Source organism: Diplotaxodon limnothrissa, linkage group LG15, assembly GCF_057381915.1.
Source record: "Diplotaxodon limnothrissa isolate DT_005_m linkage group LG15, D_limnothrissa_male_GT1.1, whole genome shotgun sequence".
NCBI classification, from domain to species: domain Eukaryota; kingdom Metazoa; phylum Chordata; class Actinopteri; order Cichliformes; family Cichlidae; genus Diplotaxodon; species Diplotaxodon limnothrissa.
Window position 1 is genome coordinate 9,510,615 of NC_140610.1, and position 72,089 is coordinate 9,582,703.

Below are 72,089 nucleotides of genomic sequence, written 5' to 3' on the forward strand. Positions count from 1 at the left end.
TTAAGCCTATACAGTACCACAATTTCACCTGGACGTTTTTTGGGACTTTAACACCATGACCATAGAGAAACTGTACAACAAAACCTGCCCATGCACTTTCTCTCATGTCTTTGGCCACTCGTGGATTAATTGTGCTGTGCAGGCAGTAACAGAGCTTTGAACGGCTGTTATTTCCTACGTGCCAAAAGTCACTAGCTTATCACTTTAACAACATTACAGTGCAAATAAAACTTAAAGTGTTTCAAGAATGAGTGTACATGATGTGCTCTGTCCTTATTACAACGCCCAGGACAACATTTCGTATTTAAACTGAGCTCACTACTACATTAATGATTACTACAATGTCATTTAGAAATATTAAGAGTGGTACATTAAAGATCATGGCACATTATCATGGTTAATGTGCCATTTTTTTTTTTAAAACTATGCAACCTGTTTTTGCTATAACTGCTGCAGCATAAAGTAAAATAAAGGTTTAAAACCATAAAAAAAATGTTCCCAATATCTTTAATAGTATGTTTTAGTAGTACGTCTGTTTCTAAATTACCTGAGGTGTAAATGTAATACATTATCATAATTTAATATTATTATTAATAAAGTAATAACTATTGGGGTTTTTTTTTTTAAACGGCAGATTTCGCAGCTCTTGGACAGCAGCCAATCTTAAAATATCTAACGGCACTGAATCAGCAGACACATCCACACAGGAATCCATCAGTCAATCAATGACGGGTCTGAAAAAGGTGAGTACAGATCATTTGTGCATTACAGCATCGCACTGGCAGCGCACTCTGCTGACCTCCAAATTCACAGTCAATACTAAAGTGAACACATCGCTTCGTAGACCATCCTTGACATGACACAGGGCATTTCTGTTATCCATACTAAATAGTTTCGCTTTAAAATTTGTAATAGAGTTGGTATTTCAGACAGTCAGGAATGAAACAGTGTAATTAAGCCTCATGTCGTAACCTGATAAGCCATCCAATTATTCTGCAGCTGGTGTCATGACAACAATACGGAGCTCCCTGCTACCTCCCACCTACCACCGCCACAATTATTTTCAGTCGTGATGCCGTGAATACAGAGAAGACCACTTCAACCAGACTGTGGCACAATATAACATGCTCTTGACAACAAACAGCATTTGAGTGGTGGATATAAATAAACCGCACAGTCTAATAAAAAAACAAGAAAACAATTGGAATGTATCATTTCCATTAATGAAAAGAGATGTTTAAGAGAAAAGGAAAAGCATCCTTTAAAGAGGACAGTGTGAACTATGTAACTGAATATAACAAGTAAAAAAAATGAGCGACTCCTGCAGTAGTAAAACCCAGCCATTTAAATCTGTACAATCGTCTAACCTAACGCAAAAGCACACAAGCATCTACACATCCACGTCCCAATTAGTGATATAAAAAAAAGCCCACCTGTGAAAAGCCCTGATTCTAATCAGCCTACTTCATTTATAATGATACAATATGTATACATACAGTAAATAGGTACAACTTTGACACTGAAAAAATACAGCATATGGAAATAGGTTTCTTTAGTCTGATTTTGGGCTTGAAACACAGTTTCCATAACCTAACAGCATTAACAGTAACATTGTCTTTATGTACAGTGACAGCTGAATGAATGAGGAGATGCTAAACTCGCCGTATTCCAGTCGGACCGTGATGATCGTTACAGAAATCTCAGCCTGTTACTTTCGAGAGTAAATTCGCATTCATATTTAGCATTTAAGACAGAAAGAAAAACAACTATGTAAACTTTTATGTATGCAGTGCAAACCATAGGCAGATCACTCATTCACCCATAAAAGGCTGCATATGATTAAAATTTGCTTATCTTTTTTTTCTTATTTTGCACAACTACAGATCTTCGGCATAAAGCCTGGGGTGCAAATTGGTAGTGTGGTGAACTTTCAGACTTTAGCTGCTGCATTGTAGAAAACGGAAGGCAGGATTTTGGAATTAGTAGTCACAACAACATCTTACCCTCTGTTAGTTCAATTTTGATCACTGTTAGCATACATTTTTCTATTTATTACAGTTGTAAATTGCCAGAGTAACCGTTTTAACATAAAAACAGCTGGTTGTTGTGTGCATCCCTAATGGTCTTGAAGCTTTAGTTACTTAGTGAATACATAATTTTAAACCTGATAATGACACTAAATGCAAAAGGGATACCAAAATACTTTACCTATAAGGAAAAATAAAACATAGATAAAAGGTTCTTTCTTGACCTTGAAAATAACAATCTGGTAACTTTCCCAACATCCAAAGTTCAAGGACTCCTGAAGCTTTCTGCCTTATGTTTCCCAGCAGAAAGATGCACTCGGATTTAACAATTTCTGGGTCCTGTAACAAAAGACGGATGAATAAATTGGTAGTTAAATTCCCTCTTCTCATACATTATCTCTATTATAAATATGATGGATTCCAAACCCCCCCACCCACTGCAAACAATGACCCGATATATAACAAACTGAACCATTCCCATGACAACCTGGCACATCTATCTGCTGGGAAAGGTCACAATAAGTGAATGAAGTGAATACCCCTCAAGCAGTGAGAATTTGGGACCAAAAAACTACGATCATATACAGTTAGCTGGAGATTAAATTTAAGTACTCCACTTTACTTTGTAAATGTTACAAGTATTCTTCTTAAAGAAACATTTCCTTATTGACTGTGTTGCCAGGGAAAAAAAAAACTGACACACACTTTTATATATCTCTGTGTCTAATGGGGCCTTCATCCCCCAAAAGAAATGGTTTGTTCGATACAACAAACTGGATGATTCATGTAAAACCCATTCAGCATCATGACAGAGTGTTCACTCCAGTGTCTGATGATGACTCCTAACACTGGACTTCCTCCAGCAAGTGCTGTGACTGGCAGCTGTTACTGCACCAAAACAAACAGCAAGATTAGAGAGTGCTCACATTTTCAGAAAGCGATAGCAGGCATATATACAGTGCACACATCTTTGGACTGTGACGTTTGTGCAGTCTTTACTGTAATTTACAAGTGGAATCCACATGTGGAAATGTTTCACAAATTATTACTAAAAGGAGGAGACTCCAAACTTCATCCTGTGTGATTTGCATTGTGTATAAATTTGTGGTCCTTGCTCTCTTCGCTGTGGTGTATTGCACACTGTGTGCACCAAATTTTAAGATGGCAGGAGATGGCTGTTTACACTGAGAGAAGTGGATTTTGACAGGCAGGCATTCATAGAAATAACATTTCATGATATCAGGGTATTCACTCTGGCTTCTCTGCAGCAGTGACTGAATATCAAATACAGGCTTTCTCATTCAGTTTGTGCACCGGGGAGGGTGATATGTTTTTTTCTTTCTGATTGAGTAAAGCATGCTGTTTTTGTCAGCCTGGGTACTGGAGCGTATGCTTTTTGTCTAATTTCTGTGGTGCTGTACGTCGGGCAGCTATTGCCGGTATGTTATTTAAACTCATTGTTGCAGACAGGCAACAGATTCTCAGTGGAGACCTCCGGGAGACTCAAAGCTGCATTGTCAGAGATGGGTTCGGAGCGGGACTCGGCCAGTCTGACAGAGACAGAGAAAAGCAGAGCATTGCTAGAACATTTTTTTCAGAAGACAAAGGGGTTTACAGTCTATACAAAGGTTTAAAAAACTGACAGAAGAAGGAAGCATATAATGTAGCAAGGTCACAGACACAAACACACAACGCCAGAGGATGTTGATTTGACTCAAAATGACAAAGAACAAATGGGAAAAGGGAGTGCTAGTGGATAAAGTGCAGCGTGTGAGGTCGTGAGTGGCAGACAACAAGAAAATTCAGTGTTTTTGATGTTGTTCGGAAAAACACTGGCAACACTGAAAACAAAAGCCAACTCCAAAATTGAACAGAAGCGCTACCCTCATTTATTTGGTATATTATATTTTAACAATAAACATTTTTCAGCACGCCAATGGCTTTGATGTGCAACTTAATGATTAAAATTATATCATTCACTCAGTCACTTTTTTTGCACTGGTGATGGACAGGATGACAGACGAGGTCAGGCAGGAGTCTCCGTGGGCTATGACGTTTGCAGATGACACTGTGATCTGCAGTGAGAGTAAGAAGCAGAGTAAGAAGAGTCTGGAGAGGTGGGGGTGTGCACTGGAGAGAAGAGGAATGAAAGCCAGTAAAAGCAAGATGGAATACGTGTGTGAATGAGAGGAGACAGGTGACCGAAGGATAGCAGCAAGAGTGAAAGGGACGGTTTACAAAGTGAAACCTGTTGAGGTATGGTTTGGTAATGGTGGCACCAACAAAAAGACAGGAGGTTGAGATGAAGATGTTAAGATTTACATTGGGCTGGACCACTAACCAAGGAAATGTAATATTAAAATTAATATTGAAAAACAGATTTTAAGTAATAGTTTAATCCTAATTGAAATCAAAATAATCTTTTCAGGTAAAAACAAACAAACAAACAAAAACTTTAATGTGGCTCTGAGCGTATCATCTTCTTATTAGTGGAGTCACATACGTCCAGAGGCCAGTGCTTTCCCCTTGCAGAGAGCAGATTGGACTGGGATAATAATAGTTAGGATTTTTCACATTAGGCCTGAAATAAGGAGGCAGAGCAAGCATGTACTGTCCTAAAACAATACATTTATCACATCACTTACCAGTGTCTGTCTCCTCTGTTTCCATGTTGCTGCGTGCCAGATTCAAGACAGAAGAAATCAAGACAAAGTGAATCAGTGCTAAAGGTTAGGATAAGTGAAGAAAAGGTGATAGGAACTGTTCCGGTAAAGGGCATCAGGAGTGTACATGCACACATTGTGAAGTGAGCTGCCCCACTTTCACCATGCGGTTAGCAAAGTGACACACAAAGAAGCCTAAACTAAACTAAAAAGAACACTTCAGATTTCAATGGGGAGAAGTACTTCAGTGCTAAATCGGCTGTTACACAGGGTCGCCGTTCATTTATGAAATTTTAAATACCATAAATGAATCATTTTAATTAAACCAGTTTGAACTGAAGCTGAAGTCAATAGTTGTGAGCACTTTTGGCTCTGCTAAAAATAGATTTTTTAATGAGGTCTAAATCCTGACCTGTGCAGCTAAGTGTTAATTAAAATTATTCTACTGAAGTTGGTTTAACGGTATCAGCTGCAGCTCAACTCGCAAAACTACAAAGTGCTACCAGTGACCCCTAGAGGTCATGCTGCTGCTTACACCAAAGTGGATTAAAGAGATTTAAACTGAATCGCCAAACCGCAGACCAATAACGTGACCCCGATGCTATATTTAAACAAGCGCACTCGTAGATATACCAGGAAGCTGAAGAGGCACTGGTGATGGAAACTTACTGCAGTGTGTGCAAGAGATTCAGACAACCACCCAACCCCAAACCAAACAGACAATTCCTATACAAACACCTAATGTTATGAGCTATACAAAGTTAGAGCAAGAGTAAAGCAAGAGTAAAATACTTCACCAAAAACATTTTTAATGGGTACTAGCAAAATTCTTTGCCCCTTAAAGACGACCCTGACTGCTTCCCCAGTACCCTTAATGACGAGTTTTGACACCTCATAATATATAAAGACATGGTTTAAGACCACTAGAATAGTTTCTGGGTTTTTTAAAGGGTAGCTGTAAAGGCAGAGACTACCTTCACTAACATTTGAGGCAAACCCAGTCATTCTGTTGTATAAGCAGGCCTGAAATATAACAGAAACCACTCAGTTCACAAAAGAGCTTTTTCTATTTAACAGTAAATCTTTGGCAGTTAAACATACTTACATTTTGGGAACCAAAGGGCTAGAGAGTAGATAAACAGCAGAGACATTTTAAAACAGAGTTCTCCTTGAACATATGAAGAGCCACAAATAAAACCCTCCTCTGTTGTATCTAAAGGCATTCCCGAAGTCACATACAACATTAAATAGGTGTGACAGCCATGAAAACTCAATGTCACCCAGATTCTTCAGAGTTTCAGGCCGCGTCTCATTCACCAGTGCTGTACCACAACTGCAGCGCTTGACATCCTTGCTGACCCCTGCAGAGCACGTTCACTCTAAACACTTCAAACTCCTTTAGTGCGACTCCCAGGACGTCAGATTTAGTAGACGTTTATCTAGAGTTTCACCTACCCACTATTTGACAACTGTCCCCATCCCTGCTGAGAAGTGCCTGAGTGATGACCTGCTTTCCTTTTCTGCTCTCCACGCATGTAAAAGCAACTTCCACAGAAACACACATGCAGAAAATCCCTTCGTCGAATTTACTCATTTGCTTTCCCCAAAACTTCCGTTAGCCACAGGCAGCACAGCTTAACGAGTGCAATGTCTTTAATGTGTGCAGCACCATCTTTCTGTAGCTCTTCTCTGTCTTTGTAGACAGATTTTACAGAGCTGTAGGATGTATACACAGTCTCAGAGACTGAAAGCTGGCTACACAACGAAATTAAGAGTCATGCAGACAATCATACATTTTGTGAGCTGCGAGTTTTCAGAGTGATCAAGTGCATTAAGTAGTAACAGGTGAAATATACTATGTTTATATATTTAATTTAAAAGATACACAATTTTTAAATTGGGTATCTGCATGCAAGGATTTGTAACAATCAGGCAGAATTGGGGGTATTCCTTTGACGTGTGACTTTTTCATATCCCTCATGTCTCATTTCACCTGAGACTCACATTCCTGTCTCTGCAGGTATCCTACACCTATAAAAAGTCAATTTTACAAGCTGTCACACATCGTGGTATAAGCGCTGTATCGTAATCCTAGTTCAGTGACAAGGTGTTGATGCATTGTGGAGCTCCCGCACTGGTTTGAGCTGGTGTGCTCCTGAAACCTCTGTCTGGGAAAGTGGTGATCTTGTAGCAATCAAAGGAGGTTGCTTGTTCCACATGATCTCTATGAGTCAATTATGCTTGATGTTTAGAACAAGCTTACAGCTTTAAGGGTGCATGTTGTACAGTGACAAATAATGTATATTTATGGAAACCTATGAATAAAAATTCAGTCAAATTCACCTTTTCAAAAAAGGTTGGCCATTGCGTATAGAGCTAAATAATAATACAGATTTTCAAAACAAAACGCCACATGTCATTAAAAATAAACACACAAATAAATAAGGAAATAAATTCCTCCTTTTAATGTGAAAACAACACATTTCACAGAAGCTGGGTGAGGGGTGATGAAAGACTGGAAAGTTTTTTTAATGCATTGGTGTGTACAGCAGTAACAGCATATAAATGTTTTTGGAGCAACACATGCTGTGGTGTATACATTTTTCAGGAAAAGCCTGGAATATTTCATCAAAAATGCTGATAACACCATTCTGCATGTACTTCAAAAGAGCGGCTCAACAGGAAGAGAACCAGGGTGTGCAGCCTGGAGTCCAGAGCTATCACCCCTTTAAAACATTTCATAAATTATGAAATGAAAAATAAGGCAAAAGAGTATCTGAACAGCCTCGGAGAAGCTGAGATTCTACAAGAAGCAAGAAAGGGAACATATTTTCTTTTCAAGACAACAGAATCTGGTCTCCTCAAGTTCACAGAGTTAAAAGAACAGTTAAATGATAATTACTATATTATTACTATACAGTAGTAGCACTATTTTCTTTTTTCTTTTTCTTTTTTTTAAAAATTGAAACACGTTTATCTTGTAAATAAGACACTAAGTCTCAGTGGGATTACCTGTAAAAATAAGGTTGAATAAAATAAAAGACAAATTTGCAGAATTCTGACACTAAATTTGGTGGAAAGGTGCCTCTCACACAACGGTCATATTAGTGGAGGATTCACAACAAAGTGAAACAGCGCAGCATAACTCCAGAGTGTGTAACTTGTAACTTGCAGAAGGTCTTTTGCATGAGTCAGATCATTTCTAAAGCTTTGAATTTTTCACACAACTCTTTGGAGATCAGATAATCCCACTCAACTATTCACAGTAAGAAATTTTGATTATGCCCACCCAAACCTTTGCATGCCACTGTGAAAATATCTTAAGACAGCTGCTTTGAATATCAAGTTATTTCACCAGTTTCAATGCCATCTTTTAGACCAAGGTACCTTGGAAAATCACGTTTATCACATTCGCCTGCTTATTTCAGTTTCTATGTGACTTTCAATATCTGTTTTCAAAAGAAAAGATATTTCATCCAAAGACTCAAAGGCCCTCAGTGTAACTCAGGAGCTATTCAACTGTAATCAAAAGGCAATATTCATTGTCACAATGTGTTGAATACATTTGTTTCTTATGGTAGTATTTAAATATTAGTGTGCATAAAACAAGAAAATCAGATTTTATTCTCATTAGCGCTCTGCAGAATTACAGTCACGAACAAAGCTCACCTTGAGAATGCATCCTCAAGTCCATCTTCCACATCCTGTTGAGACACAACAATAGGACTCAGTCCACGTTCAAAGTGCTTCAAGTTATAATCCTGCTCCTTCTGTACTTTCAAGCATTTGTGCATCTGCACTGAGCCAGGTGCTTGCCTGTTTGCTTATTCACATAAATGAACTGCTACTGAGGAATCAATCTGTGAAAATAGATTCTCTTAATCCAGTCACAGATGCAACTCAATTAACAGTGGGGCGGCTGTAGCTCAGGTGGCAGAGCAGGTCAGCCACTAATCAGAAGGTCGGTAGTTCGATCCCAGGCTGCCTCCTGGCTGCATGCCAAATATCCTTGGGCAAGATACTAACCCCATGTTTGCCTACTGGTGGTGGTCAGAGGGCCCGGTGGCGCCAGTGTCCGGCAGCCTCGCCTCTGTCAGTACGCCCCAGGGCAGCTGTGGCTACAATGTAGCTTGCCATCGCCAGTGTGTGAATGTGTGTGTGAATGGGTGAATGACTGAATGTAGTGTGAAGCGCTTTGGGGTCCTTAGGGACTAGAAAAGCGCTATACAAATGCAGGCCATTTACCATTTACCATAACAGTCACAGTAATAGATATTTAGTACAATATGAGAAAGTACCCTGGAAAAATACCCCACTTAATAAGCACGGACAGATGATAAACTGCACAACTGCAGCAATAAAATGAACTTGAACCAGCTTGAACCAGGTCTCGTTCAGCCACAGGATCATTTCTCACTGAGAGGAAAGGCACATCAGGGAAAAATGTGCATCATCGGGATTTCCGTGTATGAGAGCAGTGTATATGGGAGACATTCGTATGGGTATGGTGTCACCTAGTGTTGAAAATCTGCAACTGAACACCAGATTATATACAGATGTGCAATAAATGTATAAAATTAGCTCCCATTATTTTATACTTTGCACATATTTATTATGTTTTATAGAGGATAAATGGCAGGATATGACCAATAATCATGCTATACTATTCCTTCCCACTTTTACATTTTAATCTTTTTTTCCACTGAAATTTAAAGTTTCAATTTTTTCCATTTAAATTTGGCTCATGTAAAGAAGAGGTCCATGGATATATGACCATATTCATCATTCTAGTCCACTTATTCGGTTTAAAAGTTTAAAGCACATTTAATAGAAAGACAACATCAAACTAAGTTGAAATGATACATTTTACATGAAATAAACATGGTTTAAAAAACTAAAAACAAATATTATGTATGAACATTTAACAGTGGGATTATTTGATTGTGAAAGGAAGGCTATTGCAAAGCCTTGGAGCAGCAACCACAAAAGCGCAATGTCACTAACCACTAACCCCAGTATTTAAAAGCAGCTGGTTTGAGGATTTAACAGACATAGTGATATATTAGGAGTGGAGAACTTCTGAAATGTGCAGTACCCAAATGCTGAAGCAGGCATGGATTTATAGGCAAAAGGAGCAGACATTAATTCTGTATTTGACAGGTAGCAAGAGCACACAAGCTAGCAATGATGTAACGCTTTAAAGCTGACCTACCCAAGAGTCATGTTTGATTGGTCGCCTTCGAGTAGGGTTACTACGAGGTGAGGGCGAGCTGAGCGAAGCAGAGAATAAGGGCCTCCGGAGCTTTTCCTCCATCCCACTGGGCTTATGTGTCTCTGGATCTATGAGAGATGGCAGGTGCTTATGAGAGGCTGCCAAACAATAAAGCAAAAGAGCAGGAAGAAGGAAACATAGAGGGCAGAGTAGAGACAGGCAGATGAGAGGTAAAGGACAGACACATCCGGACGCAAAGGAAAGGAAGAGCTGTCAGATTTCAAAGAGGTGAAACAACATTTCCAGCCCGTGGCACTCAAAAACTTCTTCATGACAGGCACAATTTAAATCATCTCTGTAAAACTTTAATGCATCTGTCCGTGTAGTTATTCCAAAGGTCCTTGAGGCTTTCACACCAGACTTTCTCTATGTCCTCAGGCCACTACCACTGGGAGCAGAGCAAATTTTAATTGAAAGAATCTGGGAAAACCAGGCCGCGACTAACAATGGATGATTAAGTCTCATTTTGTAAGTCTGCTGACCCTCTGAGGTCAGGAAAACATTTTGACCTATAAAGAATAACCTATAAATGTCACAGTCATTAGAAGGCGCTTAAAATTCACTGTTTCCCTGAAGGGTGATTTGCCCTGAGCGTGTATGACAAGTGACAGATGACTGATACATTTGTGAGAGAGCAGTGTCAATCAAAAACTTAAAAGCCAAAATTGTGATAGACTTAGTATAACTGAAAAGGTCATTTAAGATCATCATAGGACTGACTTGCAGTGACTTCCACTTAGTCACGATGAGTTGAAACGGATAGGTTTGTGCAGATGAAACAAATCAGCATCTTATTATTGCTTCACTTCAATAACACAGCATATTATTTTCCCAGCATTAATCAGATCCCCGTGTGCAGACTGATTTCAAACGCGGATCTTGAGAATTGATTACAGAAGCAACAAACCTGAAAAAAGGGTTTAAGAGAAAAGACACTCTTTGGCATTCTTGCTGAGAGATAGATGAGAAGATTGACGCCACTTTCTCGTCTCGACAGTAAATATTGTGCGACTCAAAAAGACAGCTGCAAGTTAGCAGAGCGTAAAAAGTGGAAACTGCAGGAAACTGTCAGCCGTGACGCATGATGAATTCTAATTTTCTGACATGAAGGCCCCAAACAGCTTGAGCAGCGTAGATCAAAACTTTCAGCTGTTTTAATGTGTCGTCTGCACCCAAACACAGAGTGGTTTAAAAAAGAAAACGTAATGCTGCACATCCCTAAAAACGCTTTTATCTTCTGAAACATGTTGCCTGCCTCAAATTCATTAAAAATCACATTTTTTCAACATTTAAAAAGTTGTATTTGTACCATTTTCAATAAAATTAGAGCAATAATAAAGATTTTCAAGTCATGACCTTATTTTGGAAAGCAGATTGTGTAATCAGCCTCTGTCATATCTTAAAGACTTCATAGTACCTCATTATCTTAGCACAGAACTTCTCTCTCAGACTGCAGGCTTATTTGTAGTAAGTGTTTCAAAAGTTTTCAACAGTAGAAAGAAAAAGTCGAATCCTGATAAATTTTGGAGTTAGGGCTGGATCAGATTACCCTGAAGCATCTCATTGTTATACTGCAACAGGCTTGCAGGCTATCCCATGATCCACTGAGTGTTTCTTCTTCACTCACCTCTTTTAACTCTCTGTGTGTTTATACATCACTACTATTTAATCATTAGCAACTATTAAACCCGGGTTCTATCTGCTCTCTTCTCCCCTCACCCCCAACTACTCATGGCAGATGGCTGCCCCTCTCTTAGCCTGATTCTATCAGAGGTTTCTTCCTGTTAAAATGGGGTTTTTCCTTCCCACTGTCACCAAGTGCCTGCTCGTCGGGGGTTGTCTGGTTGTCGGGGTTTCTTTTTAATACTGTAGGGTCTTTATGTTGTAATATAATTAATATAACACACCTTGGCACAATATTGATTATGAATTCAACAGAATTTTTATAATCCCCCCCCCCCCCCCCCCCCCGGTTTTATGGTGATGTGTCAGACTTGTTAAAAAGCAAAGAAAATGAATTTAATTTGGATTTGTTGCTATTTCTAATATTGAGAACTAGATAATTTGTTAAATCACATTAAAACAACTTCACAGTTAACACAGTATTTAACATTCTGCTGTCTTTTACCTTTCACTAATATAGTTATTTCTTGTTCGATATGCGGGGACACAATATGGATGAGGACACAATAAAATGAAGTTACCTGCTGGGACACACTGAGCGTCCGCTGCCTCCGTCTGCCCATTGCTTGCTGCGCACGTACAGCAGGTCCTGGCCTTCTTGCTTTTGTCTGTGAACCAAGAAGCTGTTTCAAACTCTTAGAAAATAACAGACTCCAACTATACTTGAAACTTTCATTTATGCACAGACAATTTAATGTCCACAAAATGCTGAGTATAAACGTAAGTTCCAGAGTCATTTCCTCTTTGTTCAGGGAACTTACCTTCCTGAGCAATCTCCCAAAGATCTAAGGCCACTTTAAAGGCCTGGGCTACTGTTAATGTTACAGCCTGAGCCTGGAAAGAGAATAACACAGAGAAACTAGATGAAATTAAATTATTTTTAATAATGGGTATTTGATTTTGTGATAAAGAAGATATTTTAACTTTTTCTTTGGATAAGAGTGTATCTATTGTGAAAGATTTGTCAGAAAGCAGTATTTTTTTAATACTAACCACAGAAGTAAATCTCAAGTATCACTAAGGAAACAGCCACAAGATGGAGCCACACGCCACCCATTGTTATGTTGCACTTAGAGTTCACAATTATTGGTCCTGAAACAAACTGAGCATCCTCCTAAAGTCTGACAACATATATCCAACACATCAGTCTAAATCCAGGTATATACAAGAAACCCACGGCACTGCAGACTTACAATTTTCTTCTTTTGGCAGAGAAAGGCATGGCACTCTAGAGTCTCGTTGAACTGACTCTGTGAAACATATGCAAAGACCTTATCCTGAGTTTTATCTGCTGTGCAGTATGAGATTCTGTTTTAAAGGAAAGAGAGAAATATGAGAGAGAACAGAATTTTATTGCAGTGTAGCAGTTCCATCAATTCACATGATATACAGTCAGTTACAACGGCTCTACATATTTCAGCCAAGCACATAAATAAAGCAATATCTAGTCCTTACCAGGTTTTAAAAATAGGTGAATAAAACTAAGATCATTAACAACACATGACATAAAACACCATGTTATTTTTATTTGACAAAAATGGAGCAAAATGCAGAAGGAACGCAGGAAAAACGAAGATGATTTAGTAGTTTAGTAGAACCACATTTGATAACGATAACTTAAAGCAATAATTTTCTGTCTCTCACATTGCTGTGGAAGAATTTTGACCATCCTTTACAATGTTTTCTCAGTTCATTAGGTTTTGTTTATACACAGCAAACCTAAGGACTTGCCAAAGCATTCCAATGAGGTTGCGGTCTGGACTTTAATTGGGCTACTGCAATGACTTGATTTGGGTTTTTTTTTTTTTTTTTAGCCATTTCTGTTATAAATTTGTCCCTTTGCTTTGAATCATCATCCTGTTGTATGGCCATATGTAAGCCACGTTTTAGCCATTAGACAGATTGCCTCACATTTGACTTATTATTGACACATTTGACATTGGTATGCAGAGGACTTCATGATCAGTAATAACTAAAAGGTGCCCAAAGACCAAATCATCACCCCTCCACCACTGTGTTTGACAGTTGGTGTAACATGTTTGTGCTGATATGCTCTGTTTGGTTTTCACCAAACATAGTGCTGTGCAAACATCTCGTCTATCCAGAAGTCTTCTGTTTTTTTCCAATGCAGCTTTCTTGAATGTTTTCCACTTGGGAATATTCCTTCTCGCTGCAGAATGATGGCCTGTTTTTATAATTGGCCTTAAAACACTTCCCAGATTGATGATCACCAACCGTTCATTCATTGCTGCAGTCTTCCCTCCTTGGCATTGTATTAACACATAGCTGAATGTTCTAAACCATAGAACTACCAAAATTTCTGATTTCATGGGAGATGCTAACATTTACTGATAACCAGTTAACAGTGGATTAGCAGCACGCAGCTGCTACTTACAGTCTTAACTCCTATGGAAGCGGTAAGGGTGTAATATCTCATGTGTTTCTGTTCATCTAAGGTTGTATTTAGTTAATTTTCAGACCCAGTGCGGACCATATAATGTTTTTTAATTATGTTCCGATATGTAAAACCTTAAGAGTTTGAATTTTGCCATGAGTGTACATCCATTTATAATGAATGATACACGAAAAAGTACAAATAGGAAGGCTTTAGTGTCACACATGCGACACAAAGTACACAACATTACCTACTAGTCCGCACTGTGAATGAAACCTCGTAGATCAAGGTAAGCTGCACTGCCTACATGTCAATTAAGGCTGTAACTTTGCGGTTTACTTTTTGCATATGCATGAGCACACCAGTCACAGCACCAGAGCAATGGATATGAATAATATGCTGATTGAGTCCCACAGCTGGGCAAAGACAAATGAGCAGCAGTGACATCCATAAGTGAGTTGTGCTTGAAGCTGTAGGAACTTCAGAGTTTGGATGGAGAGAAAGTGTTTCATGCCGAACTCGAATGTTGATAAAATGTTACCTTTAAAGACTGAGCTTGTCGATTAACCCTGAATTTTCAGCAAAGGAGCATTATTTACACTTTTGTGATGAAAATGATAGAATTATTCAAAGGTAAAGGACTTTTTAAAAAAATATTATATTCAGATCAACTGTTTGCTGTTCCTCATTTTTTATCTGAGAGCATCAACCACTGCAGGAAGGCATTTGAAACTGCAGTAAATCTGCTGAAGATTTTCTGAAATAACCTCCCTGACAGTTACATAATATATTGCGAATTCTTATCAACCGCAGAAAAATGTCCCCATCATGTGGGTATATATATATTTTTTCCTCTGAAACATTTAAATTTCTACCATCAGTGGAAAATAGAAAGTCTAAGATTACAAATTGATCTCCACTGTGATTGTATTGCATTTGAAACCTCATTCCCAGCAGTCACACTGAATCCACTATCTGGTTTTCAAGAAATCCAATTGTCTGCAAATCCAGCCACAGCCTCGGCCCTGTGATTTTCAATAGTTATCTAAAACCCAATCCAGACAAAGTCCACCAAGCCATTTTGTTCTCCCACAGCAGCTTGTTTGGGGCTCACTGAGGCAACAAAAGCAGTGAATTTCCTTTGTCAGATTTTACACAGGCTATTAGAAGCTGTATTGATCTTCAGTCACTCTGTGTATATGCGATGGTTACCTGAATCGGCAGCATGCGTCATTTGTTTGTTGCCTTAAATAGATATGCAAATTAGCCACGGTAAACGTTGCACTTGACCTTTTTCACTATAATTAAAAACAGCACAACAAGGACAATTAGGGGCTCCTTCCATAGAGCCGATAGCAGAACTCTTCGACACGAGCTATGTTGCTATTTTTTATATTCATGCTGTCATCACCCACCCAACCCCCAATTCAGAGGTGGGGGTTGGGTGGGTAGTGGTGCTAAAAATGAAGTTATGTATTAGATCAAACAACAACCATGAAATCAACAGCGCTCACTACTCCATCTCAGATTGTTTGCTGGCTTGCACCACTGATGCATGACCCACATAGCAATGCCCAGGATACCCAGCTTTGCGTATTACCCCCTCTCCCGAAGCGCGAACTTATATTTGGGGCCGTAATTGCATAAAAATGAGCAGGGAAAAGTTGAAAGGGTTGACCTATTTAAAATTAGAAAACAAGAATGACGAAACTCAAGTACTACTCAATACAACTCAATTATCATCCTATTGAGATAGTATGTGCTTTTAATTAACTTCATATATTTTCCACAAGATGAATTTCACTTATTTTAAATATTTAAGCATCCACATGCCTTCATAATTCTTTGTGTTCTCAGAATTTTATTTACTAAATAATATGCTCCCTTCAAGGCATCTCCTTGTGCACATCTGGATCGCTTCTAGCAAACATAGATTTCCATTCTTACCACTACACTGCATCTGCTATTTCGCAATCGACTTGCAAGTACAGAAAACACTACTGATGAGAAATTATCCTGACCTGTGTCTAAAGGTAACAAACGGAGCACAACCAAGAGCATAGCAATCTTTATTTTGGATTATGCAAGTTAAGCCTGTCAGTGACCCAAAAATTGTCTCGTACCATGCTTTCATCATGTTGCAACTATTCACACCACACTCAAAAACAGTTGTTTGGCCACACCAACACAATCCCTACTAAGCTACTGCCCTACTTGCCAGATTTGGCTCGCGCAAAATGAGATTTATTTTGAAGAATCATTATTTTGATCTAGTGGCGGACATCCAGCGCACATGCAACTGATCAGAAGGGGTGATCTAAAAATAACTGGGGCTTAAAGGAAGCAGACCCTGAAGGCGATAGCAGCTAAAAATTACATCAGGCGTGTTGTGTTTTTTGCATTTTTCTCGTTTCTTTCTTTTGCTTTTTAAGGACTGATCTGCTAACCTCAGAAAAAGTTCTATGAATAGAATTTAAATCAGTAACTGCAGCATTTGACATTTTATTTTTATTTAATGGCAGTATCTAAGCTTTAGCTGTTCTTGACATATTTTTAAAACCTTTTTTAGCCTTATTATGAAAAAAAATAAAACTTTTTCACAGTCAGTCTTTAGCTTTCCCAGAACAATGTGCTGTAAGCGAAATATTAAAATAGGTCAGTGCACACGCAGTGCATGTCTTGCAAGTCAGTGACCCCAAAGCTGTTTGTGCATCAGTTATGATTCACATTACTAATATTATTATTTTGCACTGGACTGTCCAAAATCCCAATATCACAATAATCATATTAAGAAGCACATGCCACATTGACTTCTACTGTCAACAGCATAAAAGTCAGACTTATACATATAGTTACATGTATTCATCAACAAAGAGGCCTCTGTCCAGTGAATGTACATGTAAGATTTAATCCATGTGCCAAAGACACGTTTCTTCTATTTATAAAAACTCTTAAGAAAACTTTTTAGTCATTACAGGATAATAAGTGTCAGACGTGCGGCGCAGTGGATCTTATTTTCAATACAGGCCTTCAGGTTTAAAGAACAACAGGAAAAAAAACCAGACAGTATCGCATAGTTCCCGCTAAGCTTGAACAACAGAAGCTGAGCTGTCAGTCGCCATCATATCTCCAAAGGGGCTGTCTGGACTGCAAGCCTTTGATCTTCTTACTGTGTACCGCACCGGTATTTGTGAGGCAGCGAGAGAACGTCATTGGATATTATTTAAATATTTACAGTACAAAGCCTGAATAGATCTTCACACATCAAAGCCTCAAACCTTTCATACGCTGAATGAAACAGGTCTGCTGCTTAATTCGACAGTGATAACTTCTGTTCAATTTTCAACTTAGCAATACTATAAAAAAGAAAGAAAAAGCAGTGGGTTTTTTCATCTTTAAATAAAATGATGAAAGAAGCCATGTTTCCATGAATGTTTAGGATCACTGTTACACCCAATATCCTCAGCTTAGAGATCGTACAGACACATGTCAGAACCACGTGTATCATTACAAGGTGCGTTGTCAGTCTGCATTTCAGCTCTGCTTTTCTGACCCGTATGCTCTGCTAATTGATATGCTGGCTGTTCCCTGAGAGCTCTTGTCAGAATATGAATCAGCAACGCTAGCCCAGATGGAGTCTGAACACCCTCGCAATGTTCTCTGCTGGGAGCATCTTCTGTCTGCATGTTTTAAACAAAGCATGTTTTTAAAAGGATGACAAACATCGATTACTGTATTGGCGTTGAATATCTGGATTTTTCTACACCGGCGCACATAAAGGCCTCTCCAGAGTGTCAGTACTCAAAAACAAACCAGCCACTTGTCTACTGATCCAGTAAGTGGCTGCATTAATCAAACTCCCACATCTTCTCCTACACCTGCAGATCTGCAAATCTGTGCATGACCCAGTAACAGAAAACACACAGATTACTTATATTTTGAACTAAACACAGGAAGATTTCTTCATCACTGATTATGGTTCAAACATCTATAGGAATCCTTTGTTAGAGACTGATCTAAGAACAAGAAGCTGTAACTTTAGCCTAGCATAAAGACTGGAGGTAAACAGCTAACCTGGCTCTTCTTGATAGAAAGCTGTCAAACCAAATAGGTTCTGACATTTAATTTGGATTAACTGGATCTGGTGAATCTTTGGACCCCACCTAATGTGCACTTTTGAAAATTGTGTTTTGTTAGAAGCAGAAAATTTGACTTCTCCCTAATAGGAACTCTGCTTCATTATCATATCAATGGATGTTTTCCACTTCCTTCCTTATATATAAGCTCCATCACTGATCTGTAAACTACTGACAGGTATTATCATTACAATCCAGGGTTATGCCTGAGGTAGAAAATCATCTATTCACCTCCTGTGTGGTGTAATCCTTCACTGCTGTTTGCAGTTAGACAACAGCAGCTCTGCAAATCCGGGAACATCAAGCTTGTGACAATAAGCTTTAACCCTTTAACATCAAAGTATACAGGCTACCTGGACTTATTTTTTAATTTTGGCTTTAAAATTGCAAAATAATTATCATCTTTCAGGAACCACTTAAATTTTCTCTATAGCGAAAACATTTCAGCAGTTATGATAATGTGAAGCGCACTGAGATTAATTTTCTGTGTTCAGACAGAGGACCTTGTGAAAGCTTTGTGCTACCATGACATGCCGAATATCCCCATAAAGCTCGTCTTCTCTCATTTCAGAAACCCTTTTAATTCTGTCTCTGGCACAAATGGTAACAGAGTTATGATCATTTAAAAAGTGCCAATGAGGGGGGGTGTTAAAAGCTATTGGATATTTTGAAACTGTAAAAAGTGAAATTCCACCCATACAGGTTAGTATTGCATTGTTTTGGGTGTGGATGGGTGCAGTGGGAGGGTTATGGGTGCTGGGATCCTATTTTCTATGCCATGCACAATGCCCTCCTGTCTGTTTTCTAACCCCCACTAAGCTTCCCCTGAGGGGAAACAGACTGGCTTTAACCCAGTGTGAATCCAAAATTAATTCTACAAACACACAAATTTACATACACACTCACTGTGCAAGTTACATCCACAAAGTCACAATGTGTGGACATATGTGCACATAACTTGTGTATCTAACTCCCCCTGTGGATGCTACGCACTCTAAACACAGTCTTGATTTGCTTGATTTGAATTCTTTCACACTCTGCTTGCTTTCTTGGCCAACAAATGGATTATGTGCAGCAAAAAAAAAAAAAAAAGATACGAGGGGGTGGGGTGGCTACAAGGAAGTGGAGGTGGGGGTGGGGTTCCATAAAATCTTCAGTCAACCCGAGCACAGCATGTGGTCCTTCACTGAGTCCTGTATCATATCTCGGCAAACAATCGAAGCTCGAGTTTCAGTCTAAGAACTCTGTTGTCCTGTGTTCAAAGCTCAGTTTAAGATAATGAGCATAAATAGGAGCTTTTTTTTTTCCTTAGACAGTATAAAGGAAAAGAGGAGAGAAAAGAAGGAGATCAAAGACGAGGCAGGTTTCACTAGCCTGTGGTCTGTTACTGCTGATAAGGTGGATCAAGAGGGGATCCAGAGCTACACCTGCACACACATCGATTCACCTTCAAACACATGCGTCTTTTATCAAAGCTTGTTCTGTAATCACAGTCCAGCCATATGATATTTAGACTGTAATCCCCAACAACAAGAGGCCAAGGCTGTATTATAGAATGCTACCCAGAGAGAAGCCAGCCAAACATATCATATCCACACACACACACACACACACACACACACACACACACACACACACACACACACACACACACACACACACACACACACACACACACTATGGGCTGATTTACCCACTTTCTGTTATGTTTTTGTTGTAATTGGCTTCCTTTACCCTTTGGTGCCAGGCAAAAGAAGATATTTCATTACCCTATTGTTCAACATTTAGTCCAAAATTGATGTGATACAACAGATAATCATCTTGTGATGTACCCCTAATTGACCCACTCACCACAGCTCTGAGCAGAAAACTGCTTAGTTTAATGCTGCAAAAGAAGCACGGCAATGGACAGAAGGGAAAATGACCTACATAGAAGGTCAAAAAATGAAGCCATATCATAACAACAACAGCAACAAGACTTATATTAAGAGCATTATATCAAAGAATGGCTGAACAAAGAATAAAATAAAGGAGAAATAAAATAGCAGCAAATTATTATAGAAAAGAGGGGACAAACCAATGACCTCTTGTAAAATGAATTAAAAAATAATAATTTAAGTGAATTTGAATTTAAATTGAGTTTGGTACAAATGAGTTCTCTGCTGGAGTGTTTGTCTCATTCAGTTCCAAATCCCTGCAGGTGTATCTGCTAACTCTGATAGCAAACTAGTATATTACATGCACACGCTGCTTGGGAAGTTTGAACCAATGCTGGTACCTCTGCAAGGTTGTAGTCCACTATAATGTTTTCCACTTTAATCAGTTTATATCTAGAGCACAGATAGACAGAGAGTACATTGTAGCAGTACAGTAGAGCCTGAGAGGAACTGTTTCTGATAATGAATGTCAACTTTTATGAACCATGCTGATTGTTCAGTTTTTGGGATTTTTTTTTTTTTTTTTTTTTTTAAGAAAAGGGCAAAAAATTGAAGTACAGGAAAATGGGGTAAGGGAAGTTCTCTGGGAAACATGAGTATTAAAAAAAATCTTAGTAATCAATCACTGTTGTGGACTAACAGGTTCAGGATAGAAATGCGATGGCCGTACCTGTAAATGGAGACATTCTCTATGAGGTCTGTGGTTTCTGTGTCTGTGATAACGATGCCTTTCGGTGAGACTGTCAGTGTTACTTTCCGAAACTTCTTTGCACCGGCTCTGGCCTGTGGATATTGAACACAAAACATATACAGTAATGTGCAAAAGTCTTGAGCCACCCCTCATTTCGTCCAGTGAACCAGACTTTATTGACATTTGTAATGTGGTCTTGAACAACAGTTCTCCAGGCTTTCTGAAGGTCTTTCAAAGTTTTGGAATGTTTGTTGCTTTTTCACTCATTTTCAGTCCAGTCCTTGTACCTGACCATTTTCAGAGGATTTTTTTTCTTTTTGTTAAGATGCTTAACTCTCAAATATATATTTTTCAAGCATAAAGAGGTACCCAACTCAAGGGATGAACCTGTATCGTATGTACAAAAATAGACAACATAGCAAAGAAGAAACTTCAAGCAGTCTTTTTAAAGTGCATCTTTAAGCACTTTGTTACTAGTAGCCTGTGCCATTTCTTTAGTTGACATGAAATAGTCATTTTGTACAACCAATCAAGAGCAGGTGAAGAGTATATGAAGGTCATGTCTTTAAGAAATAGAAAGCAATCCATCAAAGACCTGACACAGGATCTAAGAGATGGATATAGCCCTTCAGTTGATCCGTCTACTGTTCTCTCAAGCCTCATCAAAGATGGTTGAAATGGAAGTGTGGCTGTATTTATGCCAAATTAAATCAGTGGCAAGAGTTCTGATGGGGTGATGAATTCAAAGTGACATTTTTGGTTCAAATTTCTGTCAACGTGTACGGATGAGGTCAGGAGAGAGGTACAACAGTGAGTATCTACAGCCAGCTGTAAAACACCTTGGAGGCTCTGTCATGGTTGCATTTTAGCCAGCGATGTTGGAGATCTTGTCAAAATGAATGCAATTATGAACGCAGAAAAATATAGTCAGATTTAGATCCAACATGTAATATCATCTGGAACGTGTCTCAATGGCATGTTCCAGATAGTATTTTTGCACGACAACAATCTCAAACTCGCTATAATAAAAGTATACCAGGATAAAAGAACAGACAATGAAACACTACCTTAATATTGTTGAGGCAGTGTGGGATCATCTTGATAAAGAATGGAAAAAAAGGCAGCCAAAATCCAAAAAAGAGCTTTGAATGTCCTTCAGTAACTTAGAGAAGTATTTCTGAATACTAGTTAAACATTTTTTCTTAAAAAAGAAAGCCTGGCTATGTTGAGGAATAAAGGAGGCCATCGCTGCACCCGTTTCTCATTTTCCTATCAAAAACTAGGAAAAAGGAAGGATGGCTCAAGACTTCTGCACAGCAGACGCACACTGTGTACACAAACATAGATGAAAGAAGATGAAGAAACTGGAGGAAATGTTGCCTCATAGAAGAAAATGCAGGCCTTCTATGTCACTCTGACATTAATACGAAATGACCTTCTGATCAAACACTAAAAGCCCTCAACTTGTAAACAGTATGCTGTTAAGCAAAACCAAGCAGCCTGCTTTATAAAAAGCGACAGAATGAGGGGAGAAAAGCTGCAACATGCAGCCCAGAATGAGCACTCCAGGTCGGGCCAGCAGCCACTGACTCTCCCTGAAACTTTACACCATCTGGACTTCCAGAAAATACTGTTGACAGTGACAATAACCTCCAGATAATACAATTAAATAGCAAATGACAGCAGTTTTTTGCGACACTCAACAGATATCAGGCTAAGCATCAGTAGAGTGACCACCAATGAATAGATTAAATACATATAAATACAAATACATTTAAAGAACTACATAATTTAGTATTTCCATATGTTGAATTGTGTAAGAACTCTTTTATTCATAAAAGAATGATGGTGAGAAACTAAAGATCAGTAGGAGTGAGATCTTTGCTTAAACAAAACTAGGACTTCTCAAGGACAATGGGAATGGTGCCATGGCTTGCTGTAGGAATTGTAATACCCTGGAGATGGTGACATTGAACAATAGTCTCTGCTTAGAACCACAACGCTTAAAAGCGTGCTGTAGCTGATTGTGGTAGCTCTTTCATGCAGGAAGCGCTAACGGCTACAGTTGCCGGCGTCATGTTTCGAGTGCCATGCCACAAGGCAAAAACCAATCTGTCGGCTTGAGATACGCCAAGTTCAGCCTTTCTCTATGTTTGCTTCCCCTGTCTTGTCTAATCATGTCTTACTGAAGCATGTAGTGAACAGAAAAGTCACTTATTTATTCAATATATCCATTCAGTTCAGTCAATTATAATGGTTACCGAGGGAACAGACTTTTTGTCTTGGTGTAAATCAACTGAATCTTAATCCCACCATTAGGTTTGGTTCAGTCTCTAATTGAGAGGCGGGGGATTTATGATTGTACTGCTGCCTGTGCCAGGCTGTTCATTCTGCAAAGAAACATCAGACATTTGCATTGTTGAGAAAGTGCCAAGTGAATAGGTGTGCAAGTGTGAGCGTTAGTAGAAACAGAAACATGAGTATCAATTTGCATGAATAAAAACGGTCCAGGAATTGGCTTCTTGGTATGTTTCCAAGTTAACTGGTTTAAATGCAATGGTTTTCTTGTAGTTTCAAGAGAAAACTGCCAGCCGGCTGAACTAATGTAGAAAACCGTACCCAGAAATCCCCAGTATGCTGGTGGTAAGCACAAACATGAAAACAGAGATTGGCCTTCTGCATGTGTGCAACCCCTGATAATCCTGGATTAGCTGCTCTATTTCCATGCATATACGTGCAAACCCTGACACAGAGATAAACTTTGTAAACAACTTGGCAAGCATATTACAGAAATTTCCCTGTGAATGATGCTGATTACTTGGTTTAAGAGTAATCGCAGTAAGCTGTTAAATATTTCGCAGAACGTCTCAATCAAAAGATTTCCTTTAACTGAGCTGTTTATCCTTAATACTCATATAAGACAATAATCAAAGGTTATAGTTTAAATGATTCTGACAGTGTCACAGTGATTTTGCTCCTGTTATGATGACAATCAAATTCACTGACCCTTTGCTTGCTTATCTTTAAAACAATGTCCTGAGCCATTAAGATGACATGGATGAAATCTAAATTTAGCAATCAGTCATCTTAGAGTCACTAAGATAATGTGCACTGGAATTTGAAAGTACATTGTCACAGTAATCCTCTAAATAAATATCACTGCAGTTGAAATGTTCACAGTTTCCCTCTTTAAACTTTAGAAATATGATTGTGACCTTTGTGGTCTGGCTAACTAATTTCACTGTATAAGCAACTGTACATTGACAATAAAAACGTTCTAAGTTCTAGATCTTGATGACAGATTTTTGCTAATAGGGTATAATTTATACACTACTTAGTTTAGTAAAATCAAGTAATACCAGCACAGCTCATATAGTGACATGCATTATAATGCATTAGGTTTAAGCTTCTAATGGGGGATAGAGACTCACCGTGGCAACAATTCTGCGAATGGCAGCAGAGGCCATGTCCTCTCCTTTAGGCTGGCCCACCAGAGTCATACCCAGGTACTTCACGTTGAACACCATCCCCTCCAACAGAGTCTCCTTCGTGTCTGTCCAGTTCTCTGGCAGCTCTGGAAAAACAAGTTCATCCCAAAATAAGGTGTTAAGTTACTTTTTCTTTTTGGAAACCGACACACTTTCAAAGTAGTGCATTTGCAGGCTCATGCATATCACCTCAATTCCCAAAAAAGTTGTGACACTGTGGAAAATGGAAAACCAAAAGCAGAATGCAATCATTTGCAAATGTCACACATTCTGGAAATTTTTTTTCCCCACTCTTTCAGGATCAGTTTCTAGGTCAGTGTGGTCATTCTAAAGATTGCTGAGCAAACAGTTTACGGTACTCAGCCCCAGCAACGTGTGAGCTGGCAAAGTGACATCACCGCTCCGCACATACTGGTATAAATATAGAGTCAGATTTTGTGTAACATTAGAAATGTAAAACATGAACAGCTCTAAATATTTAAAATATCTCTGTGATATTTTAAATGGGACTAATTTGAACTTCACTTTTAAATCTAAATTAATTTTGAATGAAATGGGTAACCACTTTTGAATGATTGCATCATTACAGTAGAAAATAGTATGAATTTTAGTAAAAAAAAAAAAAACCCAAAACAAAACATCCACTGGCAAGCAAATCCAGTATCAGGGCTCTGATAATGCCATAACAGAATGCCTGCAATATCCTGTTGTCTCTGCGATTCCCAACAGGTAGTACCAGCTGTCCTCGAGCTGACTATTGCAGGCAGTGTCAGTGACTGCACCCATGCAGAGAGCTGAAAATATCTTTCAGAGACACCTGGGGCCTGTTCTTCGTACGTCGCTTACTACATCCAAGATCAAATGACACATCCAAGACCAAATCATCGCGCTAACTCTGAGCTCGCTATTCCGGTTCCCCGAACACACCTGTTGTTGACGATTAGTATAGCTGGATGAAGTAATGTGAGATCACTGGGTGGCCCAACAGGGGCTACGCATCGATAGTAGAAACATTGATCGGCAACCCTTTGATTGGTCGGCGAAAATGTCGAAGGAGCGCGCTCGGTATTTTTCGGCAGCAGAGCAAGAACTCTTGAGTGAGGGATTTCAGGAGTTTCAGAGTTTAATTAAAACGCAAGGGAACACTGCAAAGGCTGCAAAAGCAAGGAGAGAGGGCTGGCAGAAAGTTGCTGACAAATCAAACTCGTAAGTAATTCAATAATAACAATAATAATGGAGTGGATTTATATAGCGCTTTTCAAGGCACCCAAAGCGCTTTACAATGCCACTATTCAGTCACTCTCACATTCACACACTGGTGGAGGCAGCTACGGTTGTAGCCACAGCTGCCCTGGGGCAGACTGACAGAAGCCAGGCTGCCATATTGCGCCATCGGCCCCTCTGGCCAACACCAGTAGGCGGTAGGGTAGATTTATCATATCACACCATATTATCCAATATTATATTACATTATATTATATTATAATATGTTATATTATATCCCCTTTCACATTAGAGCCACAACAGGACCCACTAGAACATGGGAACAAGTAAAAGTGAAATATAAGAATATTCTACAGAATGGTAACATTTATCACATATTGCTTGTCGTCTCTTGGAAAGAGACCCTGGAATACTCTGTTTGTTTGTTCATAACAGCAACCAAGAAAAGGGCAGAGCAAAAAAAAAGACAGGTGGTGGTCCTGCACCCCCTCGTCAACAAGTTGGTTAAGTAAATAATACCCTCACGGGAAAATCGATATCTCTCTATGAGCACACTGTCGCGCTGAGCTAAAGGATCCTGTCTGTCCCGCAATATACGCTGAATTCTGAGGACTCTCCTTATCAATCTTGCACCTTCCGCAATGGGTTGCTCGCGTAAACGGACAGGATATGACTGCGACAGACTTCCCAAATCCACCTTCGCTTTTATAGCCGTGGTCTCTCATCTTGATTACACGAAGTAATTTACAATTACTACTCTGAAATATGAATTACATCTGTAATAATCACATACATGTAATAGAATGTTAATAGTACATTTCCCTTTTTTAGGGAATGACCTGTATGTATCTGTGTGAAATCAATAAAAGGATCAAGTGCTGCATTATCTTTGGTTACAGTGATGTTATTTATTTATGGTGAAACAGTGGTGGAATATCGCTGTTGCTTTCGTATGAATGACGCGGGCATACCTGCGTGGCCGCGATCTAATCCTGTTTACATAAAGTAAACCTGCTCCCCAGCAGGTTTACGCTTACGGCTCTGTTGCTATGACAGCAAGTCCCGGATGGGCTTCGGGGAACCGAACGATCCAGGATCACGCGAAATCGTCAACAATCTAATCCAGCTAACTTACTTAGCGAGGTACGAAGCACAGGCCCCTGGACACCCTACAGATGAGCAGCAGGAGAACAACAACAACTTACAAAACTGCTACAGGCCACATTCTGTGATAAAAACCAACAGTTGAACAAGGGAAACATCTGAGCTACAGATTTTCAAATGACTCTTCCAACACCAAAGTGTGATTAAACTACTATAAATATAAAACTATGAAATAATCAACATTAAGCTCTAGCGCTTTCCCCCTCTGTCTTTCTTCTCCATATAAATTCAATACTGCTTACACAATTGAATGAAGTGAGAGAGTGAGATTGACAAAAGGAATGAGCAAGAAGAGCAGGGTGAGGGAAAAGAGACACGCACACACAGTGTCCAACACTCTATTGGGATATACTGGCACTAAATTCTCCACATGGGCTGAGCCATCTGTCACTGGCAGACCCCATGCAGCTGTGAAGCGAACAGCAAACACCGCCATCCCCGTCCCACTGCTTCCAACGACGCTGAATTATTAACTAATTTTCAATCACACTGTGGGGGCTGTTTCAGAACCAGGAAGCACATTTGGTGTTATGAAATGCAAATTCTAAGGTACGCAGTGGCCAGCTTACTGTAAATCATTTGACAGCTCTGGATGAGAGGTGGCTGCTGATAAGGAGTCCCATAATTTATCCTCCATGAAAGTTCTGCCTTTAAATGTAATATATTTACAGTCCCGTGTGACCTAGCTCACTACTACCTAGGAATGGTACTTGAATTATTTCCTGACCCCTTCTCACAGTGGTGTCCCTTCTCACAGAAGGTCAAAGGGCAGGTTTGGCTACATGACAGGAAAAAGGGGTTTCAGGCTTTTAAAGAAGAATACATGAAGGGAGAAATTAGATAAGGGACTCCATCCCTGGAAGGATTACTCACAAACAAATTCCATTGACTTTCACCGGCAAAGGGAGCAGGATTCTATATAATTACATTTTTGTTCTATTATGAATGGGTCGATGAGATTTTACTGAACTAATGCATTTAGGTTTTTCAAAATGTTACTGACCAAAGACGCAGATGCTGAAGGGACATTTCAAAAAAAAAAAAAAAAAAAAAAAAAAAAAAAGAGCACACACACGTTTTTTAAAACACTAAAAACTGATATCAGTTTTTGACTGTTTGCTGTACCCCTCAATAATCTCTTCCTTCCACTGCCCATACTTATCATTGTGGTGTGCTTCAGGCTACAGCATAGACAAGAGACATGCGCATAAATGTAAAGTATGGTTTAAAAGCTGTGCCTCTGCCCTGACAGAAGCTGCACACCCTTCCTAGCTTTCATAGTTAAATATAGCTTCAGAGAGCCACAGTATAAAATTATTTTTTACTTATGGTCTTAGGAAGTTTACACGAATAACTACATCTAACAAGTGTTATTAAAATTCTATTCAATTATATAAATAAAACTAAACTGAGAATGTATTACCAAATCACAACAACAGTCGCCTCAAGTTAAAGGAAATATTAGAAAGAAGCCCCATCAGATGAGCCACTATGAGCAAGTACATGGTGACAGTGGGAAGGAAAAACTCCCTATTAACAGGAAGAAACATCAAGCAAGACCAGCCTCAGGGAGGGCTAGCAATCTGCCGCCACCAAATGAGAGTGACACGAGGGAGAAATCAGTTTATGTTTTGTGTGTCTTAAAGAAAAAAATACCAGCTGAGATTGGCTTATTTTAACTATCAAATATCGGTATTAGTCTAAAAACCCAATATTAACCTAAATACATACAAATGTTTTTGTTTGTTTGTTTGGTTGGTTTTTACACAAACTGGTCAACAGATTACTCTCATGGGTGAAGTTGTCAAAAAAATATAGTCAATACTAATCGATAAAAATTACTATCAGATAAGAGAGCGGTCCCCAACCCCCGGGCCGAGTCGTTTGGTACCGTGCCGCGAGAGCTGAGGCTCGGGTGTGAAATGTATGGTTTTCAGGTTTTTTATCGTTAACTTGGTTTCCCTGACTCTTTTCCCGTGTTGTAGTTGTGTGTCTTATTTTGAAAGAAATAGTTGCACGTTACATTAACGACCAGAGAGCATTAAGAGGAGGATGTTACTCTCAATGTTGTTGCCGCATTTCAGGAGGACGCTGCTAATAAAGTTACACAATTACACAGTGAATTCGTGTTTATTATTATATTTACAAAATACCACAGTTTTTCTCTTGGCCGTATCATTTTATTTTGTTGTATTTATCCGCGACACCTTAAAGGCCGGTCCATGAAAATATTGTCTGACATTAAACCGGCCCGTGGCGCAAAAAAGGTTGGGAACCTTAAACCTAACCGAAAAAATAGCGTTTTACGCTCTTTTTGCACACTATGTTTTTCATACATGTCTTATAGTTGCGTTACTCTATTTTTTTATGCTATGTGAGAAATTGATGACATTAGTAAACTAGTATTATAATCCTATTCACAGTTAACTCATTTGTTACACGGCAGCTGTGCTCAGGCAAAGCCCTAATGTTTACCACTGCTCATGGGCTAATCTGTTTTAAAATATTAATAAAATATCTTACAAATAACAGGAGGAAAAAAAACACATTTTTGTAGTACACATGAGTCAAATTTTTAACATTTCCTGTTTAGTTTTCATCATTTCAGTTAAGGGATAGCTGACTTTACCTGGGACTTTTCTCAGTCTTTACCATCATATACCTATTTAAGACCCTTTTACATCACAAACGTTTTACACAAAAAAGTTAGATTTAATTAACAAGTTAAGCTCAGCTCATAAAATCTGCTTCTGAAACAACAACTATGTTTTATTTATTTGTTTTTTTCCCAGGCAATAAAATCTACACTTATCATCTAAAAATAAGACGTCTGTTTTTGTTTCCTCCTGTGCAAAATCAGGGGACCATTGTTTAAAAGGGGACCATTGGGGCGATCGTGGCTCAAGAGTTGGGCGTTCGTCTTGTAATCGGAAGGTTGCCGGTTCGAGCCCTGGCTCCGACAGTCTCGGTCGTTGTGTCCTTGGGCAAGACACTTCACCCGTTGCCTACTGGTGGTGGTCAGAGGGCCCGGTGGCGCCAGTGTCCGGCAGCCTCGCCTCTGTCAGTGCGCCCCAGGGCGGCTGTGGCTACACTGTAGCTTGCCATCACCAGTGTGTGAATGGGTGGATGATTGTGTATAGTGTAAAGCGCTTTGGGGTCCTTAGGACCAAGTAAAGCACTATACAAATACAGACCATTTACCATTTAAAAGGATTTTTGAGCCCGTCTGTCACAGCTGTCACTACAAACTGTATCCACGGTGTTAAAATAGAAATCCTGTCACATGGCGCTTCTGCAAGAGTGGCGGGGCTTAGAGATTGGTCAATCCAAAACAATTAAATACACTTCACCCTGTCAACTTTATTACCAATCTTTCAGTATCCATATGACTTTATGTCATTCAAAGCTGCAATGCGTCAGCTTCTGGTCGAAAGATTTATTGCACAGTTTGGCTCTGTAAAAATGTCACAGCAATACAAAGCTGAAGTGCCACAGTCCATATTGTGTCTTCCCCAAGCTACACAAATGAATTATTAAACAGCTTTATGTTGATGCTGCAGGGTTTCCAATATATTATCTGCCTAAAAGAGGAGGTCTTAAATTTTTAATAAATCCTATGTGAGTCTACAGAAGGACTGGGACTGATAAGAGTGGCAGGAACAAGCAGAGGGTGGCTAATTGGATTTAACACGTTGAAGAAAATCCTCAGGACAACTAAAAATGCGAAATTTGAACTTTAAAGTAGGCGTGCGCGCATACATTCGCGTTGTGTTTGCGAGATAGTTCTCATCAAGGCCGATCAAATTTGGATGAGGACAAAACAAGCTTAGGGTATGAGCGCGGCCTTGGCGGTGCACTGGTGACATTTGCATCTCTAACAAATTGATGCCTGGCAACACTTTCACACCGAGTACACTGCAGCAAGAGCACTGATTTCACTGTGTTCGCACAAAGGCTTCACAGTGGAGACACACTCTAAAGGAATCAGTGCATTACAACAAAGGCACAGAACAATTTAATAACATTTTGCTCCACGGGGCTTTAAGTGTATTCGTATAAAGTTACTTTATAATACTACCGCCTTGAGATGTTGAGCACTGTAAAATATTTCAGACTGTGTTAAACCAGCAAATGACAAGAGCAGCATTTCACAGTAGCTGATCTGACTCTGGGAAGTGCTGCTGTAGTATAATAGACGCCATGTGCTCTGCACGCCTTCAGCTACATGCCGTGATCACCAGCTGTCTTTCTGAGCTACACGCTCGGTAATTTAATTTGCTCTGAGAAGTCAAAATCATACCCAGGTGAATTCTGAACACCTCGGCTGATGGCTAATTAATAACATAAACACGAGTAAGCAGAGACGTAGAGGGCATATGGACAAACAGCGGGCCGATACGCTATTTTCCTCGAGACGCTTAATCTCAGTTACTTTCTAAAACTGCAGAAACAAGCATGACACCCAAATGAATTGTCTATTTTTTGCCTCCATCTCTTTACAGGCAAACTGGATATTCTTTCCTAGAATGTTTTTCACAGCAACTTGACTGGAGACCAGTGGATTGAATACACTATCATCATATGAGTAGAGATACATTCAGCTTGCTTCAAGACCCCCGCTGACACCCCCATCCTCCACATCCTTCGAGATGTAATCTTTTTGCCTTAGTGTTTTACTCATCTGATGGAACTTTGAATCTAGGACACCACCTTGACAGAGAAAATAGGCCGCACATTCAGGGAAGATGGTTGGCTGGGATGATGTGGGTGTATTGGGGGGGTGGGGGGGGGGGGGGGGGGGGGTGTAACTGGTTTCCTGATTCTGCCTTGAGGGGAAACCAAGTAAAGCTAAGTCTTTTCATTCAAGCTCTCACTCTTCAAACTGCTTTTTTTAAATCCGTCCCCTAACTCACCTTATGCATCTTCAGTTCCTCTGGCACTAACTGAACGCACAGAATAAACTCCAGTTGTAGCTAATGAGAGCAGCTTGGGCTCCTCACAGCCAAGAGTGCAGTACAAGCTATTTCTCAAAGCCTGACAGCATAAAAAAAAAGATACGAAAACGCAATCATGGGATCAAACAGATGATGTCTGAAGCAGCGAGGTGGTACTTGCAAATAGCATTACTAAACACCTTGGGTAAGCATCAAAAGAAGTGGATCAACTACAGTGGAATAGTAGACCCTGCACACTCGGCTTGAGTAGTACATAAAAAAACCCACACATTCACCAACCCAGAGTACAAACCATCATGTCATTCTATTTTAAACCCTCACAATCACAGCTTTTGATTTTCTTCACTGTACTGCCCTTACACTGATAGACAAACCTGAATAGAAACTCACTCGAAAAAGGGTTAGGGTTACTAACAGAGTGCCTGATTCAATAGGAAGGAGAAGGAAATAAGCTTTACTAATAAAAACAACAGCCACATTACTTCAAAGTTTTTATGCAAAAGTACTCTAGATGGAAATAATATGATTGTATCCAGGTAGTCCTCTGAAAATTTGAGCTTGGAAGACTAGATAAGCACCATATACCCATTAGTCATGCACTTTTCTAATGGAATCACAACTTGTGGTCAGCTGATCGGAGAAGCTAAAATCTATTAGAGCTGCACAGATTGGCCGGGTAGGGTCTGCAATCCCTCGGTTCACAGCGTCCTCAGACCGGACTGGTCAGCCCTGTCATGCCTGTGCAACACTGGCACAGCAGCACAGGTGAATAGTTGCTCGCACAGTCACAGCTACACTATGAGCATGGCTATAGCTGTTAGCGAGTTCTTCACTATGAGTGAGGTTTGCTAAACTAAACCATGGGGAAACATGACAACTGTCATAACAAAATACCTAATTAAACACTTAAATACCTTTCATCCAGCTGAACACAGCTAACAAGGGGGAAGTAGCTATCTTTAGCTTTAGCCACTACCCCTCTTGTCTAGTTTAAAATGCATAAGAATATAGCTTCTCGGAAAAGAAGCTGAAACCCAACAGAAAAAAGAAGACAATGGATTTGGGTTGACACTGGTTCAGGTTTCTATTATTACTTTCATTATAACAACTTAAACAAAGCTACTGTTCTATTTGCTTCTAAGCTACTGTTGAATTTAAAATTTCTTGAGAGCTTGAAAAACCTTTTTATTCAACTGATGACTTTTGACATTCACACTTAAGTGTGATGCTTTTAATTTTCCCTGCCAGAAAAAGAAAACTTTTGGTACATTATTAAATCAGAAGACTATAGAGTGATTTATAGTGGATACAAGCCAACAAGATTCAGTTTGTACTTTGTAAAACATAGATATTTTATAATAGTTGCATCAAGCTCCTGAATTTAGAAAATTTCATTTATACCAACTGTAAGAATTCTCTAGCGTAAAATAATTTAGGTTAATAAACCAGCAATTTTCCCCAAACGTTTATCTGTGAATCCGTGCTAGTGCCCCCCATTCAGCATAATGTCTCTTTCAGCACACCACCCCTTGCTTTTACTTAAAACACTGTATCTGCTGTTAATGCTGATTGAATTATCTAGCATGGCTGAGCAAATAGAACAGAAGCAAAGTGGGAGCTGTTCTGTTGAGTGACTGACATGGGCTGAGCCTCTGTAATAAAAGACAGATAAGAAAGTAAATATTAGCAAAGAAAGATACCACCTAATACCACTCTTCATTAATGTGTTAAGCACTTTGTTTCAGCAAAAAGGGAAAAAAATCATGACTGTATTCAAAGCTTAAAACAACAATCTGCAGGGCCTTTAAACCACTCGAACTAAGACATAATATCTTGTTTGTGTAATACATACAAATTTTGCCAAGTTAGGCTTTTGTGGTCTTAAAAGAATGTTGGGACTGTTATTGATGTTCCCATCTAGATCTTGATTATGAAAAGCCAATTATGTCCTGAATGTTAATTGCCATAACTGTATTTATTATGCAAAACATAGACCTGAGCTCTCCCATCACAAAGCCTTCCAAAGGTTCTATGAATCCTTAATAAGAAAGCATTAAACTGACATTTGGGGATACAGCAGTGAAACGCTCTTATCTTTTCCTCAAAAACTAGGATGCTTTCTCCTCAGAAGTGTCCAGAGAATAAAATGGGATTAACATTAAGGTTATTTTGTGGACATGCGTCATTACACGGTCAAATTAAAAGCCAACACAGACGTTTAGGGTTTGTTCCTGGATGATTTCCTGCACTCTATTTATAGCTGGCATCCCAGTGTGAAAATTGTGCTAATATTTACTCTGCTGACAGTGACAGTTGGTGTGTGGCTGGTATGATACTGTGCAGGAGGACTGAGAAAGATAAGCAGACAATGATTAAAAAAAGAGAGAGAGAGAGAAAGAAAGAGCCACATGGATTCATGCCATCATACAGAATTCAGTGTGTAATGGCACCAGAAAAACTGAAAACAGCATTCATTTTAATCTAGTAACTGTTGTCTCTTCTGGAAGAAGATGTAAAATGTTGCAACATGCTGTATCTATTTGGAACAAATGGTACTGGAAAGAGGTTGGGATTGTTTGCTGATCAGAAATCACAAAATCATTATATGTGTGCATTTTATCTTTATATTTACATGTTTTTACATGTTAATACATTAACTATAACTTGTTTTGGGGCAGCGTAATTACAAGCTTCCATTACCATAAAATATTGCTACTGATAATGTAAGTAACCACTGCATAAACTACACTGACACTCAGGACTGCTGTATTGATACACATCGTTAACACATTGCCATGTTGGGAATAAATGAACACACAATGTTTTTGCAGTTTATCCTTCATATTATTGATTGCTAGTATGTTGGAGTGCAGTGAGTCATTTGATCATAGGAGGGACACGGCTGTATTATTGTATTACATGTATGTATGTTTAGCTTAATGTCAGCTAGACTTGCTAACTACAGACTCATGCTAACCTGAAGAAACAAACAAACTTACCTCTGCCTCCTCACAGGGATAGTAACATAAGTGGGGTATAGATACAGGTGTGTTTGGTTCTACTGTTCTAAGTGTATTTACTTATTTATATTCACTTCCAAGTGAATGGCTTGTGGCTGGCTGTGAGCTCTGGATAGCTTTAGCCACTTTGTCTTTGTTAGCCTCTTTAAATTGCTCATGTTTGATAAACAGTGGTGCAATGGTTAGTATTGGCCCATCACAGCAGGGATGTCCTGGGTTCAAATCCAGTCTTTATGTGCAAATTTGCATGTTCTCCTCATATCAGTGTGGGTACTCCAGCTTCCTCTCACAGTCTAATAACATGCATGGAGTTATGCCAATTGGTGATTCCAATTTTATCAAGCGTGACTGGTTGTCTGTGTCAGTGTTAGCCCTGTGACAGACTGATGACCTGTCCAGGGTGTACCTTGCCTCTCACCCTGTGAAAGCTGGAATAGGCTCCAGCACAACCCTGAACTGAATAAGTGAAGGAAAATAGATGATTAGGTTTGTTGAAGCAACGGTTTTTTATAGTGGTTCCCCTGTAGTTTACTTTGGCAAACTATGTGCCTTCCCCATTCACAGCAAAGAACTTGTTAACAGCAAAGTCTCACTATCTTCTCGCTACGAGAAGATTTGCCTGTGCAGCTGTGCATGTGTTGCACATTCGTATGAAAACCATCCGATCCTGGTCCCCGGCTGGTTGATTGAGTTGTTTGGTGGAAAATAAATGTGCTTCAACATTTCAAACTCCTGCTGGATTTTCGTCCCGTTTCGCTTCGGCCAAGCTCACAGGCAGCTTGTTTTATATAATCACTAGAGCCAGCTTTCTAAGAACCCCTCTCACTCATTTTACTGAGAATATGATACTTAGGTCTAGGAAGATGAAAGGAAGATGGGATACACTCGTGTCTAGAATGTAACTCATGCCCTGCACTTTTGTTTTTAACAGTATGTCCATGATTGTTTCCGAACATTCATCAAGAAGCTTTAATTTTGCATATTTAATCAGACCTTAAAGATACACCTGTTAGGTCAGAAAAGCACCATTTAAAATGTTCAATTAGTTGTCTTACTATGCAACACAGAGCAGCCCTCGTTTGTCAAACAGGGTGTTTACAGTTTCTTGAGTTGTGGTCTAACATTGACTGAAGGGTACTAAATATGGAGGTGACTTGCACTTTAAGTGTCCATTAGAAACACCCTGAATCATCTGAGTGACTCGCATCCACCCTTGTTTATACATGTAGAGCGCTGTGTCTGTTAAATTATGTGATTTCCATACAGGTCTGAACCACTACGATCAATACCCAAGGATCTAAAATAACACTGCATCCTAGATTTATTACTTTAAAATGGTAAATGGACTAGTTCTTATATAGCGCTTTTCCACTCTTCTGAGCACTCAAAGCGCTTTACACAACTTGTGCATTCACCCAGTCGCACAAGCACAACTGACATTCACACACATTCATACTCCGATGAATGCATCGGAGAGCAATTTCGGGTTAGTATCTTGCCCAAGGATATTTGGCATGCAGACTAGGGGAAGCCGGGAATCGAACCACCAACCTTCCGATCAGTAGATGACCTGCTCTACCACCTGAGCTACAGCCACCCACTTTACAACTTTTTAGATTGTAGCAATTGCTTGTGAAAGCACTAAACTCAGCCACAAAGGACAGACTGAAAACTACTAACTGTATAATTATGTACAGAGAGAACAATGGTTGTCATCACCTATAAAATGATTTTACATCAACGTTCACTAGAGGGAAAGTAAACATTTCCAAAGTCATGGCAAGTTAACACAGCAACAGAAGAGACACTTTAATATCGGAGCTATTTCCTCGCGGCCATTTATTCATAAAGTATAATCGCTCTGCACCATACAAGGATTGTTTTCATTAGCAATTCAAACAGGGCGTGATTTTCTCTGCGCTGATACGAATCTGTTCCCCCAGGAGTCCTCGAGCTCCCATTTCAACATCTTCATCAACTATAAATAGCCTCCCAAAAAGAAAATCTATTCAGGAAATAATAGGTTTATATTTAATATTTTGTTTTCAACTCAAGACTAAGGCTGTGACTCAAATGAAAAGAGGAAAACTAGAATCCCCACATTCCCCAGTGCTAATCTCAAGCTGAGTTCAAGGGACAAACAAAGCAGTCATTACTTTTCCCATCCATTATCACACCAAAGCAAAACAAGTCACCTTTGAGAGCTGCTGATCTAATTTAAGACGGTGTATCTCTGCACCCCTTTAATAGATGAGGGCACATCTCACAGGAATCCCTTCTAATGCAGTGGAGCACTTCAGACCCTTCCATCTGACTGATGGATGTTAGTCCGGCAAGTACCAAATACATCAGCTTCTAGGGTGTTACGCCTTTGGGATAACAAGATAAAGGGATAATCAATGTGAGTACTTGAGCTGTGCATTTGGAAACGACTGATTTCAACTGTATACATTTTCCTGGCGTTTTTGCCTTTCCTTTATATCAACTTGTGAGTTTCAAGATCCTTGGCTAGATTTCCAGAATGCTGCAGGCACTCCACAGGCAAGGTCATATTTTTTTAATGTGTTTGCCTGTTTGTTTGTGTGCCTGTAACTGTGTAGTGGTTAGTGCACTCGCTTGGCAAGCAAAAGGTCGCTGGTTTGATTCCAGCATGAGATACAAATCCCCTTTGGGGTTGCATCAGGAAGAGCATCCGGAGTAAAAACTCTGCCAAAGCAAACATGCAGTGCGACCCCTTCTGGCAAGGGAGAAGCTGAAAGTCTGATATTATCCAGCCACAAAAACTGACGGCCAGTTCCTGCATTTTGGAGCTTATTTTGCTTTCAAAAGAGCCATAGTGCTGTCATATGGTTACAGTAAATATAAAGCTAGAGCCAGCAGCTGTAAAGCTAAGCTTAGCACAAAGATGAAAAACAAGTGGAAATAACCTTCTGGATATAGCAGATCTTAGTAAGTCTCAAGCAGCAATTTCCCCCCTTTGTGGCAAATGTAGATGGGTTGATTCTTCTTCCAACTCTTTTGTTTAGATTTTATTGAGGCTTAAAGGTATATATTATTAGTCGCATGGCCACTTTGAGTAGTGATTCGGTGCTGAATCAAAATATCAACATCGCAGCGAACAGGGACACACCTTGCTACACATGCTAAGTAGCGCGCACTGCTATTAGCTGACTTCCCATGTTTTGATCCATCTAAACATGGTTATCTTACCTTAATTATACAGGATTATAACTGCAAAGATGCTGAACCTAAGCCTTCAAAATGGAAACTCTAAAACCACAGATTGCATAAAAGTAGCTGTAGCTAGCATAACAGGAGCCACTGGTTTCTACGTTGCATTTTGAGATGCCATCTTCTAAGACCCCACCCCCCAAAAAAAACATTTAAATAATTTTGGATGTACAACAGATCTCAATAATTTAAACCCTAAAAAAATTATGTAAAATAATTCAGAATTCATCAAACAGCAATTTTCAGAAGCTTTTAAAGCCAATATTCATCAGATAGCCCCATAATTAATACCAGTATGATCAGAGGAATCCACTGAAGTATAACTAACTTATCTGAGCTGGGTTAAACACTTCCAGCTCATCTTAATAAACTGCAAAATCAAGATAACATGTCTTATGATAAAACTTCTACTGGGATTTTTGATGCTTTGTTTCAATAACAGCAAACAGAATGGATTTCTGTACAGTGCTGACGTTAGGCGTTTTCCCCTTTTAGTGTGACAGCATAGGGTTATTTTTAGGAGTGGGCTCCTCAGCTCTCAGTGCTGAGCTCAGGCAGGGACATGACGTGTCAGAAATGGTAAGGGGAGTTGAATTTTTCAGAGGTACAGAGCAGATATGGGATTTGGCTCTCCAGTGGAGGGACAGGTTCAGCAAGATATGCATGCGTGCACACGCACACACACAAGATGCATCTGCAATAGTTAATCTCTCTCCTACACATACAAACACACACACAGAATAACAATCGACAACATGCTGATAAAGACTCTTACACTGGAGTGACAGCATATCCTATTTCATAGACACCTGTCACAGGCATCAAACAAGACAGAACACTCAAATGTTTGGACTTCACACAGTAAACAGGAAGCAGTATTTGTGTGAGTGCGTGTGCACATTATAGCGGCTGTGTGAACAAGGACCTCTCCCGAGATAGGGGCTCTCAGTTTCTCTCTGTTGCATAATTCTCTTCACTGGTGCTAAAAACACTCCAGAGAAAATGCATCGAATAACAGAATAACATTCAGCTCTCTTTAAGCCACTAAAACAGTAGTTTGGCTGCACATGTTACTGTTTATAAAGGGGAACGGGGACACGTGGGAGTGAATCATGTCCTCTTGGCCATTACTGATGTACTGGATGAAACTGTTAATAACCCCAAGGCTTTAAAAAATGAATTACCAAACATAAACATTTATAGCAAAAATTCTACTGTGGACCACGAGAAAACATTACGCTTGCCACAACACAACACAAAGAAAATCAATATAGAATATGATATGCTGCAGTTTTTAATAACACGAGGCTGAGGTTTTAAAAATCAATATTTGTGGAGTGAACCAGTGAAGAAAATAAACCTGCTTGCTTCAAATGTAACAGGCACAAGACAACATGTGGAAGATCGAACAAACAACGTCGTGAAAAATCTGATTTACTTTCTGAATGTTGGCTGAAATAGATACAACATATAGAAATGTACATAAAGGTAACATCTGTACCACCCTTTCACGAAAAATTTATAATACCATATGTAAAAATCAAACCTTAAAGTATTAATACAGAAATTATTACGCTGTGGAATACTACAACTCATCTTTGAATGAGGCTTCCTTCAGTTTCAAAATATCCACCGCAAACAGGGGGTTATCACATGTGACAACATCCCAAAACCATTTAATACTGCATATTCTCATGGCTGTGGAAAAATGAAGACCAAAACTTCACCTTTGCAGCCTGAACTGGGTTTACAAGAAGATGAAGCAAAGTGGCAAAAAATATGGAGGATATGCTAGTTTATAAATGTACTTCCCCTATCTAATACTACCAGGCAGAAATAAAAAAAATGCACACTAACTAAACAAAAGAGTATATTACACAGTCAGTTCTATGTCTCTGAGCTAAATTTGTGCTAAGGGCAAAGCAATGCTTTGAATGAAATGCAAACAATGAGCGTGCCGATATCCTCCCAGCGGCAATGCCTGCAGGCTGGTGTTAAGTGGACAAAACATTTTTACAAAGATCATGCCCATATTTGCTAGTTTGTACAAAATTAGCACGCCACTTACCAACCCCATTTATTAGCTGTACCATGCTAGTATAAAAATGAGATTTAACAAGATCCTGAAAACATTCCTAAGAGATTTTGATCAATACTGACATGACAGCATCACACATCAAAGCTCCTGTTCCACCACATCACAAAGGTGCTCTGTTGGATTGAGATCTGGAGACTGTGTTGAGTACATTGAACTAATTTGTCTTTTAAGCCATTTAAATGATGCTCAGGTGGCAATGAGGGACCCAAAATGTGCCCAAATATATCTTGCACACCAATACACCACCAGCAGCAGCAGCCACGATGCATACCTGATTTTATGTTATTTATGCATATTCTGACCCATTCATCCATCTTCTCCTGCTTATACAGGGCCAGGTCGCATGGGCAGCAGCCTAAGCAGAGAAGTCCAGACCTCCCTCTTCCCAGCCACCTCCTCCAGTTTGTCTGGGGGAACACCAAAGCATTTCCAGGCCAGCCGAGAGATATACTCTCTCCAGCATGTCCTGAGTCTGCCCCAGAGCCTCCTCCTGGTGGGACATGCCCGAAACACCTCACCTAGGAGGCGCCCCGGGGGCATCCTTATCAGATGCCTCAACTGCCTCAACTGGCTCCTTTCGATGTGGAGGAGCAGAGACTCTACTCTGAGCCCCTCTCGCTACTTCTCACCCTATCTCTAAGGGAGAGGGCTTCAAAGGAAGCTCATTTCTGCCGCTTGTATCCGCGATCTCGTTCTTTTAGTCACTACCCACAGTGACCATAGGTGAGGGTAGGAATGCAGATCGACAGCTAAAGTAAGAGCTTCGCTTTTACACTCAGCTCTCTCTTTACTACGACAGGCAGGTACAGGGTCCTCATCACTGCAGCCGCCTTGTGAGAAAGTCCCAGTAGATCAGCAGTTTCTGAGATACTCAAACTAGTCTGCCTGGCACCAACAAGCATGTCCCATTCAAAGTCACTTTAATCAGCTTCCCTCTCCATTCTGATGCTCAGTTTCAACTTCAGCAGGTCGTCTTAACCATGTCTACATGTCTGATTGAATAGAGTTGCTCCCAAGTGATTGGCTGATTAGATATTTGTTTTAACAAACAGCTGAACACAGTACAATGGAAAATTTTGACGTGCCATGGCCTGGTATAACACAGAAAGGCTTTGGATCAGCAAAGTGATTCATCCTCTTGTGGGTGCCAAGAACAATAACATTTCATCCATAAAGTAGTTATTGAGATATTTTAGCCAGAACAAAAATAGTGGACTGATACTTTCATTTTTCACCATCTAGAACGTGATGACAGCCGGTTGCTAGTCAACAACTCTTCAGATTACTCAATTATTTTGCCTCAGAGTTGAGGAGTTTTATTTAGCGACCAGCCGCTTCATGACACTGACATTTTTTTTCTCCCATTGTCGCTACAAGTCACTGAATTTCAGTGACATTCTGTGGTCTCTGGTTGCCACATGCCTGCCAGTCTCTTCCTGTGTAGGCGTCCCTTTAGACTCTCACTGCAAGCATGGCTAAAAAGGTCACACGCCAAGCACCAGGGTATTTGCTACTAGAAGCCTAAAATAAAATTTCTAACACAACATGGCATTTATATATATATATTTTTTGTCAGTTTCCTCATAAAACAATGCAGGAAAAAAAATTCAAACAAACTGTAGCGGAAAAAGGCTATGCAGAACTGTGAGATAGGTCTCTGTGCTTTTGACAGTAATCCCACTAATCAGACTGCTGGGGCGATAGAGCTCGTGCATTTCCCTTCTGAAGTGGAATGCTTGAAAAGACACTCAGACAAAAACATCTCTGCTGTTATCTATGCAACTAAACAGCACTGATTTGTGTTTGAAACATGGTTGTAAATAAAATAAAAAAACACATTCAAAAAGAAAAAATATGTCTGTTCAATTTCTTTTTAAATCAAAGACTTTATAAAGCCGTTAGCTGAAATTACAAGAAACACAATGAGATCCTATTTTCAGTCACAGTGTGGGTTCAGTTAGACACACAGTGGGTTAAATAATTTAAAATCTTTACTGCAAATAATAGCTCACAACTTAGATAGTACTAATTTTTGAAATAAAAAATCCATTAGACAGGTTTCTTGCCTTAAAGCACGCCCTGTAAAAACTCATTAGCAGCTTTTTATCATCTAATCTATCATCAGCATGCGACTGGTGGGACTGAGGAGTCGTGAACATGAATTATGCAGACTATAGGTGGGAAATCTGCTCACTCAAATCATCATCTGATGTACTGAAGCTCAGCTAATGGCATATACTGGCTTAACTGATCCTCTAAATCACTGTGTGCTTATACATGAACCCTAGTAAATGCAAAGAGAAATAAGAGTGCCTCTACTTTTAGCAGAAGAAATCCAAAAGCACAGCAACATCTGGCTGTATATCAGACTAAATATATGCACTATTCTTGCTCCATTTGCCTCTTTCTGGGTGGATGATGTTTTTTAGTGCAACAGTAAATGGGACAGTGCTGGTTGTGTACTTTATGCTAATACAACCTTTCCTAAAGATGTCATGTTAAATGAATCAGGTCTCTACACTGAAGTAGCCAGTGCATTGAATCCATGCAGTCTACAGACATATTTGTACTGGTTTACTGTCAGGACTGCATTATCTAAAGCCAAGTACACTGACTTTTTCCAAAAACATGTTGCTGTTGACTATTTAATTTATAAATAGTTTTAGCACTGCCAATGTTGTGCTGTATCAGGGTCAAGAGTCATGTTTAAAACCTGATCACACACAGGGATAGCCACATGGCTACATCTGGTATTAAAATATAACTAGTTTAGTTTAGTTACAGTGCAATGAAAACTTATTTTAGGCATGAATAAAATCTAGAATTTTATTAGGCCAATCATAATTTTGGTTTTGTTGTTTTGTTGATGTTGTGTGTTTTGCATCATCGTCCTGCAGCATAACTTCCTAAAAAGCTCCACTTGAGCTTCACGCCATGAACTGATGGCCAGACATTCTCCTTCAGGATTTTCTGGTAGAGAGCAGAATTCATGGACTGTCTAGGTTCTGAAACAACAAAGCAGCCCTGGACCATCACACTACCGCCACCATGTTTGACTGGTACTATGATGGTCTTTTTATAAAATGCTGTGTTAGTTCCATGCAGATGTAACCACACTCAAACCTTGTAAAAAGTTTAGTTTTGATCTTATCGGTTCAAAGAATATTTTTCCAGAAGTTTTAGGAATCATCAAGGTGCTTTTGAGCTCCTCCTGGCTGAGCTCTTTTTTAGTCTTGAAACTAAAGAAGTTTTTTCAGTTGTCTTTAAGAAACTTAAAGTCCAGTCGCTTGTCTATGCAAGCTCCTTAGATAACACCATATAATGTAATTAGTACCTAATAAAGTTACATTACTAGTACTTATTTCTGGATCCTAACACAGCTCTGACTGCTCAATCAGTCACTAATTCGTCATCTTATTTATCACATTCAGATCGTGGGAACCCTCTGTAAATTGATCTTTACTAATTCTGGTCTTCAGCCCTTTATTGACACTCAATTCTTCCTTAATGGTGGAGGGGGACTATGTTTCCTCTTCCTCCTCACTGCTATCTCTCTAGGTCACGGGTTCCTGAGTCTTAATGAGCCACTGAGAGATAATTGCTCCTTCAGGACACTGTTAACTGACACCAGTGTCTCCTGGATGACATTCAGTCAAGCCCCTGTCAGGTTCAATATAACCAAGGGCTATATGCACAGCCAGAGATTGAACCTAATGACTCCTGAGTCCACCAACTTCAGATCGAGCTATGATCCAAACTGCAAAGCACAGGAAACAAATTGCATATTCTGACAGTTTCTTCAAAGCCACAGGGCTTGAGACACCAGAGATTTTGTTAAAGATGCTTGTTGTCTTCTGTTTTCTTCTTCTCACATTGGTCCCACAGCTACGCAGCAAAAAAGAAGATATGCTCCGTTACAAAAAGCACTTATAAAATGCAATACTAAAGCAAATTACACAATCTTGCTTGGCTTCAGCTCAGTCTCCTCCAGTCACAGCATTTTGAACTGATGCAGCAGGGACATCCTTTAGTGCCAAGGGCAAGTGTGTGTGACTTCTAAGACACAGGAAAGGTCTGTACTGCTACTGTGTGACGTGATGCAAAGGGACGGCCTGTACTCAGGGTACATGCTGTGTCCTCTTCCATGCTGCCAGTGGCTTTGACCTCAACAGATGACAATGGGCAGCCACAGTGGGCGACTAGAAAGTGCTGCACATGTCAGTTTTCCACTTGCTAAAGGACTAAAGACTGACTACATTTAAGGTGGAGCAAATAGATCACTTTATTTTAATAAGGTTTATTAAGGTGGCTGGTTAAAAATAAAATTGTTATTATGCATTGTTTTTGTCTTTTTGGTTTACTAATGAAAAGAGTGTTCACTCCTCATTTCATAGAAACCTATAAATATGTTATATATATATAAAATTTTAAAGTGCTTTAATTCCACAGCTATTCACAGAGGGGGTTCGTGACTTTCACATGGTTGATGGTAGGTAGCAGTGGCCACAGTGACTCCAGAAATGCTCGCAAAAGTGTGGGACGGGTTTGACTACCACATGGACATATATCCAGAGGGGGACATATTGACCACTTGTAATAAAATAAATAAATAATTTTTTGTTATATAGGGTGTATTAAAAGAGAACCACACAATTTCAAAAGGGTAATTCAATTCAGTTTTTTCAATTCAATTTTATTTATATAGCGCCAATCATAACAACAGTCGCCTCAAGGTGCTTTATATTGTAAGGTAGACCCTACAATAATACATACAGAGAAAAATCCAACAATCAAATGACCCTCTATGAGCAAGCACTTTGGCGACAGTGGGAAGGAAAAACTCCCTTTTAGCAGGAAGAAACCTCCGGGAGAACCAGGCTCAGGGAGGGGCGGTAAGTTAAGTGTAACCTTACAGTGGTGGACAATTAGAGGTCAGGAGGCAATTAAATTAATCAGTGTAACACTCCAGACACAAGTGATCATCCAATTAAATTCCTCTGTCTCATTCCACCTTCACACTGGAGTCTCATTTAACCTATTAAGCCCCAAGCTTAACTGATCTCCTGCCTTTGCCCCCCGTATCAGGGGGCGCTGGGGCTTAAGGGGTTAAAACCAACTCTTACCTAAATTAACTAAATATTGTCCTTAAAGTGATTATTTATCCACAGTGACTTACCATCCACGCTCCACATGCACTTTCAGTTGGCTGTCAGCACACAAATAATTCATCACTCTCTTTCAAACTTAACCACACCTAATGTGTGTGAAAGTGCCAACCGGCTGCGATGTTACCTTATTTAAATTCCGACAGGCAGCTCTGACGCATTGCCACATGCTGCCATACAGACACTGTCCTCTCTCCACTTTGCCTGCTTAAGTAGCATCTGGATATCAACAGCCGCTCTTACTGCCTGCACCGTTTCCTCACTGCTGCGTTCACACGTTTTCCCAGCCTGATCTCTGCGGTGTTTCTGAGACACAAACTGCTTCTGTCATCAGGTGCCGAAATCCAGCTGGATTCTGCTCTGGCAGTGTCACTCTGCCTTTTCTTATCTCTCTCACTGGCAACAACAATAAGAGAAGAAAAGCACAATGCAGGGGCTTCTGCTAACAATGTGTCACAATCGATGTCTTTCAAAATGACACGCTGATGGTTTGTTTGTCATCAAAAGTCAGCGCGGTTGATGCGCAGAGTATTGTGACGTGGAAAATTATGATTTTTTTTTTTTAAATCCCTCACTGTTTGTGCACAATCAAAAGTTTTAGCCCAGCAGTTATGAGAAGCTGACAAACCCAAGCACTTATTTGAGACAAGCCGCCACTTAAAACTGTCATTTTGTGCTCGAGCTGAGAAACAAAATGCATTTAAAGCAACCAGAGACAATCATGAAAGCCCAAATCCAACAGATTTATGTTCGGGCATTCAATAATTTATGTAGAACATGTCCAACAGAGCAGAAGAAACTAAGAACATCTTGCTGGCTGTGAAATTAATCAGTCATGTTTAATGAAAGCTGGCACTAAGTAGGAATTTTGGATGAAGCATAACCAGCATGCTACCATTTATTGCAGTGGGAAGCTCACAGGCAAAGTAGCAGAGAGGAGGGAGCGTTCAAGACGGCGCTTGACACATTTGTGTTACAGCAGGGCTGCAGGCTGCAAGGCAGTCTGTCACTGATGGTGTGACAAGGTTTGCTGCTCTGACCCCTCACTCAGCACTCAAAACCTCCTGTACTTCGCACTGTAGTTGTCCTTAAGCAACATTGCATATTGAATATGGTCAAAAAAACTTTTTGAAAAACCAATAACTGAGAATTATGATGTAAATTCAGCTCAATTATTAAAGATGTGTTTGTTGCATATTCATTTATCTTCGTCGAATGATAATTGGTCGACCTCTGTGGATGAAACTCGCTGAAAAATTGGTTTCATTTTTATATTTTTTAAGTAGCTGTATAATCTTATTAGACAGCTGAAGTGTGTTCAACAGAAAAACTAACCTAGACCTTTAATTAGATCTTAGTAGGATTAAATCTTAGTATAGTCCTCAGTTCTACCTGCAACAAATGAATACCATGCTACTTTTAACTAAGATAGTCATAGCCAGAGGCAATTTGATTGCTGTTGCCAGTCTGCCCTTATCCCCAACCTATTTTCACTTTTTTGAACACCTTGATTGATTTTTTTTCCCATTAAGCACCAAAGGATGAACTTGGACCATAGGATGAGCACTGATTAGCATCTCAAGGTCACTGTGACCTCCCAAAACGCATTGTGACTGTAACTCAAGAATTAATGTGCTACTTATGACAAGATTTCATGAAAATATCTAACAGGATACAACAATGAAGTGAGGAGATTTTACAAGCAAAGGGTCAAAGGTCAACTTTCTGTGTTATTATAGTGTCCCTACAAACACGGGCATTATTCAGCTCCATAACTCAGGAACAGACTGGGACTATGCTTAACTTTGATTAGGTGTTTCAGTAATCTGTATTGTAATCTCTATAAAATCCCTGCAGTTTTCACTACTGATTGATGGCCGAATGTTCATCCTGATTTTACAAAGTACAAAGTTGCAGTATTGATTTATCAGCGGATTTATTTGTTTATTATCTATAACTACATATATAAAAGTGATGAGATCATAGTTTACGAACTGTGTAGGAACCTACTTTACAAATTAACAAATAGCTTACCTTATTTTTATTTATTTTTTTGGAATATTTTCCATTAAAATAAAGATTGCATTACAATTACAATTGCATTGTAGTATGTTACTAATAATACACTGTTATGAATATGCCTGTGATAGCAGAGAACATCTGATAGATATATAGGAATCAAAATACCTCATCATTTGTTTTACCTTCTTAGTGCCAGGTTGGACTCTCTTTTGCCTTCAGAGCTACCTAAATTCTTTGTGTCACAGATCCAACAAGGTGCCGGACACATTCCTCTGAGATTTTAGTCCATGTTGACATGATAGCATCACACAGTTCCTGTAGATTTAATTCAGCTGCACATCCACAATGTGAATCTCCTGTTTCACACCCTAAAAGTGCTTTACTGTTATAATAAAAGGTCATTTACGTTACCATTGCCATCCTAACAGCTCAAAGCAGTGTAGCTATTCTCCTCTGAAGCAAACTTCCCAGAGAACTGCAGCTCACTAGGTAGCTTCTCATTTTCACACCATTCTCTATAAAACCCAAGAGATATTTGCTGGAAAAAGCCCAACAGATCAGCAGTTTATAAAATACTCAGAGCAGCAGGTTTGGCACCAACCAAGTCGCTTAAATCACCCTTATTCTCCAATCAGATGCTCATTTTGAACTTCAGCAGGTTGTCTTGACTACATGCACTGAGTTGCTGCCATGTGATTGGCTGATTACAGATTTGCATTTATGCAAAGTTAAGCAGGTGTACCTAATGAAGTGGTAGGTGAGTGTAGATGGCTGTAAAACGCAGCTAGGTGGAAAACCTGTAAAGCTCTTATGCTAGCGTTCTCAATTAATCTATCAATTATTGTACATATTACTAGATTAAGCGAATCCAATGGGGAAAATGCCGAAAAGAAAGAGTCCTAAGATCCCAAAGTGAATGTTTCAGAGTTTCAAACAGTATAAAGCTTTAATATATTTAACTAAAAAACAAGAACAGCAGCTATTTAGATTTTAGTTTAACTTGTTTAAACTGGTAATGAAGAAATACTGGCTCTAAGTAGCCATTTATGTTGGTATGGGGCTTCTGGCAGCATTAGCTCCATATCACACAGTAAAAGTGACAGGACTGTGCTTGTGTTTCTTATTATGTGACAGCTCAGAGTCAACAGCATAATAAAACAGCTTGTAACTGTACAGCTATGGCGCTTAGATTTGGCAGAAGGACAAACAAAAGCGCCCGAGCAATAAAACAACAAGTCCACTAGCTTGCTGCGAGCAGCCAGAGACACACACTGCCCTCCTTTCATACTCCCAATCTGACAGATGATGCTGCCGCTACGCCACATGAAGAAAAAAAAAAAGAATCTTTGCAAAACTGTAACCGTTTCCAAACATTTGTATCATCTCACTCACTTTCGTGTTTTGAAGTTCCCCATGTGTGCCGCGGAACTCCCGGGCTCTTGATAATCGCTCTGCCGGCAGATTTCAGGGCATCCATCACGAGGTGTGTCTGCTCTCCGGCAGGTGGATTCCCCAGTCACCGGACCACAGGGAGGAAAAGACGGAACAGCCTGCGCTCGATGGCGGATACGCCGGAAAGGAAAAAGGCGAGGGAGATAGGACACAGATTCAAGTTCCAGCCCCGAGCCTCTCTTCCTCGTTCTCTCTCTCTGTGTCTTTACCTCTCTCTCTCTTTCCCAAGTGATAACGTGAGCGGCTGAGGGCACACACGAGTCCACTGCACCGTTTCCAAAGTTGAGGGCGTGTCCTTCTAACCTTCACGAGCTTCCTTCGGTGAGAGGGAGTGACCTTAATGAAAAAAGTCATTACAGTCTAATGTGTGTACCGAGGACTTAAACACACTAATGAGTTTATGCCTAATGAGCTTACAACTGCACTTTCTGTCTCATAGGATTTCTTGCGGGTTATTGATCAGTGGTGGGCCCATTGTTACCATGGTTTCTTTTTCTCTTAGTTTTATTTTTTTAATTATCAAATAAAGTCATTTAGCCCTTTACCATGTTTAATATTTTAACCTTGACTAGAAACAACCCTACAGTTTTATTTAAGGGTGGTGATAAAATCATTAGCTACTGCTGACCATTTTCTGCCTTCTGTTTTCTTTAATGTTTTTTCCACATGTCCGTCTATGTTTCTTGTTAATAATAAACAAAGTAACAAAAGTAGTCAAAAGTCGAAATAATAAATAATTTGTTGGTATTCTGGCGCCATCTTTCGATTGTAGCTCGAAATTGCAATTTTCTTGTAATAACTGCTGTGACATCTTCACCTACTCGACAACATTTAGTAAGATTGTAAACAGATTAAAATGTCACTAAAATTTAAATGGCACGGAGAAAGTGCTTTAGTTTTAAAAGATCTCAAGACAAAAGGATAAAAATTCTGCACTCTAAATGTAAAATGAAACCGAAATATATAAAATTAAAGGTTTTTTTTATTTAATAAAACTAAACGTATACCAACCACGTATATTTTATTTAACCAGATTCCATTAAATTTAACACTTTACTTACTCTTACACCTGTAATTTAATTAGTTAAAGTCAGCATATTGTGCATTTTTTAATGCAAGGGGCTAAAATCCACTGGTGTACCTTTAACATAAGCAAATATCTGTCTTTGATGTGTTCTGCCCAGGTTTCATATATTTCCCAATACCAAATAACAATCATAACATTTACAAACATTTGTTTCATATGTGATTATGCAATATTAAGACACAATGGTCTACAGTTGTGGTCAGAAGTTTATATGTGCATTTATCGGCATGAAGGTCATGCTTGTCATGCTAATTTGGAGAATTTAATGATTTCTTTAAACAGCATATATCTTAAATGGCTATAAAAACAAGAACTGGGTACACAAGTTTGAATTGCTTTCTCTTTTCTCTAAGAGAAAGAAGATTTTCTGTAATTCACACAGGGTCAAAAGTATACATACAGCTTTGTATACTTTGACCACATATTTTTGGTGGTCATCAGCAAAAGTCTAGCTGGATATTTGATGACTCTTCTTGGCACAATTTCATTTAAATTATCTGGTTTCCTACCATGGACCAAGCTTTTAAGTGTGGTGGACACATTTTCAACAGGGCTGAAAGTCGAGGTTTTCAAAAGGCCATTCCAGAAGCCTTCCAGTTAGCCTGCTTTGTCCATTCAAAAAAACAATTCTGATGTGTGTATGGATCATTGTTCTATTGAAGCACTCAACTGTATCCGAGTTTTAACTGCTTAGCTGTTAATGTGAGGTGATGTTGAAGACTTTGAAAGTAGTCCCCCTTCCTAATTATTCCATCCACTGTACAATGGATCAGTACCACTAATAGCAAAACAACCCCAGCACATGATGCTACCAGCACCATGCTTGACAGTTGGTGTATAGTTCTTAGGTTTGAAAGCCTCACCTTTACGCCTCAAACATACAGTGGGGCAAAAAAGTATTTAGTCAGCCACCGATTGTGCAAGTTCCCCCACTTAAAATGATGACAGAGGTCAGTAATTTGCACCAGAGGTACACTTCAACTGTGAGAGGCAGAATGTGAAAAAAAATCCATGAATCCACATGGTAGGATTTGTAAAGAATTTATTCGTAAATCAGGGTGGAAAATAAGTATTTGGTCAATAACAAAAATACAACTCAATACTTTGTAACATAACCTTTGTTGGCAATAACAGAGGTCAAACGTTTACTATAGGTCTTTACCAGGTTTGCACACACAGTAGCTGGTATTTTGGCCCATTCCTCCATGCAGATCTTCTCGAGAGCACTGATGTTTTGGGGCTGTCGCCGAGCAACACAGACTTTCAACTCCCGCCACAGATTTCCTATGGGGTTGAGGTCTGGAGACTGGCTAGGCCACTCCAGGACTTTCAAATGCTTCTTACGGAGCCACTCCTTTGTTGCCCGGGCGGTGTGTTTTGGATCATTGTCATGTTGGAAGACCCAGCCTCGTTTCATCTTCAAGGTTCTCACTGATGGAAGGAGGTTTTGGCTCAAAATCTCACGATACATGGCCCCATTCATTCTGTCCTTAACACGGATCAGTCGTCCTGTCCCCTTGGCAGAAAAACAGCCCCATAGCATGATGTTTCCACCCCCATGCTTCACAGTAGGTATGGTGTTCTTGGGATGCAACTCAGTATTCTTCTTCCTCCAAACACGACGAGTTGAGTTTATACCAAAAAGTTCTACTTTGGTTTCATCTGACCACATGACATTCTCCCAATCCTCTGCTGTATCATCCATGTGCTCTCTGGCAAACTTCAGACGGGCCTGGACATGCACTGGCTTCAGCAGCGGAACACGTCTGGCACTGCGGGATTTGATTCCCTGCCGTTGTAGTGTGTTACTGATGGTGACCTTTGTTACTTTGGTCCCAGCTCTCTGCAGGTCATTCACCAGGTCCCCCCGTGTGGTTCTGGGATCTTTGCTCACCGTTCTCATGATCATTTTGACCCCACGGGATGAGATCTTGCGTGGAGCCCCAGATCGTGGGAGATTATCAGTGGTCTTGTATGTCTTCCATTTTCTGATGATTGCTCCCACAGTTGATTTTTTCACACCAAGCTGCTTGCCTATTGTAGATTCACTCTTCCCAGTCTGGTGCAGGTCTACAATACTTTTCCTGGTGTCCTTCGAAAGCTCTTTGGTCTTGGCCATGGCGGAGTTTGGAGTCTGACTGTTTGAGGCTGTGGACAGGTGTCTTTTATACAGATGATGAGTTCAAACAGGTGCCATTCATACAGGTAACGAGTGGGGGACAGAAAAGCTTCTTACAGAAGACGTTACAGGTCTGTGAGAGCCAGAGATTTTCCTTGTTTGAGGTGACCAAATACTTATTTTCCACCCTAATTTACGAATAAATTCTTTACAAATCCTACCATGTGAATTCATGGATTTTTTTTTCACATTCTGTCTCTCACAGTTGAAGTGTACCTCTGGTGCAAATTACTGACCTCTGTCATCATTTTAAGTGGGGGAACTTGCACAATCGGTGGCTGACTAAATACTTTTTTGCCCCACTGTACTTCTGGTCATTGTGGCCAAATAGTTCAGTCTTTGTCTTGTCTGATCACAGAAGCTCTTTCCGGAAGGCTTGTTCATTTCATTTGAGCTTTAAAGTATTGGTTTTGGAGCAGGGGCTTCTTTCTTGATGAGCACTTTCTCAGCTCATAATGATGTAAAACTTGCTTTACAATGGACAGTGACGCCAATGTTCCAGCAGTTTCCAGTTCATGGCACATTTAAGCCTTTGTGGTTCTTGGATTGTTTCTCACTAACCTAACCAATTTCCTCTCATCTGAGGGTGGCAGTTTGGGTCTTCTTCGATACTTTGGCAAAGTGTTGATGGGTCCAAATAATTTGTACTTACAAACAATAGTTTGAACTGATGATCTTACAATTTGCAGTTGTTTTGAAATGGCTCCAAGAGACCTTCATGACTTGTGTAAATATTCATTTTTCTGAGTTTTATTCAAACAAACTCTTTTTGTGCTGGCAAAGAGAAACAAAGACTAATGGGGCCGAATTAGGCCTCATTAGGCCTTGTCAAGTTAAAAGACACAGAAGAACCTTTACCACCACAAAAATTAAGTGAGTGTATGTACATATTTGAGCCAGTATGCATACTTTTAACCCCGTGTGAATTACACCCAATTCTTTTTTTCTTTTTTTTTAAAAGTCATTAAAGATGTATGCTGTACAACAGTTCAAAGAAATAATTTAAAGCCACCACATTACCCTAACATCCATGCCCATGGATGAGTTAATGTAATCTTCTGACCACAACTACAAGTACTTGTACCAAAGAAAAATAATTTTTGAGACATAGAGAACATGAAATTTGTTGTTTTTTTCCTTCATGGTGAAATATTTATTTAAATTCTCTCCACAACCCAGCACAGATTACAACTTCTCATTTTAAGTCTAAGCTCATCTCACAAGTATGTCACACTCAGGAAGCTAAGCAGTGCGTGTACTGTATAGTCACGGATTTCTCACAAATCATCTAGAACGAGTTATTACGGTTTAGCCTGCGGTGGCATGCTTGCTGTTGTAGTAATTTCGGTGCTCTGTGGTCATTTGAGAGAGTCTTTAGTTTATATTTAATGCCCTGAGCAGCACACACTACTGCAACTACACTGACTGCTTTGCATGTGATCATGTGAGTATGTGCCAATCTGCACGTGTTAATGTGTTGCTATTCTGGATACAGCAAGTTGGAGAACCATGCAGCGTTTTAAAATTCAAGAAGGTTGTGTCGCTCCCACGTCGTCCTGCATCAGAGTGAGCATTTTTACAAACTAAAGAATCATCTCCCTCTTCAGTTTAAAAAAAGAAACAGCTTCTTGAAAGCTGAAAGCTGCACTGAAACAATGCAAAAGAAAACCCTCCGACCCCGCCTCCACCTGTTTTCATGGAAGACTGGATCTGTGATAAATCGTAATTCTTGGTATTTAGAAGCCCTCTAGTCACTGGCACATTGTCACAGAGCACCCCTGAATCCAATAAAAAATAGCAGTTCGAGGCTTTAGTTTCAAATTTAATCTTCCACTAGACTTCTTTGACAGAAGCGTAATCGAACAGTGCAGCATGCATCATCTGTTTAAGGTTGCCCAATTCATGTGTGAACACTGCATCATAAGATGCTTGAAATACCCATTTAGATTAAAACAAAAGAAAAAATCATCCTGTTTTGCAGCATGTTTTGGGAAAATGTTTACATCAAGTCACTGACAGGACATTTGTTAGAGTCTTAGTCCCCCATAAAACAATTCATGCTTCTGGTGGTCTCTGAATTTGTAAAGGGTGAGGAAGGCAAGATCGCTGAAAGAGCAGAGCCAGATGAAGGGGAGGACTTCATGAAATAGACTTAAATGAGAGGGAGAGAAAGGTAGTTTCTTTTAGAAAGGACAACATAGGAAAAAAAAACAGACTGGACTAGTCGGCTAACATGCTCTCCTGTCTGCTTTACAGTATATAGCCCTCCTGGGTTTTTTAAAATATCATAGCCTCATGCTTTTTGTCTCATACACACACTCAAACACACACTCTCATCTTTATTTCTAAACCCGCATCTTCCTCAGAGGGTGCAGCTACAAGGCATCTGGTTGGAGGGCCCATCTTGGAAGCAGAAGGTGACCTTTGCCAACTATTCTCAGGTCAATCCAATGTCAGGTGATGGATTAGTGTACATCCATAAAACCTGACGAAATCTTCAACCAAGCACAACACCTGCATTGAAGAACCTCATACACCGTCCGTTTCAAAGACTGGGAAAACCGTCCCTTCGTCTTCTCCCGTTTCCCCTCCTGGTTTCTCTCGTCCTTCCTGCTCCTCTCCTCCTCCTCTTCCTTCTCCCCCCTCTCGTCTCTCTTCTCGTTCTGAGGCACACGGGTAGTCTTGGGACTGGGGCTGCGGCTGTCCCAGTGACTCCGTTGACAAGCTGCGGCTAGACAGGATGCTACTTAGGCTGGACTGGCGGGCGCCCCTGGGGTGGGTCTCAATTTCAACGCGAACCTCAATATTCGTTCTTTCCCTGCGGTCACAATGAAGAAACACAGTGGAGTCATTATACAGTACCGTCCAAAAATATTGCCATTCCATAGTGCACTCCAGTCGATCCAAAAATCATTATTCAGCAGAAGACATCAAGCTCACAGAGCAAGTCATAAAGAGCTGTCATTGGTGATGAGACATAGTGGCACACAGAGTCCTGACCAAACATTATCGAATCAGTCTAGAAATGCATTTACAAGAAATACAAGCAAGTACTTGCACAAGTACTGTTTTAAAAGCAAAGACTGATATACAGAATACTGTGGTGGTTTGCTTCAGTTGTGTGTGCATTTGTCTATTTGGTTACTGCTCCATTAACTTTAAGGTGTATCTCCTGAACTCTAATAGCAATATGTAACAGCTGCTTTATCCCACTGACTAACAAGTGGTGGTAATGCACCAACAAATGCAGCAATGGCCCAGCCTCCGCTGCAGAAGAGGACTGCTTGCAAATAAACAGAGATGGGTGCTTTTCATTTTTCTGTTTTGTGCCTCCTCACCTCCTCTCTACTCCATCCACCTGCCGCTGACGTGAAAATGAATCTAAGCATGTTAAAGGAAGTCTGAATACCTAAAAGGGTCTCTCAAAGAGGGAGGAGTGAGGAGACAGGGTGTATCCTCTATGGAAGTCAGACTATAAGGACCACGGGGAAAGTTAGACTTAGCAAATATATGTTTGTAAGACTAACAAAAAATGTATATACACAGCTATTCTGGTGTCAAGATCCATGGAGTGTTGACCCAGAGTTTAGAGTTTTGTCAGTTCTTTATTCTTTTTGGATTTTTAAAGTGGTTTATGTTGATAGTGTTTTTGTAATTTCTTGGTCTTACAAGTTATTTTGATCCCTGGTTTTGGTTCCCTATTGTTTTGTTATTTTTGCCTCTACTTCTTAGTATCGATGATTTTAGGTTTATTAGTTCCTGTCCTGTTCCCTCTGTCTCATCTTTATGTTAGCCTTGTCTGTCTGCAAGTTAATCTCATTATCCGGTCCTGTTCTGTCTCTCCTCCTGTTTAATTCCTGTTTTGTTCTCTGTGTCTTGTGTCGAGCTCAACTTCCCGCATCTCGTCATCTCTGATTTGTTCCCGCCGTGTCTCCCATCTGTCAGTGTAAATAAAGGCTAGCACTCCATCATTTTTCAAGTTTAAATCAATGATGCCATGAAAACTTTTATGCTCATCTAACAAAGATAATAAAATGCAGCGGCCGGCTGCTGTAACAAAACAGATGACGCAGCTGCGCCAGTGACATTACTTTAAAATGACAGCTCCGTAGCGAGGAGGACTCTGCTTTCTTGATATGTTCCACTCTTCCACTCGCATCTCAGATGGCAGTGACTTCAAGCCAAAGATTTTCTTGATTAACTCTGAATAACTTTTGTTTGCTTAAAAGAAAATTTCCACAAGATATCTTTAATTTAATTGCGAGAACATACCTAAAACCTTTACACACAATACTGTGCAAGTGGCAAGTTATTTTATATAAACATTAATGCATCAGTCATTGGACAAACAAGTCATTGAGCTTAAGTATAGGCATTAAAGCAGGAGAAACTATAAATGGTTGCTTTCAAATATTAAAGTCCTGTGTAAAAACATGTAAACATCTGAGGAAATTGTAAAGGCAATAATTACCTTAAAGGAATCATTTGCATCTCATCAGTCTTGTTATCAGGCACAATAACCACCTTGCAGTCAGACTGGCTCTCCTGCTGGGTGTATCCATGGCGTTTTGTGGCTTCATCCAATCCGGCATATCTATCTGGCTCTGGCGGTGTGGTGCTCGTACTTGGGAGGTCGCCTACTTCCTGTACACTGACTCGAACTTCTTGGACGCTGGTGTTGTTGAGTGCTGGGTTGTTCTGACCCGTCCAGTGATCACTGACTACATGAGAGAATAGAAGATCTATAAGAGAAGTTGAAACTTCATCAGATCGGGTCAAAATTCGGGGCACAAATCATAACCGACTACTCATACGGTCAGACAGTATCCCTAACTTGAACTATAGACTGATTAAATTATTGATACTCACAGTTGGCTAAGTCTTCCAGCTGGATTTTGTGTGTTTCAGGGGGCTCACTCTGCGGTCGACACCAACCGTTCCTACAGAGTGACATGGGAACGACCCCATAGACATAAGTCAGCATTAGCGGTACACCCACACCTGAAAGAAAACAGCAAAGAGTAAAGACCTCGTTCTTAACATATTTTTCATAATGACTTTTCTGGACTTTGTGCTTAATGTTAATAATCATATAACCGAAATGTCTTTGTAATGGTGAAGCACTGGATTACAGATAGGCCCGTAAGGGTTTTTGAGCATTGTCTTGCCTCTGTGCGCTACGGTAGTGCATTTGAAATCAAAATATGATGATATGATCGACCTCCAAAGGTTGATTCAGTTCATCTGGACGTAGTGTTTTCAGTGGGAGAAACGTTTCGTCACTCATCCAAGTGACTTCTTCAGCCTTAGCTGACTGCAGGTTTCCCCAAATCTTATAAACAGTACATTTGACCTCCCAGCCCAATGTTCCTTCAAGGGGCTGGTTTCAGTCATTATGTAAATGTACTGTTTCTAAGATTGGGGAAACCTGCAGTCAGCTGAGACTGAAGAAGTCACTTGGATGATTGAGAATGCATCAAGACATGATGCATTCTCAATCATTTTTACACAAAGTGCCCCTTTAAGGACTTCAGTTATTGTCTTTTTATCATTATCATTATTATTATTATCACAACAACAACACAAAACAAACACAAGGGGGAGCCTTTCCCACTTTACCCTGGACTGGACACATTCAAGCTGCCAGGCATTTATAGACACAGGCTTGTTTTTTTTAAGGCGTTTTAGCCCCAAGTAACTGGAAAAAATTAGGCATATAGAGTGGACCTAAAAAAGGAAGAAAAACTCATTTTCTCTGAAATTATATCCTCATAATTATTATGTTCTTTAAGTGAGTAACATTGGTTTCCTTCCAAGCTTTTCTAAAAATAATTTTAGTTGCAGACATCCAGGCAACTGGATCTTCCTTTAGTCATCTATTTTATGTGCTGTTTGTAAGAAGCTGTGTTTTGGTCTATTTTAGCAATAACAAACTTTTTTTTAACTTTCCTATTTCGTCCTTTTGATCATGATCATCATTTATATATAGGATTTTATGCTGTATGTAGTATTTATTATAGGAGGCAAATAATTAGAAAGAGAGGTGAAATGTGTTTCCTGGTTAATTACTGTTATTAATATGAACTGATTATGGTGCGGACAATTGCGCAGTAGACACCTAAACAAAAAGTGTCTTCTTTGTTACATTTGTGAATGTAGAGATGAACACAAATGTTTCCTTAGAAGCTCTAAAAATGTGCAGTACATACCCTGTCAGGATACAATAAGACAGTTTTCACAAAAATAGATCATTAGTCACTCTTATGGATCGACTCATCATATTAGCAGAGCAAAGTTAGAATGTTGCAGGGCACAGCTGCGCTGGGAAAGTCAAATTTTATTTAACGAGCTGTACTTCTTTCGATTGTCCTTCGTAACCTTCACAAAAGTGCTTTGAATAAAGCCCAAGCTTGGTGACCAGCAGCCTCCCTACGCTGTGCAATTATGCAACCTGTGATTGAGACAGGAGTTTGAGAACACAAAGAAGAGTGCCAGCCAAACAAAGGGACATCATTAACACAGCAGGAACACTGGGGCACTATTGACTCAGCAAGAGGGTGAAACCAGGGCAAGAGGATGAACCTGCCAGCCAAACAGATCACACAGGGAGAGGAGTGAAAGCGAAAGACAGTGTGCATCTGTGTCCAAGAGAGACACACACAAAAAAAACAGAGTGCTTTGACTCAAATATGAGAAACAAAACAACAGTTGGAGGGCAGTGAGAGCACAAAATAGAAGATGTTCAACAAAACACATGGTGGAATGAAGTAAAACATGAAGTAAAAATGGCTAAAGAAACTGCACAGTATGCAAGCACAGTAGTACATGCAGGGGTAAGAGGTACGGTGACGAGTACAATGCGGCTAAATGTGTCTTTGAGTTTGTGTGCGGCAAGCAAGGACCAGTCAGAGTGGGGTACAGTTATGGCTGTGACACTGCAGGGGAAAGATAAGACGCTACTGAAGTCTTACGAATTTCTGTCACGGCTGGGACTGTTACCTAAAGTAGCATGAGTCACTGAAATGCTACTTTGCACTGTGTGTGTGTGTGGAGCAATGAAATAAAGTGGTATGTTTGTATACAGAAGCCTGGCTTGTGGATATTTGTATGGCTGGCACTAAACCCTATGCAGATTGCTTGGCTGCATATTCAGATCTGTAGAATTTATGGAAAAAATACAGCAGGTTAGGAAAAATTCTTCACTGTCTTGCTGAGTTATATAAAATAAACTGTACAATACTGCATAGAGGTAACACATGCAGCCTTATTAATTAAAAGTCAAGGATGAGTTTAGAAAACAAATAGATTTATGATTTTTGGGGATTTTTTTTTGTTTAGCAGGATGTTTTAGAGCTGCTGTTAGGTCAGACATATCAGTGTGAGCTAACACAGAAGGCATCAGTATCAGTCCATCATCAAACTTTCAGGGTGAAAGCAAAAATACAGTCATGTAAAAAAGAAAGTTTTCACAGCACTCTATGCTCTAACTCGCATCAAGTACATCCTTGATGCTTTTTATAAAAAATAACAGGGAACGTAGCAGCCGGGTGCTGCTAGTCGAACACACTTACCACCTCTGTAAAAGCAGAAGTTTGGGCAGTTTGCTGGTCTGAAGCATTCAGTTGTATGTTACCACAATGATACAACCTTCCCAGGAGTGAACACCCCACCAAATTCAACCAAAGATCAGGCTGTGCAATGCTTAGGAAAAGTGAAAAAAAAAAACCAAAAAAAACAAGAGCTACACCTCAGGTTTGTAAATGTTAATGCACATGACCGTACAAGTAAAAAAAAGAAAAGACTAGTAAGAAAAGACTAGAAAACATGTAAATATAAGAAAAAGACTGAAAAATGTGGCTTATTAGGTAGGGTTACTGGGAGAAAGTCTTTCTAAACATCTTTCTAAAAAGAACATAAGAGCACATAAGACCAAAGTGGAGATGCTTGGTCATAATCCACAGCAGCATGCTTGGGAAAACTAAACACAGCATTAAGCAAATCAACATAAACACCTCATAGCAACTGTTAAGCACGGTGGTGGAAGCGTGATGACTCGGGCTTGTTTTATAGCCAGAGGACCCGGGCATCTTTCAGTCGCTGAGTCAACCATGAACTCCACTAGAGCCAAAGCACTCTAGAGTCAAATGTGGCAGCTAAAGCTTGGCTAAAATTGAATCATGCTACTGGACAATGATCCCAAGCAGAGCAGCAACTCTAATACAGGATGCCCAAAAAAGAAAAGAATCAGATGTTGAAGTGGCACAAAGTCCAGACCTCAGCCTGAGTGAAATACTGTGACAGTACCTTAAGTAAGCTGTGCATAAACAAGTGCCAGCAAACTTCAATGAACTGAAGCAACACCGTAAAGAATAGTGGGCCAAAATTCCTCCACAATGATGTGAAAGACTGATACAGTCATACAGAAAGCGTTTACTTGAATTTGCGACTGGCAAAGATGTTTCCACAAGTTACTAAATCATATGGCACGCTCAGTTTTTGAATGGACTGAATGTATTTTACAAAAGGTTTACTTATTCCTTTCATTTTACGTTTTAAATTGAGTTCATTGCATGGTAAAAGATGAGGGTTTGCTCCTACAGTTCTCACTCTGATCACTGAGGAAACTATCCAAGATGGCCCAGAAAGAGCTGTGTGCTAGTCAAACTTTTCAAAAGTGACTTTCTGAGCATTGCCCTAGAAAAACTCTGACAAAACTACATCTTATTATACCGAAAGAGAAAGATCTGTCGAATTATCATTTTTAGCATCTTAGAGCTCCAAAGGGGATACATTTTCTGCAGTTTTATCCTTTTTTTTTTTTACTGAAATTCATTCTTTATAACACAAGATCAACAACAACAATATTTTGCCCTTTGAATTTTCTCTCTGGTTTGCAGGATAAAAAATGTAACATTACTATTATATGTTCCTTACCCACAGTGACAGCTGCTATGACCGGCGACACAAACACTGACATCATCACCCCACTTGCCACAGTCAAGTAGTGCTTACTTCCTGAGATATTGTTTTTCTTACAACGACCATGGACCTGAAAGGTAATAAACAGAGCACAAATCACATTACTGAAATTCAAAGTGCTCCGAGTTTTCATTTTCTATTTCTGCAGCCACTTACTCATGCCCAATAACACACACACACACACACACACACACACACACACACTGCAGCATGCCTGTGAAGACTTTATAAGACACACCATGGCTCTGACAAAAAGAAAACTAATCATATCTAAGGGGATTTCATTTGCAGCTTAATTTCCCTAGGACATGTTTTTAGTTTCTAAGGTAAGGTAAGCTTTGATCTACTAGTCACATGTGAAGTGTAGGGTAAGCAGACATCTTATTGCTATAAACAGCATAAAACAATACATTAATATACAGCACAAAGTTAACAAGTTACACAGTGTGACATGGGCTTTACTGACCTTGCGGCCCATGTAGATTGGTATCCCCACAATGATGACTGGGATGGCAATGCCTGCTATAAGGGAGATGACCACAGGTGCTCCGAGCAACATGCCCACCTGCCACAGTACCTTGCGGGTTTGAGACCATGGTTTCTTCCCCCAGAATGTACATCCTGAGGGACTGAGAGACAAAGCAGACACATCAGGAGAGATCAGTTACTGTAAAACAACAAAAGATTTGGTACAGACATTCCCTGCAGACTTGGTGATCCCTTACAGTAACTCCCTTTTGATGTGCAAAAACAAATTAAATTCCTGTCAAAATGAGCGGTACTTTATTTTAAGACTTCAAATAAATGCCCTCATAATCATTTGCTATAACCAACAAAGCATCATCATGTACGCCTGATGTCGTATAAACCATTTTTGATATGCATTCCTTATTATAGTCCTGCTTTCATTTCCTGAAGTGCAATCATTTACTACTTATAATTTATTCAAATACTCATTTATCATATTTAACCATTTATGTTTGAGAAATCAGTAAAACAAAGCTGCCTGGATTGGTTTATCAGCAATAGCTAGTCTCTTACTTAAAATATGACTGGCTAAAAAAGTCTATTTTGCCTTCAGTGTTACCTTAATCTGCTACCAGCCTTTGACGCTGTGGTGTAACATTTAACTGTCTAGAAGAGCAATACAATGTGATGAGTGCTGTCTGATTTTAATCAAGCGGAAAAATAACTTTTATAAAGAACACAAATAGCAGCCAAGGGCTATGTTTTTCTCAAAGTATGCATTTAGGCCACTTTGGGGATTTTTAAAGCATGAGTGGGGGAAATTATGGTAAGAGATTATGGCTGCGTTATTCTGAACTCGCTGTGAGACTTTAAAAGCTTTGCCATTCTGTACAACATCTACTGTAATTTTTTATATGAAAGCCAGAAAAGACTGAAGGGAGAGGAGAGAACAAAGGAAGCGGGGAAAGGAAGACAAAATTAAATTAAACAAGGTAATCGGAAATAGTTGGTTTCACATGACAAAAAAAAAATACTTTCATTAAATACAGTGCATATTAAGTATCCAACTACAGTGTATTAATTTTTTTTGTTTAATCAAAGTTTAAATGTAGCACTTTGTCTTCCTGAAGAAAATAATTGGTTACCCTGTATAGGGCTATATTAAGACAGAGTTGATAATAATATATATTTTTTTAAAGTCAGGTTAGTTTTTAATCGTATGCCTGACAATCTGATTACCACGCTTTTGTGGTTTTTAACTGTGTTAAATTATGAATAAGACACAGGTAATATTCCATATATTCCCAATAACATTGTTCAACGTATAGCTGCTACTGCAGGATGAGCATGAACCAGCAGGGGTTAAAATATGCATTGAAATTAAGATTAATGAAGATTATTTATATAGAAACACAAACAAATAAGAGCTTGAGAAACACAGTCTTAGCTCGACTTACACATTGTGCTGATTTAGGAGTATGGAAGGAGAAACACTGGAGGTGAATAACTGATGTCAAGTCAGCAGTGACTCCCTTCCAAGAATGTGAAAACAAATGAAAGCTGAGATGAACCATTTAAACTAGTGCAGCTTCTAAATTATGAAATACGGGCATGCTTCCCTGACTGGCACGGTTTTTATCTCTGACTAGCTACTGCATTGTTGATGCATTAGCAGTTGTGATGCACTGAAATCGATTGTTTTTAGGATGAACTTGTGCCACTGAATATCCCCCTCAAACATTTTACAGCTACCAAAACCGATGACGGTTGCTTTTGTCTGACCAGCTGCTTATAACTAAGCCTAAGAAATTCAAACCGGGCGATGTTCAGCATTTTTTTCTAATAGAAAATATCATCATCAGGCTTCTTAGGCTTACAGCTATAGAGTCAAGGTCCTGGTTTTTCGTCCCAGCGTTTTGAGTTTGTTTTTCATGGTTCTGTCTTTGGTTTAAGTTCATACTCTGGATTATTTTGTTCTGAGTTCAGTATGTCCTTTTGCTCCTGAGTTTTGCTTTCTACAGTTTCTATTTGTTGGTTTCTTGTTTCATTATGTTACTTCCGAGCCTCGTCTTTGTGTTTTGTCATGGGCATCCCCTGTGTTTAGTCCAAGTTGTCTCCCTGCTTTGCCTTCTGTCTGTGTCAAGTTCACACGTCTTAGTCCAGGTCAGTGTTAGTCATTTCCTGTTTTATTTTGATGACATCTTGTCTCTTGGGCTTTCTATTCAGTTCTACTTCCCCTGTCTAATTATCTGAGTGGTTTCAGCAGCCCTCCCACCTGCCACCTGTTCCCTCGTTACCCTCTGTGTACATATTGTCTCATTTTTCCCTTTGCCTTTTGTTGTGTCCTCCTTCATGGTTGTGTTGTCTCTTGCAGTGAGTTTCCTGAGCATTCATAAATGTAGTTTTCCTGTTTTCCTTGTTTTCTGACTTGCATTATTTTTGCACTAAGTTTAAGTTGAACAAAACTGCTTTTGGTTTACCCGTCATGTTTCCGAGTCCTGAGTTTGGGTCCTACTCCTGCCTGCTACACAGCCAACCTTGACATTAGAGTAAGCATTTAATAGGACTTCTGGCTGTTAGTTTTCTTGTTCTTGTGAGTTCAGCATGAACAGCATACCTGAGGTAGTGCACGTCAGTAATCTCCTGCATACACAGCCAGCAGAACTGACAGGCACACACAGTGCAGTTCATACGGTTACAGCTGCCATCATTGGTCTTCATGATGTAGGCACCACAGCGAGGGCATGCTTTGATTTCCTCTGCATCTGCAACGGAGGAAATACTTCAGCTACTACACACTTAACAAGCAATATCTATATGTCATCGTAAAGGAACAGTTTAATTTTTTGTAGATATGCTCTATTTTGTTCAGAAAAATATAGTTGGAAAGATGAGACTAAAGTGGAGAATACGTTTACTAATAATGCACAGTCCAAAATAGTCCATCTACACAAACACCTCATACCAGCTGTCAAGCACGGTGGTGGAGGCGTGATGATTTGGGCTTGTCTTATAGCCAAAGGACCTTGGCAGCAGTTATTGAGTCAATTATAAACTCCTCTGTATTCTAAAATATAACAGAATCAAATGTGAGGCCCTCTGTCTGACAGCTAAAGCTTGGCTAAAATTGGATCATGCAACTGAACAATGATCCCAACAACAGCAGCAAATCTACAACAGGATGGCCGAAAAAGTAAAGAATCAAGGTGTTACGATGGCCCAGTAAAGACCTCAACCTGAGTGACTGTGGCAGGACTTTAAGAGAGTTGTGCATAAAAAATAAAAAATGCTCAATGAACTGAAGTAACATTTAAAGAAAAGTGGGTCAAAATTCCTCCACGACTTCTACAAGAATCATAAAACTAAATGGAAAACTGTTTAGTTTTCAAGTTAGCTAAAGTTATTTCTACAAGCTACATCATGGTATGTACTTATTTTTTCACCTGACTGCATGGGGTCCTGTAAAAGCTCACCACCCTCCAAAAAACACTTGTTTCTATAATATACCAGGATGTGAACCAAAAGTGACGTAACTTTTCCCAAAATGAAATGTTGCAATGTTACCGTAAGTTACTGGCGCTGCCAAATTTGATGGAAATTATGGAAGAAATTACAGTATAACCATGACAGGATTTCAGTCTGTAGATAAGAAACTTATCTGTTAGACAGATAGACAAGTACAAAATATTTATGACCACATTTTGAGCCCATACTATCTGTCTAACAGACCTGAAAACCATACAGGCCTGGAAGTACTCGTGGCAAAACCAGGTAGACTTTTTCAAGTGGTTGTTTAGAGCAAAGAGGCCCACAAACGACTCGTAGCTTCATTTAATCACATGGCTCCTGTCTCACCTCCTCCAGGTTCTTCATTGAAGACGTACAGTGTAGAGGCATCGTTGCCGCCTGAGGTGTGGCGGGCTCGCTGACGCCGGGCCTGGTCGCACGTCTGGTTGGGGTGCCACAGCTGCCGACAGTGGTAGCAGAACTCTGTGTCACATCCCTCACGGCCACAGCTCAGCTTGGGACACTCTGCACAGCCGTAAGCTATCACAGCATAGCTGAGGAAAGAGAGAAACTACAGATAAAAATGACAGAAAAATATCAGACGTTCGGTTGGCTGATGGGGATTCTGGGGGACGGCTTTCCAGAACTGAAAACCTATCATCTGATAATAAACAGATATATGATAATCTTATTGGCTCCATACCCAAATATGACTTTTAAAACTTTGTATCAATAACTAAATAAAAAAATAAGGCAGTCTGGTCATGTGTGTGTGCTTGTTGTGTTTTTTAACAAACATTCATTTAGTGCAGTGTTGACTTTAAAGTTGTGGTGGTTTTTCTTCTTTGTTGGGTTAGGACTGGGGCAAAACCTACACCTCCCTCGTTGCTAGGAAACTGCAGATTATGTTAAAGTTATGGGCTCTTGATTTTTTTTTAACCTCACATTTGTTAAATAAAATCAAATAAGGTTTATGAGGAATGGAGACAGTACCATCTCCATTTTCTGATACAGGCATGTTCACAAGATTATGTGATTTAGCTATAACCAAAAAATAAAAAAAGTAAAAGCAATCTTAAATAATCTGAATGCCTCTGGGAATCAAACTCTGCTGTGAAAAACGAGGGCTCTGACAGGCTGGCATTTCCAGCTCTGAGTGGTTTTCTGTTTGTCAGACAGGCGAATGAATCAAACAAGCTGAAGGCAACACAGGCAAGAAGATAATTACAGCGTTACCTTGATTCCACTACGGTGTCAGACCAGATTTGAAGTGACTTTGATTCTCTAGTCCAACATGTCTGGCTGAAGAACAAAGCTGCTGTTCATGCATAAAATATTTCTAGATACCAGTGAGTATCCTGTATCCATGAAACAAGCAATAATTGGATTATTTATATTGTGTACAAACTTCTACGCCTTGTCATACAGAGAAATTAGAAAGAAACAGCTGCAAAGCCAATGACCACTTTAAGCGATTTTAATTCTACTTTTTTTATATATGCACCACACAGACACACACACACACATATACATATATATATATTTATTTATACACCCAGCACGCCCCTGTGGGCGGTTTATCCTTCAAGCTCGGGTCCTCTACCAGAGGCCTGGGAGCTTGAGGGTCCTGCGCAGTATCTTAGCTGTTCCCAGGACTGCGCTCTTCTGGACAGAGATCTCCGATGTTATTCCCGGGATCTGCTGGAGCCACTCGCCTAGCTTGGGAGTCACCGCACCTAGTGCTCCGATTACCACGGGGACCACCGTTACCTTCACCCTCCACATCCTCTCGAGCTCTTCTCTGAGCCCTTGGTATTTCTCCAGCTTCTCGTGTTCCTTCTTCCTGATATTGCTGTCATTGGGAACCGCTACATCGATCACTACGGCCGTCTTCTTCTGTTTGTCTACCACCACTATGTCCGGTTGGTTAGCCACCACCATTTTGTCCGTCTGTATCTGGAAGTCCCACAGGATCTTAGCTCGGTCATTCTCCACCACCCTTGGGGGCATCTCCCATTTTGACCTCGGGACTTCTAGGTTATACTCGGCACAGATGTTCCTGTACACTATGCCGGCCACTTGGTTATGGCGTTCCATGTATGCCTTGCCTGCTAGCATCTTGCACCCTGCTGTTATGTGCTGGATAGTCTCTGGGGCATCTTTACACAGCCTGCACCTGGGGTCTTGCCTGGTGTGATAGACCCCAGCCTCTATGGATCTTGTACTCAGAGCTTGTTCTTGTGCTGCCATGATTAGTGCCTCTGTGCTGTCTTTCAGTCCAGCTTTGTCCAGCCACTGGTAGGATTTCTGGATATCAGCCACCTCCTCTATCTGCCGGTGGTACATACCGTGCAGGGGCCTGTCCTTCCATGATGGTTCCTCGTCTCCCTCCTCTTTCTTGGGTTTCTGCTGCCTGAGGTATTCACTGAGCACTCGGTCAGTTGGGGCCATCTTCCCAATGTATTCTTGGATGTTCCTTGTCTCATCCTGGACTGTGGTGCTGACACTCACCAGTCCCCGGCCCCCTTCCTTCCGCTTAGCGTACAGCCTCAGGGTGCTGGACTTGGGGTGAAACCCTCCATGCATGGTCAGGAGCTTTCTTGTCTTTATGTCAGTGGCTTCTATCTCCTCCTTTGGCCAGCTTATTACCCCAGCAGGGTACCTGATCACGGGCAGGGCGTATGTGTTGATGGCCCGGATCTTGTTCTTACCATTCAGCTGACTCCTCAGGACTTGCCTGACCCTCTGCAGGTACTTGGTGGTTGCAGCCTTTCTAGCGGCCTCTTCATGGTTCCCATTTGCCTGCGGGATCCCCAGGTACTTGTAACTGTCCTCTATGTCTGCAATGTTGCCTTCTGGTAGTTCAATCCCCTCAGTTCTGACTACCTTCCCTCTCTTTGTTACCATCCGACTACACTTCTCCAGTCCGAACGACATTCCAATGTCATTGCTGTATAGCCTGGTAGTGTGGATCAGTGAATCGATGTCTCGTTCACTCTTGGCATACAGCTTGATGTCATCCATGTACAGGAGGTGGCTGACAACTGCTCCGTTCCGTAGTCGGTATCCGTAGCCAGTCTTGTTAATGATCTCACTGAGGGGGTTCAGGCCTATGCAGAACAGCAGTGGGGACAGAGCATCTCCTTGGTAGATCCCGCACTTGATGGTAACTTGTGCTATGGGCTTGGAGTTGGCCTCTAGTGTTGTACGCCACATCCCCATTGAGTTCCTGATGAAGGCTCTTAGGGTCCCATTGATCTTGTACAATTCTAGGCATTCCAGTATCCAGCTGTGGGGCATTGAGTCATAGGCCTTCTTGTAATCAATCCAGGCAGTGCACAGGTTGGTCAGTCTGGTCTTGCAGTCTCGGCTGATTGTTCTGTCTACCAGTAGCTGGTGTTTTGCACCTCTGGTATTCTTGCCCCGGCGGAAGGGGCTACATGAATAGGATGAGGGACCTATGGATATATATATATATATATATATATATATATATATATATATATATATATATATATATATATATATATATATATATATATACTCTCAGTGGCAAGGGAACAATAAGAGAACAGCACCACCAAGGCTGGAGACGGAGCAATACTGGAAGAGCATATGGGAGAAGGATGCAACCCATAACAGCAATGCTCAGTGGCTAGAGGATCTGAGGGCTGACCACAGCGACCTCCCTGAACAGGGTCCAGTAACCATCACAGTGGCAGATATCCAAGAAAGGGTCTCCAGTATGAAGAGTTGGACAGCACCAGGGCCCGACATGGTTCACGCCTACTGGCTGAAGAAGCTGACTGCACTCCACGAGCGTCTGGCAGCACAAATGAACCAGCTGCTAGTTAACGAGAGACACCCGGAATGGCTAACTGAAGGCCGGACGGTCCTGATCCCCAAGGACCCCAAGAAGGGACCGGTCCCCTCCAACTACCGACCAATAACCTGCCTCAGTACTACATGGAAGCTCCTGTCAGGCATCATATCGGCTAAGATGAACAGGCACATGGGTCAATACATGAGCGGGACACAGAAAGGAATTGGCAAGAATACCAGAGGCGCAAAACACCAGCTACTGGTAGACAGAACAATCAGCCGAGACTGCAAGACCAGACTGACCAACCTGTGCACTGCCTGGATTGATTACAAGAAGGCCTATGACTCAATGCCCCACAGCTGGATACTGGAATGCCTAGAATTGTACAAGATCAATGGGACCCTAAGAGCCTTCAACAGGAACTCAATGGGGATGTGGCGTACAACACTAGAGGCCAACTCCAAGCCCATAGCACAAGTCACCATCAAGTGCGGGATCTACCAAGGAGATGCTCTGTCCCCACTGCTGTTCTGCATAGGCCTGAACCCCCTCAGTGAGATCATTAACAAGACTGGCTACGGATACCGACTACAGAACGGAGCAGTTGTCAGCCACCTCCTGTACATGGATGACATCAAGCTGTATGCCAAGAGTGAACGAGACATCGATTCACTGATCCACACTACCAGGCTATACAGCAATGACATTGGAATGTCGTTCGGACTGGAGAAGTGTAGTCGGATGGTAACAAAGAGAGGGAAGGTAGTCAGAACTGAGGGGATTGAACTACCAGAAGGCAACATTGCAGACATAGAGGACAGTTACAAGTACTTGGGGATCCCACAGGCGAATGGGAACCATGAAGAGGCCGCTAGAAAAGCTGCAACCACCAAGTACCTGCAGAGGGTCAGGCAAGTCCTGAGGAGTCAGCTGAATGGTAAGAACAAGATCCGGGCCATCAACACGTACGCCCTGCCCGTGATCAGGTACCCTGCTGGGGTAATAGGCTGGCCAAAGGAGGAGATAGAAGCCACTGACATAAAGACAAGAAAGCTCCTTACCATGCATGGAGGGTTTCACCCCAAATCCAGCACCCTGAGGCTGTACGCTAAGCGGAAGGAAGGGGGCCGGGGACTGGTGAGTGTCAGCACCACAGTCCAGGATGAGACAACGAACATCCAAGAATACATTAGGAAGATGGCCCCAACTGACCGAGTGCTCAGTGAATACCTCAGGCAGCAGAAACCCAAGAAAGAGGAGGGAGACGAGGAACCATCATGGAAGGACAGGCCCCTGCACGGTATGTACCACCGGCAGATAGAGGAGGTGGCTGATATCCAGAAATCCTACCAGTGGCTGGACAAAGCTGGACTGAAAGACAGCACAGAGGCACTAATCATGGCAGCACAAGAACAAGCTCTGAGCACAAGATCCATAGAGGCTGGGGTCTATCACACCAGGCAAGACCCCAGGTGCAGGCTGTGTAAAGATGCCCCAGAGACAATCCAGCACATAACAGCAGGGTGCAAGATGCTAGCAGGCAAGGCATACATGGAACGCCATAACCAAGTGGCCGGCATAGTGTACAGGAACATCTGTGCCGAGTATAACCTGGAAGTCCCGAGGTCAAAATGGGAGATGCCCCCAAGGGTGGTGGAGAATGACCGAGCTAAGATCCTGTGGGACTTCCAGATACAGACGGACAAAATGGTGGTGGCTAACCAACCGGACATAGTGGTGGTAGACAAACAGAAGAAGACGGCCGTAGTGATCGATGTAGCGGTTCCGAATGACAGCAATATCAGGAAGAAGGAACACGAGAAGCTGGAGAAATACCAAGGGCTCAGAGAAGAGCTCGAGAGGATGTGGAGGGTGAAGGTAACGGTGGTCCCCGTGGTAATCGGAGCACTAGGTGCGGTGACTCCCAAGCTAGGCGAGTGGCTCCAGCAGATCCCAGGAACAACATCGGAGATCTCTGTCCAGAAGAGCGCAGTCCTGGGAACAGCTAAGATACTGCGCAGGACCCTCAAGCTCCCAGGCCTCTGGTAGAGGACCCGAGCTTGAAGGATAAACCGCCCGCAGGGGCGTGCTGGGTGTTTTTTTATATATATATATATATATTGTGAATATGTTCTGTTATATATATATATATATATAATTCAACCATTAAAACAAATGTGTATGTTTAGGAATGCAAGGACAAAACTGTAATTAATGATTTTGTGTGTGTTGACAAGGCCTAACACATCTAAAAATAGTCTGCTTTGATGAATAATTTGTGTCTGATATGGGTAAGTCAGCTCATTTAACATGTTTGTGTGTGTTAGCCCCAAGGAAAATCCTCTTAGAACAAAGGAGTGCTGGAAATCAAAAGTATTAATTGCTGTTCACAGTGGCCACACTTAAATATAATCCTGTGAATTTCAGAAATGTATAGACCCCCTACTCTGACATCATAAATGTGTGGGGTATGTTTCTGTAACATGTTGGATTATGGTTATAAAATAAATTGAAGCCCAGAGCGTACTTTTAATCTGGTAGAGGTTTTTTGTTTTTGTTTTTTTACTGAGATATCTAAATAATTCCTACTTGTATTACACATGTAGATAAAACATGATTAGCTGCCCTCATAGACCCAAGTGTGTGTTACACAGTCAGGCCTAGGGCAAAAACACACAGTTTTCACACTCTCTCTGAGAGTCTCTCTCCCGACATTATCTTCAGCTAAGCTTCTGTCACTAAGACCTCAGGGAATCTCTACATGTTGGAAACACAGGAATGCACCAATCATAACTGTTAAAGACCAGTTTACATAATTAATCACAGCTTCAAAGTCTCTTTTATGTGAGAAGTGTTATTCACTGTTATTCAAAATGCCATTTTGCACACTTGTACACCCTTCTAATAAATCAAACGCAAAACACACTGAATTTGTTGTAGATATTTTAAAAACAGGATCTCCTGTTTCTCTGCGTTATATTTAATTCACCACTGTGTATTGATTTTTGCTCCTCTCATTCATCATCGCTGAGCAGCAAGTACTGACAGACTTTCACTGAACGGGGTCCTGAGCCCTGGCGCGTACGTGCTTTTGACCACAAAAAATCCACTGAAAACGTTGCACACAAAAAAATGGACGCACGTCGTGACTTCCCATCAGCCCCCCTTATCCAGTTACCCATGCATGAACATTAAGCTGATATAGCAAAGGATCAGTGTCAGTGCCAGTTCTGAATAACAGAAAAAAAAAGAGAGCTGATTGACGCCAATGTCAGCGGAAAGAAAAACAAATACATCTTTCCCTCGTAAGATTTACGACGACATCAAGGATCGATTTTGTAATGAAATCATATTGCAGCTGAGCTTTGCAGCTCAATGAAAGCTATATTTCAGGCAGTTATTCTGAGGGAAAAAGAGTAACAA

General features: G+C 40.3%; 2 protein-coding genes across 4 annotated transcripts in view; both read right to left on the reverse strand.

Annotated features, from left to right (window-relative positions):
* Nucleotides 1-3,471: 3,471 nt before the first annotated feature.
* LOC146617029 (low density lipoprotein receptor adapter protein 1) lies at nt 3,472-48,648 on the reverse strand. 3 transcript variants are annotated; one of them, XM_085372521.1, is made up of 10 exons: nt 48,564-48,648; nt 24,236-24,378; nt 20,784-20,896; nt 12,839-12,953; nt 12,407-12,479; nt 12,167-12,253; nt 9,903-10,060; nt 8,360-8,394; nt 4,673-4,701; nt 3,531-3,577 (listed from the first exon to the last, which is right to left on the reverse strand). In XM_085372521.1, exons 1-10 carry the CDS (start codon nt 48,646-48,648, stop codon nt 3,531-3,533), a joined length of 885 nt encoding a protein of 294 aa, XP_085228647.1. The 3 variants fall into 3 exon arrangements, with proteins under 3 accessions (XP_085228645.1, XP_085228647.1, XP_085228646.1); XM_085372520.1 differs by lacking the exon at nt 3,531-3,577 and adding an exon at nt 4,008-4,102 and having other exon boundaries at nt 9,903-10,030; XM_085372519.1 differs by lacking the exon at nt 4,673-4,701 and having other exon boundaries at nt 3,472-3,577; nt 9,903-10,030.
* A 5,770-nt stretch (nt 48,649-54,418) lies between these two features.
* LOC146617030 (E3 ubiquitin-protein ligase RNF19A) overlaps nt 54,419-72,089 on the reverse strand; it is a 19,439-nt gene continuing 1,768 nt past the window's right edge. The window contains exons 3-9 of the mRNA XM_085373208.1: nt 65,192-65,397; nt 63,954-64,101; nt 61,335-61,497; nt 60,824-60,938; nt 56,759-56,890; nt 56,361-56,631; nt 54,419-54,707 (exon numbers count right to left, since the gene is read on the reverse strand). Of these exons, the coding sequence (XP_085229334.1) occupies nt 54,419-54,707; nt 56,361-56,631; nt 56,759-56,890; nt 60,824-60,938; nt 61,335-61,497; nt 63,954-64,101; nt 65,192-65,397 (1,324 nt within the window). The remainder of the gene's footprint in view (nt 54,708-56,360; nt 56,632-56,758; nt 56,891-60,823; nt 60,939-61,334; nt 61,498-63,953; nt 64,102-65,191; nt 65,398-72,089) is intronic.

What these genes read in the sequence shown, in the direction of transcription:
- LOC146617029 (XM_085372520.1), bottom strand. Translation starts at nt 48,648, where the DNA reads ATGGATGCCCTGAAATCTGCCGGCAGAGCGATTATCAAGAGCCCGGGA. An exon ending in TTCGCAGAATTGTTGCCACG is followed by an intron (nt 20,897 to 24,235) that starts GTGAGTCTCTAT and finishes CAATATCCACAG; the next exon opens with GCCAGAGCCGGTGCAAAGAA. An exon ending in TTGGGAGATTGCTCAGGAAG is followed by an intron (nt 12,254 to 12,406) that starts GTAAGTTCCCTG and finishes CTTGGTTCACAG; the next exon opens with ACAAAAGCAAGAAGGCCAGG.